Here is a 60,752-nt window from a genome sequence, read left to right on the forward strand (position 1 = left end):
CTCCCCCCCCGCAGGGCCCCCCCCCCCCCCTCCCCCAGAACTGCCATTGCGCCTCATGGTGTAACTCTGCCAGGAGAGAAGAAGCCAGGTGTGTGGCATGTGTGATAGCGGTGAGAGGTAGGTGGCGTATGAATTGAATGAATAAGAATTAACATGTCATGAATGCATGGAGCAAAGGCAAAACAGGGTCCATTTGCAAAGAAGAAAACTGAATGAGGCCACACAGTGACCCAGTAGCTCCGAGACAGCTAATGTACACAGAGCAGAAAAAAAACAAGTCATTTCTCATCATAATAAAGCTCACTAGTGGTCAATTCCCAGAACAAGAATTAAACAGCCAATCAATTAAGCATGCAGAAAAGAAATGGCCAATCTACCAGAGGCAGCTCCTCTACTCAGCAACACCAGCATGGAGACCCCCACCCAGAAGCTGATGCTACTCTCTTGCTCTGATCCCCTCTAGACACTGTTTTTTTTTTATGAGAGTATAAAGAATCATGGGCTCCTGGCTTTCTCCTTTTAGCTGGTTGGGGATGATTAATACATAAGGCCATTTTCAGGAATAGACCAGCAGAGATGAAGCCTGTAATAGAGCTCTGAAAGCACAGCCAGTGTCCATGACTGAAATCCTTCCTGCCCACAGGAGGGTAAATGTTGAAGTTTTTGGTTTGGTATGCCCACTGGGTGAGACTTCAAGTGTGAGTGAAGGGAGTGATGGAAGAAGAGGTACAAAAACTTCCATCAAGGAGCAATGATTGGTGTAGGAGAGGTCAGAAAAATCCTGAAATCCTGCACTGAGTGCATGTTAAAAAAAAGCCATGGGATGGTGTGTCATGTCGGGAACTCTATTTTTGGACCTGGATAAATATGAGCTAATACCCCTCAGTATTCAGCTTTAAAATATGGTTCTTAGAGAATTTGCATCAGGTGCAAATAGCTTTAACCCCCACATCTCCCGACTCTCTCTTAGGTCATTTAAACCTGTCTACTCCTAATTAATGAGACTGCCCTTCCCGCATGATTAAGACCATTATGATCCAGCAGTGCAATGATGTGGTACACGGGGCCAGACAGACAAACGGGACGAGGGATGAAGTATTACTGACTCCTGACCTGTGAACTACCCAGCGATTAGACATAGAGGAGGACTCGGGAAGCCACAGATTAGACTCTTAATGGCCGAGGAAGAAGGAGAGAAGTTGAGTTTTAATGTGAAGAAATAATATGGTAGGATGAGAGAACAAGGAGATGAGAGAAGAGGGAGTGTGAGCTGGAGGTGAGCCTCAAGGTCAAGGATTTGATGGTGGGTATTTAAAAGGCAGCATCAGCTCGGTTGAAGGACAGAGGGAAAGTTCTCTGAAGCTGGTAGGAAGATGTGAGATGAGGGAGAAACCATCAAGGCCAAGGAGAGAGGAAGGGTCAGTTGCAAGAACACACAAACCCAGGACACGACAGATGCGTAATTCAATCACAGCCTCAAAATAGATTTTTTCCCCCCGTTGATTAAACAGCAGCGCCCTCCTTTCGAGCCCCATCACCACTCCACCAATCACATCGACTGAGAGCATGCCACTGTCTCTGGTGGGGAGGCTTTTTTTTTGTTTTGTTTTGCTAAAATCGAAGGGGTGTTTTCTGGGTTACCCTCAATCTAAAAATAGCATCAGCTGTGGATTTATAATGCAGGATTGAGGGGGCCGGGGGGGGGGGGGGGGGGGGGGGGGGGGGGGGGCAGGGAGAGAGCAAATGGATGAAGAGAGTTTCCATTAGGGGAAGAGCATGCTGGAGCCAGTTGGCAGAAAAAGTGAGGCATGCACTGGAAAGTGAAGGAAGAAGAGGCGTTATGAAACTACAGACTTTGTGCGTAATGCAGTGTAATGCAGATGGAGAAAGTTGGCAGAGCATAGGTGATGTGGTAGCGGGGCTTTAGGGGAAGAAGACCATGTCTAGACATTTAGCTGCCCCCACACACTTCGTGGATGAGATCTCAGTGACGTTGTGTCCTTCCTGTGCCCCCCAACCCCTCAATCCCCATGTCCATCTCTTCCTCACACCTTTGTCTGCTCTCCCTCTGTCATCTGTGTGTTTGTGTGTCAGCCCTCTCTCACCCTCCTCCTATGGTTTTTCATCAAACCTCCATTTCAGGCCTTGACACAGTGCTGCCACGCTGCTGCTGCTGCTGCAAGAACACACATACACACACTGAAGGCACATGCAAGTAAAACAAATGCATGCATACAAATGCACAAAAGCAACACACAAATGCAAACTGAGAAACAGACACAAAATGATGCCGAGAGGAATGCACTCACACATTCTCCCTCAGAGGCATAAAACTGCTCTGATCTAGTGGTGTAGATGGGGAAACACCCACCATTTGTGCAATGAGAGGAATGTTAAGATCTATATAATTTATATTTCTAGGCGTTATATCAGTGGTTAAATAGAATATGACTGTGTAAAAGTACAGTCCCTTTGTATTATAGCAGCTAGAAATAATAATAAAAATACAGTGAATAGATTTATGATTCCTATATGAAAAATATTCACACATTCTGATCTCTCAAGATACTGATCAAAACACAAATAGGCTACAGGGGAAATAATCGCAGTTATTGTTGATAAAACGATACTTGTTGAATGTAGGCTAGACGCTGTATTTTTTAAAATATTTTCTGTTTCTTTTATTGCTGGCCAGTAAATGCTCTGTTATTAGACGGATAAACGCAGAAGAAAGCCACCATAATACAGACATATACACAGACACGGTTAATACTCACTTGCTTTTGGGTTCAGGTTCGTTTCGAGTGCGTGCAGAAACACGCACATCAAGCTTAAAAGATCAATCACAATGTAGTTTTCTTTGTTAGATCGCTCTTTCTTATGATTTCAAAGAGTATCCAGTTTCTCGCAGGCATTCAGTTGATCTTTTTTCCCCCCGATTATAATAAATCAGAATAGGATTGCGCGCGTCTGTTGCTGAAAACCTCGTTTTGACACCGTTATTGCCGAATGTTACTTATAGCTTATGGTCATGCTGATGATGGCAAGGGATGAGTCTTTCGGATGAAATGAAGCAGAAGTCCCCCTGAAAACTGGCTCTCTTTTTTGTCTTTTTTTTTTTTTTTTGCTATTTCCCTCGATTTCAGAGCCCCTCTCCCACCTCTTTGTTATTGCCAAAAATAATTGCCAGCCTTTGTTACAGTGTCTCTACGCTTCCAGGCGCAGGGTGTAGCTACCATTCAGCTCTTCCTCTGCCTCCCTCTTCCAAATGTTTCAATGGAGATGCAGCCTGTAGACACCTCTCTCTTATTGCCTTTCCCTCTCTGTGCCTCTCTCTGTTCCTTTGGAGGAGCGTCACCTTCTGCACTATTTTTTTTCCTCAGACGATACATGTGGGCGGATTAGAGAAGAAGACAGAGGGGTGGGAGGACCCCGGTGAATACGGAGGCTAATTTCTCATATGGCTGCTGAACTTCATATATACATATGCTGTAAAAAAAAAAATAAAAAATAAAAAATATATATATATATATATATATATATATATAGAAAATACACACACCAGGGCTATTAGAGGAAACATTATGTTGATTTACTGCCATCTGTTTAATTGGTTCTTTTTCTCTTTCCTTCCCCTTCCACACTTAGCCTTCATTGCCCACACATGCTCACTCTGCTGGACTGGACGCACAAACACCATTTTGTCTACAGGTTCCCAGCCTTGACTCTGGCTTGGCTGACATCAGCGGTCATGTGGTAGCAGAGGAGCAGCTGTGTTATATGACAGTGAGTATGGAGTAATATGTTCAGAACAATAAGAAGAGATACAGACAACCATTTGATGAACTTGCACTTGCATTTATTTCCGTGTCTTTAAGAAACATTAAGTGACTTGTTATTTGGATGCATTTTGCACCTCTCACCAGAAAAACTCTACTGTGAGCACTACAGATACTGTTTTTGCAGAAAGCCTGTTGGTTTGAGACCTATTGGAAGTACAATGATCCGCATTGTTGCTGATGCACTTAGTGGCAGGAAACACAAAATGAGTTTACCTCGTAAAAAATTACAACATTAAAAGGGCAAAAGGCAATTGCTTAGGTGCCTGTAGCATTTTCCTGTGACCATAAATGTTCTTGTAAGATCAGAGTGGGAGTTTTTTAAAAGTGCATTTAGAATCAGTTCAAAGGAGATTATGTTAATGTTAGATTAACAATTTAAAATATGTAAAAGAGCAGTTTCTAAATAGGCTACGTCTACAGAAGACTTTCCTTTGTTACACACATTTCCTTTGTTACTGTAGGAAGGTCAGGTTTCTCAGTGCTAAACACAGAGCCACTTCACCTTCCTTCAAAAGACCATATTACTCAGAAAACACTTTTAGTCAACCATATCAATTGATAGAATAGTGTCAGCTGGGAGACCATGTGTTTTGGTAGACTATTTCAAAATAAAAAGGAGGGAAGCTGTTGAATGCAGAAAAGTGAGAAATTGTAATATGTGCACAAATACAGACGCTTAATTAAGAACACAAAAAAGGTTTAGATGTGCAATCCAGAACAACTGCAGACCCGGACCTTTTTATCATTTTTCTTCATTAAATGTTCTCACTTGTCATTTGATGGCTCCCCTGCTTTTTCATTTGTATTGTCACTTACCTGTTTGGAAAGCCTTTTCCCACTGTTTTCCATGAAGTTTTATTTTGGTAAACAATGCCACAGGTTTACAGGTTTGATACCCACAGAAACTACGTGTCCAGTTAAGTCCATGAGCAAGGCACTTAACTCCTACCTGTTCATAACTCCCTCTGAATATGTGAAAGCATTGTAGGTCTTGCAAAGCAGCCTTTTCTGTGTATGTATTATGTATGACTAATATTAAGGAACCGAGTCACCTTTTGTAGCTCCCAACCAATACCTCTACTAATGTGAGGTATAAAGCTATTTTCTGCCATCAGGAAACAATGCATAACTCCATTCGGAAATATGTCACTACTTGTTTATTTACAACCACCCAAACCCCTGCAGCACCATCCAGAGTTGGTCAAACACAAGATTTACACTCAGGAAGTCATAGATAATTCAAGCTGTTAAAACAGCAGCCAGAACCACTTTCAGCAGTCTGTAAGAGTTTTTATACAGTATCTGTAGCATTTAGCATACGGTTTGTTAAAGGTCATGAAAAAACAAGACTAATAGTCTACAGCCATGCTGGCGGCTCTATAAGGTATCACTTAGGTGCTGTGGCGCTAAGTCCTAAAGGCTTAAATGCTTACATCAGCATACTGACAGTAACAATGCTGTGTTTAGCAGGTAACATTTACCATACCATCTTAGTTAGCATGTTAGCATGCTAATATTTGCAGAAGCTGAGGCTGATGCGTATGTTCAGGTTTCAGGTGTTTGGCCATATACCAAAGTATTGGACAAATTGAAATGTTGACTTAGTATTGACGTTACTGACGAGTTTAGTAAGAACTCCATGTCGTATTCCACTTAAATACCAATAATTTTATGGCAAAGCTAAGTTAGTATCAGCCAAGAACATTAACATACAGCATTTGCATGTTCATTTAAGGCTGTCAATCGCCTCTCATACAGGCAACATTCTCTGCATCAAACTAAAAGTGGACTCATCCTTCGCATCACCAGACCAGAACAGATGAGCAGGAAGTCCTACACAGAAAGTAGCTGACAGTGTTTCTTCATCAACCTGCATAAATACTGAATGTTCAACTTTGTTCGTCCTAAGAGTGCGCATTAGTCAACACAGACACATCCACAGTCAGTCTCTTGGCGGCAGCATAGTGCAGCTCATGCATAAGAAAGTAGTGAGCAGCCGACCTGAGGAGACATTTTGTGGTCACGAGAAGACTCTCGAGCACTAACAGGAGGAAAAATAAAGCGAGTCTTTGATGATGTCCTCAGTCTCATCGGTTCACTGTTTCAGTAAATGTTTTTATCAATATTGGTTGGTTTAGGTATCAAACCTACTATATATTATACAAATGAAAAGGGATTGCCGGAACAACAAACAGCCTACGCTAGATACTGCATTTGCTATATATCTACCATGTTCAGTATATCTGCTCAGATGAGGACTGTACTGTCAGGTAAACAGAAAAGACTGCTGTCCTTGAGGATGCAAAGACTTGTGTCCACTGACTTAGTGCTTCTTGTGTTCAAAAATTAAAAACGTCTGTTCAGAGGTGAAACCCTGAGTGATCTTCAGGTCTGCAACATATTTTATGTTCAGTGGAAGGCGGTTGCACAGGGATATAAAATTGGTTTTGGCACCAGAGCTAAACAAGACACACAAATCAACCTCTGCAGAGCTGCAGCCCATATGCTGCGAATCCTACAGACCACACAAATGTCAATATTGACTCTAATCACTTTTGAGACAGAAACAATGTGCAGTAGTATGGAAGACTGTAAGCTACGTTTTATTGAATTATGTACTAAACCATGTTAGCAACAGCAGTAATGCCTCCAATCCCATCATGAGATTTGTTAAACGAGTGGACGCCGAGCACTGCAGTTATTAGGAGGAAAATTCCAGCAAGCTAGTCTGTAAAGAGACTCTACAGTGCTCTACAGCTGTATGCCTCAGCTTCATTAAGTATCAAACTATTTTCTACAAATCCCTTCTTTTCACTACTGAGAAGCATCTAATTACCTCATTAATTAAAGAATTAAAGACAAAATATTGTATTATAGTAAAAAAGTAACATTTGTCTTTTAAACAAAGCCTTACTGACTAATCATAGTTTTATACATACAAACTGTATGGATAGCCAAAAAACTGGGTTAGGATTTTGGAGGGTGGGCTGCAGTTTTGACATGACGGTATCTGACGTTCTTCCAGACTTATGTCAAATGCAGTCAAAACACAGACCTGAAAATCATTCTGAAGGGCACTAAGGGAAAGGCACTGCCAGATGAGATGGAAAAAAACGTTTTGGGGTCATTTAAGCAAAAATGTAATTTGCCATCAATATCTAATTGAATAGAAGTGTTGTGTTCTGCCCACCTGTGAGGATAAAGTAATGGATGAATGATGACTACAACAATGTGTGGCTTAATGAATTCTATGCAATTTCTCAGAAATCACGTCTTTACAATAAAATTGTGTTTTTGATAAAAGTTCTCTTAAGTGATGACTCGTTTTTCTAAAGGTCATAATCTCTTGTATTTGATTAGTGTGTACTGCATGTTCAGATATCTCTTTTTAAGTAATGCCGTAATTCAGAGTATTCAAAGTTTTACGTATTTTAACCTCTCATACTACACTCTGTTGCCAGTTTATTACGTACTTCCAGTGAAAAGTAATGCAGTTTAATACAAATATCCAGCAATAAATATTTAGTTTTGGTTGAAACTGTTTTAGAAAACTTTTGATTGCACTTTATTGTAATTTGGGGTGCTGTTTAATTGTATTGCATTATATATAGGCTACACTTTATTGCCAAAAGTTTTAGGATACCCATCCAAGTCATTTAATTCAAGTGTTCCAATCACTTCCATGGCCACAGGTGTATAAAATCAAGCACCTAAACATGCAGACCAAAAAAGAAAAGGGTCACTCTCAGGAGCTCAGTAAGTTCAAGCGTGGTACCGTGATAGGTTGCAACCTGTGCAGTAAGTCCATTCGTGAATTTTCTTCACTACTAAATATTCCACGGTTAACTGGTATTATAACAAAGTTGAAGCGATGGGAACAACAGAAACTCAGTTCAAGTTGTAGGCCACATACAATCACAGAGCAGGGTTAGTGCATGCTGAGGCGCACAGAGCGCAGAAGTTGCCAACTTTCTGCAGAGTCAATATCTACAAACCTCTAAACGTCGTGTGGCCTTCGGATTAACTCAAGAACAGTGCATAGAGAGCTTCATGACATGGGTTTCCATGGCCGAGCAGCTGCATCCAAGCCTTACATCACCAAGTGCAATGCAAAGCGTTGTGCAGTGGTATAAAGCACGATGCCACTGGACACTAGAGCAGCGGAGACGTGTTCTCTGGAGTGACGAATCACGCTTTTCTGTCTGGGCTTGGTCCCTTAGTTCCAGTGAAAGGAACTGTTAATGCTTCAGCATACTAAGACATTTTGGACAATTTCATGCCCACAGCTTTGTGGACAGTTTGGGGATGGCCCCTTCCTGTTCCAACATGACTGCGCACATTTGGGATGAATTAGAGCAGAGACTGCGAGTCAGGCATTCTCCAACATCTGTGCCTGACCTCACAAATGTGCTTCTAGAAGAATAATCAAAAATTCCCATGAACACACTCCTAAACCTTGTGGACAGCCTTCCCAGAAGAGTTGAAGCTGTTACAGCTGCAATGGGTGGGCCAACTCCATGGATTAAGATTGGGATGTCATTAATCTTCATGTGCATGTAAGGCAGGTGACTCTAAAATTGTGGTTTAAAGATTCAACAGTATGACCAGGTTTATATTCATATGTATGCAGTTGTGTCTTGATTTGTTAGTATCTAAGCCACTTTGTTCTGTACAAAAAGAAGTTGAAACTTAGATAAGCCACAGTATCCCGTTTTTTTATCAGAGTACTCAAGGTAGCAAAACCAGGTTTCTCAAACCTGGGAAAAACATGTTTACAGGTGGGAGAGTCTGGTGACGTGGTGTGAACAGAAAAACTTGGAGCTAAAGACAGTTAAGACTAAGAATGCACCAATCCGATACTGATACTGGTCCGATACTGACTCAAATAGCTAGATCGGGTATTGGTGACAAGGGGGGCGACGTACGGGGCTGACCTATTCAATATAATTACATGTGTACTACACATTGCGTGAGCAATGCACCGGTAGACCCGAACATTTTGCTAGATGAGCTAACAGCACACCTCCAGGACCCCGAGGTAAGCAGGAAAAACTGTGGCTGACTTTGGGATTATTATCTCTGTACATTGCACATATTCTTTATACTTCATACTGTGAACTTTGCACATACCTACACAAAACTGAAGAGCTCTTTTTATTTTAAAAAACAGATATATAGTACAGCTTTGTCGCTTATTTTTCCATTTCATATTTATGTTTTTTGACAGCACTTGCTTCATACATATAAATGTTTGCAATTTATTTCATGATGAAGACCACAAGTCTAACAAGTTGTTCCATATACTACAAGTGTTGCTGGACCTCATTAGACCGTTTCCCCTTCTCCATGCACCTTGCAAGTAGATGAAGTTGTGCCAAACACCCCTACTCTGCTCCTACTGTAGTTTTGATTTTCTCTTACTATGTTTGTTGTTATGCACGAATATACCAAAGGAAATTCCTTGTAGGTGAAAACCTACTTGAAAACAAAACTGCCAAACATATTAGGCTGTGGCATTGTGACAGTAGATGGGAACTTTGAATGTGAGGTCCTTGTGTATTCATTATACATTTTCACATTCAGCAAAATATTGTTTTGCAATGTTTGTTATTGAGCATAACAATACATACATACACACTATTATACACACTAAGATCTGATAGAAAGTGTATTTCAGTCAACAACAATGAACAGATGTGGGCTCACGACATCCATAGTGCATGCCTCGTCCAAACTGAGATGACTATTATTTTCGGTCAAGTTCACGTAGAAGCAGATTTGTTTGAGAACTGTTACTAATCATACACCAATATATTCAGTAACTATATAAAAGCTAAAGTTTAGATCAAAGTGTTAAGACTTTGTGGCTCTGTCTGTTTCTCTCTGTATCCGACTACCTGGGCTCAGGTGGAGGACCCGTGTATGTAAAAGCAAACGTGTGCTGTCACACAGACGGTGAGGAAGACACATAGCAGAGTGAGGAAGCACAGTAAGGCCGTGCATAGTAAGGATGCCCTGTCTCTAGCACACAGCGCAGAAGTCACCAGCTCACTGGGGCTTTCCACAAAACCAGGTGTGGTTCAGATGACATGATTATCAATAAGCATGCCAAGGCCACAGAGGTGGAGCAGTGTACAGTGAGGCATACATCTTTGCTCTGCTGACCAGGTGAATACACGACAGCGACTTGGCTATCTGGTAATTTCCACAGAACCAGGTGCAGCAGGAAAGAGAGCCAGGAGATCACATCATGCTTAGAAACAGAGCTATAAAGGAGATCCAAAAAAAGTTGGAAATCAGTTGTTACGTGCCGTCATGTCAACTTGGGTCTCTGTTCTGGTAACAGGATGGGACTCTATTTTGCATCAATCTCTGACCCTCTCAGAGGAAACTTTTGTAATCTAATTGGCGTCTATTTTTTCTGAGAATAAAAATGTTGGGGAAAAGTTCAGGCCTTTTCATCTGGCCCAAGTCTTTTTACATGACATTGAGCTGAGCTGTGCCCAATGCAGCATAAAGTTCAGATAACCAATTTAAAGATTTTAATTCCTAAAGTGCTAAACTTTCAACTATCTTCAGCAATAAATTTCCTATACCAAATTTACAACTAGTCTGTATCTTCTTTTCGTAAACCCTGACTTAGCTGTGTGATGTGTAAGTCTCTCTCCTGAATCCTTCAACAGCTGCTATTAGCTTTTATTATTTATCAGTGTTCCAGGCCCCCAGTCTCATTCCTCCAGGTTAAGATCCAGACAAAGTGGTCTCCAGCATTATCATAATCATCCTTGGATTTTTAATAATTCAGATGTTTTTCCGCTAATCTGCTGACTTTTAGTTTGCTAATAACCTTTTCAATTTCAATCAACAGAACTCCATAATATATTTTGAACTATCAGAAGTGAGCAGCTTTTCAATGACAGCTTCTTGTTTTGTGATTTCCTGCATTACACATTGTGCTTCCTATGTTGTATACAACCTATAAACGTTTAACCACTAGGGTTGAGACATTACATAGCTCAACAGTTATTGTATGTACGTATGGGACATCCAATAAGGAATCATCTCTATTGCACTACAAATATAACAGATCTGCACCAAAGGAAGGGGTGTTATCCAGAAATCTAAATCTTAAAAAAAAACAAAAAATAAACATTGCATCCAGTTCCTTCATTCCAGTTTACACTGAGGTTTGCTGTTCAGCTTTTCATCTGGCAGAGGCCTTCGGAGCGACTGACCCAGCTCCATACAGAGCCGGATTTAGAGCCTGCAGGCTCAACTAACCAAGGGCGTCATCTCCATTTCAGCAGTGCGGGGCATATTGTGCATCAGGCCAGCAAATCATACTGACATACTGTTGGCACACAGGGAGCCTAAATGCCTTACTTCATCAGCATGACTGAAACAAAAAACCTAAATAAAAATTCAGAAATGGATGAGATTGCGTAAAATAATTGCCCCATAAGTTAGTTAAACTAAGTTAAACTTAATTTAGTAACTAGACTCTGAACAAGGTTTCATTTCTACTATGAGAAGGGCACATTCTAACATGGACAGCAAATCCCACTGACATACTGTGGGCACACGAGAAGCCTAAATCCCTCGCTCCACCACTGGAAATGAAGCACAAGACACATCTATAGAATACTACGTAGCTATGAGAAACCTGATCTAAATTGGAAAGATCAGTTTCACGGAACTCAAGTCTGAGGTCATCTCAGAACGCCTGGAAGTGATGTGTGAAAACAGGTTATAAAATAATCGACGTTGAAGTAAACCAGCAACAAGCTACTAAACATTACTGTCACTCTGCTTCCAAACATCTTGTGGGTCATTAGGTCATCAGAGAGCATCAAAAAACATAAGAGTAAAACCCTTATTCTGTGAGGAGTTTCACAGACAATAATTACAATGTAGCTTCACAGAATGAATTCCTCTCATGTTTATTCATACTTTTTTTTTTTAAAACGTACATCTTTTAAGGCAACCAGGAATAAAATGATTTCAAACTGAGTCACAAGATACCACAGATCTAAACAAACTACTTATATAACACTGGAACCATAATGCAAAAACAACAAACTGACAACTCCTTAAGTGGACATATTATTTTGAGTTATCGAGAATACTCCGTACAGGAAACTGGAAGCCACCTGCCTCCAACTGCTGGTAACTACATATTGGGAATTGATGTCTGGAAATATTCATGGAGGAAATTGCTGAAAGGATAAGTGGAAATAAAAGGCGCCAAATCTCTCTCAGATGTTTTAATCCCCCAGTGAGTCACAGCCTGAGATGTTATTGTGATAGATTTTACATAAGCTCATGACTGTCCCAGTGTCCAACATCTGTTACTTTCTTAACTCTGCCTGAGTGTTTTTTTTGTCTTTGAAAAACAAATCCAAACCTTTGATCATTTCAGTCCAGTCTGCTCTGATTCAGGGACGACTGGAAGTTTTGAATTCATAATCCCATGAGATTCTTGCCCTTGTTCTTGGGAAACTTGGGCCTTCTCTCCCTCTTCTTGACTGAGTCTTTGTTCTTCTGACTGGCTTTAATCTCTGCTTCCCACTGTTTTTTCACCAGTGTGTAGAGCCTCATGGTGGCCTGCGCGTCTTGGACCTGGTAGAGAGAGAGAGGTGGAGTGTCAGTCCAAGATGCTGGGTATTGCTGCTGGTAGGGCGGAACGGTTAATTGTTTTCAAATCAAAATTGCGATTTGAAAGAACACGATTAGCTAATCGTGAAGAGGGCGATTCAAATGTAGGTTAATTATACAGCGCATCTGCCATTTTAAGCAGTCGTGCAGTTACAGATTCCACTGTCATCCTTGTGTGACAGACTTGCTAACCAATCAGAAGCACCATACAGTCCTACTCGACAATCAGAGCAGGCACAGGGCGTGTACATTTTACAACAAACGAAACTGGAGGAAAACGTAGGATCATGGCATCAGGCGAACCGACACAGGCAGCGGCTGTGCCACGGTTTTGTCAGGCGTAACTCACACTGAAGTGTTTCAGCAGTGTTTAGCCTGCCCTACAATGTTGACGTGCTGTCATTTTGTGTGCTTCAACTATGGATAACAGCTCTCTGTGAGCCCATTCCGTTCTGCTCTGTGCAGGCTACATATCCCACATGGAGCATTTCAGAATAAGAGCGTTCTGCCTTTTTGTGCTTCTGTTGTGATTAAGTAGGCTACGTAGTTTAATTGTTTCTTTTTTGGTCTGTTTTGTTGATATACAATCAGGAGTCTACACTGTGTGTTTGATTTTGAAAAATCGACCGGATTCTCTATGTTCTCTATCTGACTTCATGCTTGGTTCATCTGCTCTGTGCTGCTTGACGTGGCTTCCGTCAAAAATAGACTAGCAGTAAATATTGAACTTTAAAAAAAATAAATAATCCAAATTGAATTGTGACTGCAATATCTGGCAGAAAAATAGCAGATTTTTCCCCCAAATTGTTCAGCCCTACCCGCTGGTCACCTTTTGAAAACAATACGTGAGAGGTGCATTTGATGTGTTGATGACTTACAGATGAATGTTCACCATGTTGGACCTTAACGTTGAGTATTTCTCTACAGAGGAGTTTCAGCGAGGGTCGACCACTCTAAAAAAAATAAAATTAAAATAATATAGATATACATAATATACAGCACTGATTCTGAGAAATGGGTCTGGGGAGGATTGACATGGGAGCATGGTTTGTCAACTTTAAGTACCTTTACAGTCTTCTTAAAAGGTTTGTACTTCTGAGTGTCCCGGATTTTCTTTTTTGGATGGTCCAACAGTAAAATCTGAAACAGGAATTTAAGATTGGTGCTCACATTCAGTATATTTAACAATGATTTTAGTTCCCTCTCAAGATATTACGCCCAGCTTACCTTTAAGTCATTGTGTATGGCATGACCAACCACTATTCTGCCTTGCAGGATCTCAGCAACCTCCCTCTGCACAGTGTGTACATCCTCTCCTGCAGTGGGGAAAACGTGGATGATAAATAACGGTATTTCGGTTCCTCGTGTCAGTTAATTGTTCATTGCAACTACTTTCATGACTCACCGTCTTTGATGTCCTCTGGTCTGATGCCGCTGACGGCTGTCCTATAGTCAGTCACCTTCTCTGTGGGCTTCACATATTTATCATAGATGCATTTCCCAAACTGGTTCACGAGGGACACGCGGGCCAAGATGCTGTCCTCTCCATCAGGACCGACTCCCACCATCTCGCAATCGATGGCCACGGCTCTGGTGAGGCTAACGGTTGGCGGATGGCAAACAGAATGGTAAGAGAGGACAGTTGTCACTACTATGTGAGCCTGCCTGAGGAGCTAAAGCTGGGAGGTTTTGTTTTCTGATTTGAATTCACGAACGACACAACCTATCTATCTATCTATCTATCTATCTTCAAGGCAGCTGTAGGTGCAGGAAAGCCAACACTTAAACACACCTCCAAGAAGGCATTTTTAAAAATAGTCCTTGCTCATAAATGCAAAGTTTTATGTCACTACAAGTTGATTTTCATGCCGTTACAAAATAAATGGAAACGCACACTGATCGGCTTCTCATACAGCTATGAGAGTGGTATTAATCTCCTCATGTAACTCTTTGAAAGAAAGCAAATTAGCCAATGATCCAAAAAGTCAAACTATTCCTTGAAATCTAAAACATGTAAAACAGCAGTACGGTCCTTTAAAAGCTCAAGCAGGGAGCATTCACATCCTCCGCTCACAGTATAATTATAACACCACCACAGCTGCCAATGATGCCTTCAGGTAATATCTGATTTATCAGTTAATGACTGAACTGTTAACATCAGAAAGATGCATGTCCATGGTGGAAATCAATTAAGATAATTTTAGATGATAGCTAGTGAATATTTCAAATTTATTATAGCAACCTGTCATTCCACTTTTACCAGTATGACTTGAACTCATTTGAATCACATCTGTGGGGCTACAAAGTACACAGACTTTGTCGTCACTCACCCCTCAAAGGCTTTCTCCTTGACCAGGGCGCTCTCGGTGTCCTTGCTCTTCTGAATGCCCTGCTTCTTCCTCATGATCTCCGCTGCCTCTGCTCCCATTGTCGCCTCAATGTCGTCAGGGTCTACATCATCAAACCAAAGGTCCTCTCTACAGTAGCACAGGACAAGATGAAGTTAGCAGCCACAGTTCTTCTTGACAAAAATATTGGCAGAAGTTAGTGCTGTATACTTACTCTGTAGGTTTCATCTGTTCAAGCACAGACTTCTTTTTCTTGGCAGTTTGCTCTCTGTTTGGCTTTCCATTGTCCATTTTCCTTTTTGGAGCAGCAGCCGGTCTCGTCTCTGAGAAAGCTGGAACATTTAATTTCACCTTAGAGTCCTTGGTGACAACACTGTCAGGAACGGTTTTGTGCTTCACTTTTTTCTCAGGTGTTGTCCTCCCAGGAGTGACGGTGTTCTTGGAAATATTTGAATTTTCTTTAGCCTCCTTTTTCCGCAGCTCACCATTTTGAGGTTTTGGTATCACAGGATGCTTCTTCTCCGGTTGACTGGCCTTTAACATCTGTGCACAGTTTAGCAAAGTTGTGAACAATCTTCACGAAAGTACTGAATGTTACAAAATCTAAAACACAAGTATGACATGCAAAAGTGTTAACAAGCTCTTGACAAACCTCTTGTAATGTTTTCCAGTTGGCAGAGAACTGTTGGACATCTTTTGGAGGTAATGTTTGCTGAACTTTAGCCTTTCCTTGGTCCTTGGGTGGAGGCTTTTTTCTCTTAAACTTTTCTTTCATCCAGTTTTTCCTTTTCCATTTCGCGGTTTTGTTCTTCTCTGTAGATGTGGGTGTTTTAGCAGAAGAGTCTGTTTTCTTTGCGTTCACTTTAGACATTATGGCCACTTAAGGTGAAATGTTTGGTGTTTTAATAAAGTCTGTGAACCGTCCTCAGCCACGTTGGGCCGTCAGGGCCCCGTCACTTGATTACCAGGTGATGTTAAACTGAAGAGTGGATACCATCTTCCCACTAAACGTTTCTCCAGAGTACGTTTACCGCGTAGCCGCACCTACGCAGAGAAACGGTTCGGATATTCTCCTTAACTGCCGAGAAAATTGCTCAGTGGTAAACTCCAGGTGCTCAAAACCATGCTGAAATGCATCTTTCCGAGATGTGTAGCAGCCAAATGCGTCCGGCAAAGACATGAAACCGTAACATAAGCGCGTCTTGTTTTCTACCGAGCTAAACAACCAAAGACTAAGGTACACAACTCATATCCACTTTAATTTATATAATGTATTAATACTTTAAAAACGATATTCTGCTGTTTATTTTGCTTCTTATTCCAAATGCGGAAATATTTGTCTGGCAAATATTTCACATCGGACTGAATACCATATGGGACGAAATATAGGCAAGGTTGATTGGTCAGCGATGTTTGACAGGAACTAAATAAGCAGCCTGAGTTTTGGTAGAAATTTTGAATATAACGTTGTTGTTTTTTTTATAACTAAGTCGTTATTTACATTGTGATAAATACGTCGCGTCTCATATTTAAAGGATATTTTGGTAAAAAAAAAAAAAAAGCAAAGCTCAGTCTAGGTGACAAGAACATATCTGGTAGCGTTTTGAGAGGCAAAATCTTCTCAGTAGGCTTAGATGAACCAAACGTACTTATTTCTAGGTGTGTAACTCGAGCTAACTCTGCTTTTCTTAAATTGTAACCCTTCCTCATGGTACCTTTCTCTGTTTTTGTTGTGGTTTCAGATCATGGCGGTAAACTCTCCCTCTCCACTGCCTGAGAGGGCCATTTATGGGTTTGTTCTTTTCCTTGGCTCACAGTTCGGCTTCTGTAAGTGTTGTCATGTCTAATATAAATACTTGTGTTACAGCTGCTCACTATGTACATCAAGGCATTAAAGTAATGAATTATGTAAAGTAATGAAGTAAAAGAATTATTGATAGAAAGTTGGTTATACAAAATATAAATGGGAGTGTGGAACAATGAACAGGATTTGACTGTATATTACAGAAGTGTAATGAATAAATAGTTGTAATAATAATGTCTACTGATAGAGTTGAGGTGGAATGGATTAAAAACCTTAAAAAATTGTTGTGTTGGGACAGAGTAAACCAGAGTATTGCAGCAGAGAATATTGCACATTAAGTATTGAAACAGAGGATATTCCACATCATGTCAAGTATTGCCCTTTAATGACCAAGAGACTATGTGTCAGAGGCCTGACCTCCCAGGTCATAACTTAACCCAGGCAAAAGATGTAGTCTTAAATATTAGAAACAATAAAACATGGTAGAAATAGAACCATCCGAGTCAAAGAGGAAAACATCTTGTTTTCATTAAAAATTGATACCCAGCTATCTTAGAAAAACCCAGAACAGTAGTTTAGCAACACTTTACTGTGAATATCCAAACAAAAATATTAACCTGAAAAGACATCTGTACTTACCAAACCCATAATATTTTATCCAACTTAGTAGACACATTGCAGTCAGTATTTATAGTAGTCTTGCAGTTTAATTGTGTAATGAAAAAAATTTTAGGTGTACAATGACACAGATACAAAATGTCAATCAGCCATTGTTGTTTGTGTTTGAAATGTTATTAATTTCTGCATGATTATTTGCTTGTGATCAATTAAAACGGCAATAAATATAAAAACACTTTCTATAAATTTCTGTGACATGCTGTGGGACATCGGCAATCTTCCATTTTTAAAAATAAAATGAGGTGTATATTAATTTAATTTATTCACCACAGATGTACTTTACATTTTCAAAAACTAGTAAGTCAAATGTAGTCATTCAACACACTCACTGTCGACAGTAATTATGGTGATTGACACTGGCTGTGTGCGTGTGAGTGCGTACAGAGGAAGCCCAGTTTCTCCAGTGTCAAACAGTGTGGATAGGTATTCAAACAAAAAACCCTAGCAACTTGTCTACAATACAACTTTCCTTTCTTCTCTCCACAGTTCTGTATTGCATGTGGGCATTTATACCAGAGGAATGGCTTCATTCAATAGGGCTCACTTACTGGCCTCAAAAGTAAGTATAAAGTTATGATTAGATAGTAGTTAGCTAAGGAAGAGCTTCCTCTCTGGACTGTTAAATGAAATTGTGTGCCTCAGGAAGTGCACAAACCTCATTAGCAGTTTTATGACACCTTGTCCTGTGTAGATATTGGGCCCTTGCGATGCCGATCTATCTGCTGGTTGCATTAATGATCTTTGTGGTGTTGCTGTTCGGAGTGAACATGAACAACACGGCTCCCCTCAACTCCGTGGATAACATCACAGGTGAGGACGTTTGCTAGAGGCTACCTGTGACCTGCTGGTTAGGAGACAATGCACCTGTGTGGCAACATTATATTTATATTCTAGTAACGTTTGTTCTACAACGGCTACTGATATTAATACTACAGTCACATCGGCCCTCACAATACAGTAATTAGCTAAAAGTTAGAAGAAGAAATACATACTACTAACTATTACATACATACAACAAAATATACATGATGCAGTTGATCTGACATCATGTCTCCAGACAAATGTTAAGAGGATTTTTTCGTGGCTTTCCAAACTTCCTGACCCTCACCCCCTTGAATGTCTCCTTTTTGTCACAGATGTGTATGCGCAAGGCCAGAGGACAGAGGCTTGCAGCGAAGAGGGAATACCCAGACTGAAAGATGTTTCCATTAGTGAAGTCAACAAAATGTTCTATATGTCGCCCAAGCTATAACAAACAGAAGCAGTTTTTAGCTGGAGGCAGAGTAGAAGTGTAGCTGCTTGGGATTTATTGTGGTGCACTGTTTACCCTTTGTTTATAAAAGAAGGATTGTGCTTTATTTATTTATCCAGGAACTATGCAACATGGGGCAAAGATGTACTGAATGATTTGACTTTTTCTGACGCTTTACTTATTTACTGTATATATGACGTGCTGTGTGTGTGGTAATATCAGTAATATGCTGAATGTGATGTAACATAATATCACAATACAAACAAATAAACCTATTGTTGCAAATGGTACTGTGGAGAATAACCTATGTTACATGTATGTCTGAAAAAAATAACGTTAAACAATAACACCAGTTAAGATTAATAATTAAATGATGAGGAACCATTTAACATCTGAAATAAAGTACAGTGGGAATACTGTTTTCCTTAGCTTCCCAGAAGTGAATTTCAGTTAATCTGCAACTTTACTGCCAGCAAGTAGGCTAATTGTTGAGAGACTGAAGAGAGAGAGAGTTAGGCAGAGTACAGCAGTTTGGCAAAAAGAAAAGGCTGTATAAATCACAAATCTAGGAAACACTAGGACTTGTGTGCACTAGCTTGACCAGTTGTCTGAACAACACAATTCCAGTTTCTGGCCAACCTTCAAATCATGGGAGAAGTCTGATGTCTGAGTTCTCAGACAGGGAGCCAACTGTTATGAGCTTGAACTATTTAGTAAAATCATGTAACTTTTAAAGAGAAGATAAGATGTTTAACATAACCTAAATGAATGTAGTAGACCTGAGGAGGCATGGGGAACGACATGCCCAGATGATGAGGCCTCACCAAGCCTCACTTGAGTAGTGAGGAGATCTGTTTTTGAATTGAAGGTTTAAGGTTGTTCAATGTATTTTCATTTATCGTAAATGTATATTTTATCTTTTAATGTATGTATTTGTATTCAATGCAATTATCTTTACTTTGTCTTGATATTCTTATGTGGAGTTATCAGAATCAGAATCAGTTTTATTGCCAGGTATGTGTACACATACGAGGATTTTGACTGAGGATTGTACATTGCTCACGATGTGCTTACTCATACAATAATAAAATAATATAATAATAATAAAATAAAATCAGACACAAACTACAGAGTAGACAACACTAATATACATACTATGAACAAAACAATATAGACATATTGATCAAGCCAGCAGGAAAACCTTAGGAAAATATTTGGCCACTCAAAATGATCAATTCCACAATGAGAAATTGTGTGATACTTGTTTTTGTGAACTCAAATGGATGTAGGATAAAAAAGTACCTACAACTCCAACAGTGTGACGCAGTTTAGTAGTTGGCCACGTTGCCTATGTTGTTGTAGGTTTGAGTGTTTTTTATTGCTGAAGGGATCAGGGAGTACCCATCATTCTCCACAATTCAATCATTAGCTCATTTTACAGAAGCAACAAGCACCAAAGTATTCATTCAGATTTACCAGTATGGTCTGTCTCTGTCTCTCTTTCCCTGCTTGAGGTTGGCCTAGATTTGCTCATTTGTAATCAATTTGTTTTTGTTTATACATGTAATATTCATACAAGTTGAAATAAACAATTAGATAGTAGCCTATTTCACCTGGAAAGGATTTGGAGGTTCTGGAGCAGAAAATCCTGACTCAGATTTACCATGTTAAGGCAGCACTAGACAAGATTTATTGTATAAAAATAAAAAAAATCTATCTGATGTCCTCCTCTTTTTTAAACCTCCTCTGAAGTCCAATGTTCCCTCTTCATTATTTCGACAACATCATGCATACGGGAAATATACACTTTTTCCAAGCCTGTCTATTCGAAAGCTAATGAAGGGTAAAGGCCTGGAAAGTTGTCACAATATCTAAGAGAAAGAAGACAGAGACAAAATTCTGGTGTACTGCTTTGAAGATGTGGCAGAGTTGGACGTTATGATGACATAGCTGCATTCGTTTGTAGTTTTTATTCCTGTCCACTAGGTGGCGATAACGAACAGCTTTGCGGATTGTCTAAACCTCAGCGAAGAAGACTGTGCCTCCATGATACTTGCTGCTGTTTATCATTTGTAATTCATCCAGTAGTATTCGTCGGGCATGTTCAGTTAAACGCACTGCGGCAGTAAACAAATGGCCTTCGCTCTGCCGGTGTGGCTCGCGGTCCAGGAAGAGCTCCTCGGGCATGGCGAAGTGGACTGCGGGCCTCCGAGCTGCTTCGACGAGTTCGAGGACGAAGCTTTGTTCCAGATGTTCCACCTCACCAGACCCTGCATCTCGTTCATCACAGACGCCGCCCGCATCCGCATGAAGAACGTCGCTTTGAAGAAACCCGGGCTGTCCGTGGACTCGATGCTCATGGTGGCGCTGAACTATTACGCGCACGGAGTCTCCTCCGCTCCCGTCCTGCAGAAAGTTGGACTCAGCCAGACGGAGTGCTACTCGGTCATCGGCACAGTCTCTGGGGTCATCGCGGGGATGTCCGATCAGTTCATCTCATTCCCGCTGATCCAGCAAGCCAGAGCCAACGTCGCCTTCAAGATAGAGAAATTATGTGGGATCCCCAATGTCCTGGGCGTCCTGGCTCCAGCTCACTTCAAGATCAGAGCCTCTCCCTACGAGAAGGACACGTTCAGGTCTTTTGTAAACACCTTGGGTTACACGTCGGTCGTGAGCCAGATCATCTCAGACTCTGACGGCAACATACTGAGCGTTGAAAAATGCTGTGTGGGCAGCACGTTTGAGCAAGAAATGTGGGACTCGTCGTTCAAAGGAAGAGAAATGGAGGAGGACTTGCACGGACCATTTTGGGTTATTGGTAAGATATTTTTAAAATAAGAAACAGAAGTCAAAGAATGGGAAAAGCCCATGTAGTCAGACGCATAGATAAGAATGGTTAGGCTACCTAGTCTTCACTCTGTGCAAAGTGATGCCTAACCCTTGACAATGTATGTTTTTATTTAAAATGTTTGCTACACATTAAACACCCAGATAGTGTGCTTTGTATCTTAACGGATTTGTGTATTTGTTTAAAATAATAATAATATGACAAAAAAAACTTAACTCAAAGGACCACTTACTAGCATTTTCCAAGGCTTCCTCAGCAGATAGGGTTTGCTGGGATGCCATGACAACTCCATTTGCTAGTAAGTGGACCTTAAGTTGAACTATGTTTGTCAAACTACTTTCTAAGGTCAAGAGTGAACATTACTACTCAGTCATTCTGAAGATTGTTATATTACATCATACAGCACTGGTACTTTGTCACTATTTCATAGTAGTACCCATGCAATGCAATCTTATTTTACCATCATTCCTTTGTGTGTTTTTGTTGGTGCTAGCATGGTCCACACTCAATGTGTAAATTATGTTCCTCTTTTAGCTTCTATTTAGCTCTGAAAATTGTTGCTTCATTATCTTCTAAATAAAACACTTGTGGTGTAATCATACTGCCTTCCTTGGAGTAGGTGTACAGATCAGTTTCTCAACTTTGTGTAATAAATTCCTGGCAGACTGCAAGGCCGGTTTGTACCCTCCACAATCCACATTACCTGTTTCATCTGCATTATTAAAAGTCATTTTATTACATTACTTTAGGATTATCATTTTAATGCTCCTGTTTCTCTGCTGCTTTATTAATTGTATGATTTTGTGTCCTTCTTAAAGGTGGGAAAGGCTACCACTTAAGCAAACATGTCTTGACTCCTGTGTCAGAGCCTACAAATGACAGTGAGGTCCGCTTCAATGAGGCCCACGCAAAGATCCACAACGTCATGCGGACGACGCTCGGCTCCATGAAGAGGCGTTTCAGGTGCCTGATGCAACTGGGTTTTGCACAAGAAGGCTCTTTGGACAAAAAGTCCAACATTATCAAGGCGTGCTGTGTCCTGCACAACATCGCTAAGAAGTTCTCTGACCCTCCTCCTCCTGTAGCCGGTAAAATTGAGCCCCTGCTTCCAGGCAAGCAGCATTCAGTGGCAGTAGAGATCAACACTGAGGCTCTAAAAGCCAGACAGGAACTCATCTTCAAAAACTTCTCCGCTGTCTCCAGTAGTCAGGACCCACCGAGTACAGGCATAACAGAGGAGGACATGTGAGCAGAGCAGGTGTGTTGCCAGCTCTGGAGGATCATCGACATACTGTTAAAGACAAACACTGGAACCAAATCCCAGCTTTTAATGCAAGACTTATACACAGTTTGAGGCAAGTTGCTGTTATCATGTCACTTTGGCAGCATTTTCATCTCGTTTGCAGATTTTTAAAACCACATTATGGTGATTTTGTTACTAAAAATACTTTATTTCTTGTACAAATAAAAAAACATACTTATCTACCTACATTTCTTATAAATAAATTCAATTTGAAAACATTCTTTGGTCAGCAGGAGTATTGTTCCCTCGCATGATGATGATGATGATGATGATAATAATACCCACTTTGCATATAAAAGGGAAACTATGCATATACACTAAATATATAAGGCTCAAATGTTTTTCATATTTACACTTTATAACAATATACAAAGTATGTAGACTTAAGAATTAGTTTGTCATGAAGTGCACAATCTTGTTTAGTTTAGGTATTTGAGTGAAACTCTCGGAGTGCAGTGGCATTAGCATAAATCATGTCTGAGTTCTCATATATGTTCTCTTCAAGCTTGTCGTGTGCCTGCAGACTGTCCATGATGCATTGGTGCAGGAAAACATACTGGGACTGAAAAGAAACCAAAGATGCTGGTCATTTCAAAAGCTGAACTTTGTACACATTGTATTCTGGCTAGTACTTCCTTGTATGCAGTATTGCCACAGAAAAGATTAAACACATTAAACTGTAGATGTTTAAAAGCCTCAAAGTTTCCTAATAATGTAGGTCAAGCTTTTTTGTTTGGATTTATTATAATTTGGCGTCACAAAGAATGTGAATTTGACTGAAAGATTTCCATTCATAGACAAAAAAAGTATGACGTATTAGAAAGGTGTGACACTTGCATAGAAACTGCACAAAAAATGGCCCTAATTCCACACATATGTTAATATTTAGTATGATTGAATAATTCTTTCCTTTCCGATCAGTTACGATCAGTTTTACCTCTGTCTGCACCATGTATGGTCGACACAGTCTCATCTTGTGCACAAAACCGTTGATGTCCACTGCTCTTTCTTTCCCTAGCTGCTGGAGCAGCACATCTAGGGCGATGATAGTGCCTGTCCTCCCCACTCCAGCACTAAGAGAGAGACACGCAGCAAAAGGTGAGCAGTTAGTGTCAAGGTATAAAGGTCATCATCAGTAGTGACCAAGAAAAAAATATAAAAACTAAGACAGTGAAAGTTATTTTTTGTTTCAAAGCACCCAACAAATGGCTTAGTACTCTCCACACAAGAACTCATTCTGTACCTGCAGTGCACTACAGTCGGTGCTCCAGTCCCTTCTTTCTCTATATGTTGCCTCACCAGTCCCCTGAACTGGATCAGGACTTCTGTGCCCTGTGGGACGCCATGGTCAGGCCAGGCAGTGAAGTGAAAATGTTTCACCGTGCGCTCCTCTGAGGTGTTCCTCTGTGAAGAAGATTCACATACGAGGAATTCAAATAACTTGGATCTATGGCTTGAACTAGTCAAGTGGTTGGTAAATGATACCTATAAGCATTACCCTCTTTAAAAGCAAATGTGTACAAATTCAGACAAACTTCTTTGATGACATTTACGGCGAAAGATGTAATGTTTTTCAATAAATTGCTATTTGTGCTTTGACACAGTTTGAGTTAGGCACAGTCAAAACAGAAATGTAGAGATATATTAATACCAAACCTATTTAGTCACACTATAAACATTTTAGAGATGTTTCATACATGTTTCATCCTAAATTCCCTCAATGTCCAGTTGGGCTCCTGCTGCACAGACGTGATGGTGACCAACAGCTCTCCGTGAAGGCAAGGCCTGCTATCAGCAGGCCAGTATTGTTCACACTTAGTCTAAAAAGGGAAAGCACAAAAGCTGTTTTAATGTAGCTGTAGCAGTAGATCAAAAAGTGTCACTAAACTTTGACACTTAATTATTGGTGTGCACTGTAGGACATGTAAACTGTCACCATTTGACAACCCATTAGCTATAAAAGCAAATGATTCACAACAAAGCAATAAATTGCTCAAAAAAGTTTGCACTTCCTGTCAAATATGGCAATCAAGGACTCTCAAATCTTCCTGAAAACTCACCCTTCCTCCCTCAGTGCAGTTGGTAACCATGACGATGCGTTTCACTCTTTGTTCCCAGATCATCCTCCAGAAATCATTGACTGTGGAGGGCAGAGGACCCTGAGTGGCAATGTACTCTCTGTTGCTGTTGTAGCCCTGAGAAGCAATTGCCAACATTAATGTGTACACTTCTCTAGCTTTTCTATGTCCTACATTGCTCAGTATGATATTAGACACCATGTTGTGCAGGAAGTCAGCATAAATAGCTAGATTTGAAATTAATGTACATGTGCATGTGTTTCAGCAGCCATTTACTTCATTTAATGAATGGTTCAAGCTTATAAAATCTGCCCTTTCTTACTAAAGGATTTTTTTGACAGTTTGAGTCAAGGTTTTTACAAGCTCACTATATGGTGGTGCACAATAATTACAGAAAGAGTTTTCTTAAATGATTGTTAGTTATCAAGGAATACCTACTGGCATGTAATTGGCATTAATGTAGTCGGAGGTCCCGTTGGAATTTGATGTAGTTAGCTTCACCCGACACCAGTCATCTAGGAAGATAAAACAGAAGATGTTTAACTGCAATGCACCACAACAGCCGCAACTAGGATGAGTGAGTGGATCTGGACCATTTCATCAGCCTTTATTACTCGTGATAGCATGGTCAGAGGGAAGGCTTACATGGCAGGACATTGTTGAAACGATTCCTCGCTTTGTTCTCAGGTAGAACAGCTTCCTTGCGTGTCTGCTCAGTGCCAACAGGAATGAGATTCTGCATGGAAGTTGGCAGATGAAGCCGTGTGATTGAGACAAAGGTCAACGGAAAACAATTTCAACAGTATCACAACTATGCACATAGAGTTTAACAGTCCTATACAAAAATAGGAAGACAAGGAAGAGGGGGAACAAAATACAATTTTCTTTTTTAAGCACCTCATATTCCTCACTGAAACCTCTGTTCTCATCTGCACTTAATTGGTAGAAGTGGTCTGGAAACTTCGTCACCGGAATAGCTCTGAAAAAACAACAACTTGTCATGTCATTTTGTAAGAAAGTTGACATACATAAATATTACAGAATAAAGATTGACATTAATATTAGATCCAGTTTATTTTTGTGGTTAACCAGCAAATTCTATCCCAAGTGAACCTCATTACACAGAGACTTAATTTTCTCTTTTTTTTTCACCACATTTTCAGGGACTGACAGTGGTGTTAACAATATGAAGAGATGATGAAAAGTATACTTACATGCACTTTTTATTAGATAGTATGGAACCACCGATGAACAACTTTCTTCTGCTGTGGAAAATAAGCAAATGTGTTCACTGCTGGAGTCTAATTGAGTACATTTCAGGGTGACAATCAGATAATGAATAGTCACCGAGGCAGTACAAACCTGATGATATCTGGTCTTTTAAGCATAATCAAGACAATCAGACCAACCAGGAGACAAAAAAGAAGCACAGCAAAAACTGACCCTGCAATGACTCCTACAAGGAAGAAAATTTGCATTAAATGTTTGTAACATAACGGAGAAACTCAACACAGCAGAGCAGTCTCTATTGGCATCACAGTCACACTATCTTTATTTTCCCAGAAGGGTAAATTTTGCAATGTAAGAAAAAAAGTGAAATTTAAAGTCCCAAAACCAAACAACAAGAAAGTCATATAACTGATGCCAGCACAGCACAAAAATGGGTGAGAATATATTGTTTTACATCACGGAACAAACTGAAATGGTAGTTTTGTAGAGTAATTTAGTCCCTTTGACTCACCTCTTGGATCGGTAGGACATGAAAAAACAATTGGTTTATAACTCCTGACGGTCCCAGACAGTGAAGCTAAAGACACCTCATATGTTCTGGCAGGTAGGAATCCAGATATTTTGATATGCTGTTCCCCATTTTCCACTTTATGAGTTTTCCCAGTCACATTAACCTCGACTGAAGTCCACACTCCAGCCGGCTTATTCCAGACAATAAAGACAGAGTAGCCAGCTGCCCAGTACTCACAGTGAGCACTTAAATCTGGAGGAACTGAAAAAATCAAGTGAAAAGATGCCTTTACAATCACAAACATCAACATACCAACACAGTGTAACTATATAATTTGTCTAAATACACAACACAAATTCATGCATTTCTATATACTAAAGACAAATATTTGATGACCTATCTTTTTAAAATCTGCACTCCACTGCAAAAAAGGAGTGCACTTACTTTTTCCCATCAAAAATATGTAGTCCAACATAACACAATAATGCCACAATGTATTTTGTTTAAAAAATCTTTCATTCATATGATTAGTTAATCCACAGAAAATTATTAAAAACTGTAACAATAATCGATTAAGACACAAAAATGCCACTAAAACAATCAATAACACTTTAACTGATTTTAAAAAGTAGCATTAGCTACAGCCCATATAACCATATCATTTCAATTAGCACTAATAACTGTACACAGTGTATAATTACATTTATTACATGGTTTCAAGAACTCAAAACTAAAAGTAAATTACATTACATTATGTAATGTTAAAGTACTTGGAAATCTTTCTTAAAATACAGATTAAGCAGATCATGTTTGTACTTAATGTTATTTGTGTTGGAAATACAGAAAAATATTAATATTAATGTTAATGTAGTAAGACAGATCTGTACTTACTGATTGTCAGATTGTGGCTACACTGTTGAAAGCGTGTGGAATTTCTTTCATACACAAGAGACACTGTATAGGTTGCACCGGGGTAAAGACCAGAAAATGACACATTGCGACCTCCAGGACTAACATGAGTTTCCGATTTATTAGTGGCTGTTGCATTCGAGAACAAGCCTTCAATCACTCCTTGGATCGATGAGTTAGTAACATGCCAGGACACATTGGTACAGTCTATGGCTGAAATGAAAGAGAAAATAAATGCAGACAAAAGCCTATAAAGCACATGATTCGATCAAAAAAAATACTAACTTAAGTTTACCAGAAACAGGACTTGTAGGCTCTTTGTTAATTTACACATAAAACAATACTGTGTTATTCATATCACAACAGATTTTGAGTTTGTCAGAGAGAAGGCATGTATATTTACCTGTCACTATGAAGCCTTTATAAGGAGTGCTGTTGAGTCCAGAGAATACCGTGGTCACGCTGAATGCATACTCTGTTCCAGGCTGGAGAGATTGCGATGACTGTGACACAACATTCAAGGATCCATCTTGGTGAACTTGAAAGGTTTCCCCATTAATTTGAAGAATGTAGTTCCAGTTTTTCCCCACATCCACATTCCACTGCAGGGTTATGCTGGTAACAGAGCGTTCAGTCACATTGACCAAAGCCACCATTGTGGGAACTGATGAAAAGGGGGGGAAAAGCCATCACTCACCATAAAATTAATTCAATTAAATTTTATTTATGTACGGCCAATTCATAACAGATATTATCTCATTGCACTTTGCATATAGAGCAGGTCTAGACCGTACTCTTTTTAATAGTATTTGCAGTGACCAACAGGCTAGTGACAGCCTAGTTAATCCTTTAGAAGTTAGACCCCTGTGTAGATTTATCTCAAATATCTAGGCAGTAACAAGAACAAGTCCAGGTCACTATCTACTGGCTGTTGTGTGTTCAATTCAACTCCAGTTATAAGCATCTAAATTTGACTTTGCTGTGCAGTAATTACTATTCATCTGTTAATTCATGTAATGTAAAGAAACATTAGTCCCTCAAAATCCTATGTTTGTTGAAAGTTTCATTTTACATTCATTTTACTAGAGATTGGTGGGACTATTTGTTAACGTGTAGTTGTAGGTAAAGTTAAATATAACAATTTGTGTATGATGATTTGTGTTGCATATCGCAAGCAAAATACTTGGCTCTAAGTGTATACAGGTCACCTCCATCAAACGCCACATGACTCCCTCAAACACAGTGATGGGAGTGAAATTACATTTTGTCTCAGCAGTAAGCAAATGGATGACACATAACTGGTGCCTCTAATAAAATTAACTTGACCTTAACAAGACTGGCATTGTTATCACATTCTAGGATGTAAGTTGAGATGCTGTTAACCTTGCCCCATATCAGAATTATACTACTCTCATTTTGTGTCAACGCGGTCACATTCTTAACATTTTCAGAAGCTGAAAGTCACTGATTTATTTTTAAATGAAAGCATATAACTATCATGATTTGATGTTATTTCTTTTAAATTTATTTTCATTCTTATATTTTTTCATGAACATATTAGGTGAGCAACAACCATTTGCAAATAAAATGTAAGCTGTTGTATCAACGTTAAATAAACTAGAAAGAGACAGGTTTTGAAAGTATCTAATTAAAAAAATCCCACCCCCTCCCTTGAGCCCTTCCTCCAAAGACATTCCTCCAAAACACATTTTCATGTGCAGTGAGTGCACGGGCAGAGTGCATGCAGGTAGACAAGCAGACAAGCCAGCCAATCATATTATTCGGATAAGGAAAGACATCTTACCAGTGACTGCAGTGATGTTTACTCCACTACTTCTGACATTTTCAAACACAGTGAAGAGACTGAAATTGTATTTATTCCCACTTGTGAGTTCTATGATTGTATGTGTCACGTGTTCTTGTCCATCTGATGCAGTGACGTTTATTTCGCTTCCATTGAACAAAATGATATAGCTGAGGGTGCCATTCACTTTCTTCCATTGCAGATTTATACTGGTCTCATTTTGTCCAACTGATTTGAACTCCTCTGAGTTACGAGGAGCTGGAATGTAAAGAAACACAATGAAGGAATTGTCAGAGAATTGTATTTAAAAAGTTATGTTTTGTGCAGTTTATTTTCAAACAATTAATACGTTGCATTCAATTCCATTATTTTATCTGCAACAGTCCAAAATATTAAGTGAGCAACACCCCTCTGGTACTGAGACACTTTAAATTAGATAATATTACAGAGCTTTATCCTGGCTCTTGTTGGAGCCTTTGTCCGAGGAAAAACATCTTACCAGTGACTGCAGTGATGTTTACTCCACTACTTCTTACATTTTCAAACACAGTGAAGAGAATGAAATCGTATTTAGTCCCACTTGTGAGTTCTATGATTGTATGTGTCACGTGTTCTTGTCTCTCTGATGCAATGACGTTTATTTCGCTTCCATTGAACAAAATGATATAGCTGAGGGTGCCATTCACTTTCTTCCATTGCAGATTTATACTGGTCTCATTTTGTCCAACTGATTTGAACTCTTCTGAGTTACGAGGAGCTGGAATGTAAAGAAACACAATGAAGGAATTGTCAGAGAATTGTATTTAAAAAGTTATGTTTTGTGCAGTTTATTTTTAAACTATAAGTTTAATTATATTTGATTATTTTATCTGCAACAGTCCAAAATATTAAGTGAGCAACACCCCTCTGGTACTGAGACACTTTAAATTAGATAATATTACAGAGCTTTATCCTGGCTCTTGTTGGAGCCTTTGTCCGAGGAAAAACATCTTACCAGTGACTGCAGTGATGTTTACTCCACTACTTCTTACATTTTCAAACACAGTGAAGAGACTGAAATCGTATTTAGTCCCACTTGTGAGTTCTACGATTGTATGTGTCACGTGTTCTTGTCCATCTGATGCAGTGACGTTTATCTTGCTTCCATTGAAAAAAATTATATAGCTGAGGATGCCATTCACTTTCTTCCATTGCAGAGTTATACTGGTCTCATTTTGTCCAACTGATTTGAACTCTTCTGAGTTACGAGGAGCTGGAATGTAAAGAAACAAAATGAAGGAATTGTCAGAGAATTGTAAAAAGTTATGTTTTGTGCAGTTTATTTTCAAACGAATAGCAAAGTTGCATTCAATTCCATTATTTTAACTGCAACAGTCAAAAATATTAAGTGAGCAACACCCCTCTGGTACTGAGACACTTTAAATTAGATAATGTTACAGAGCTTTATCCTGGCTCTTGTTGGAGCCTTTGTCCGAGGAAAAACATCTTACCAGTGACTGCAGTGATGTTTACTCCACTACTTCTTACATTTTCAAACACAGTGAAGAGACTGAAATCGTATTTAGTCCCACTTGTGAGTTCTACGATTGTATGTGTCACGTGTTCTTGTCCATCTGATGCAGTGACGTTTATCTTGCTTCCATTGAAAAAAATTATATAGCTGAGGATGCCATTCACTTTCTTCCATTGCAGAGTTATACTGGTCTCATTTTGTCCAACTGATTTGAACTCTTCTGAGTTATGAGGAGCTGGAATGCAAAGAAACACAATGAAGGAATTGTCAGAGAATTGTATTTAAAAAGTTATGTTTTGTGCAGTTTATTTTCAAACAATTAATACGTTGCATTAAATTCCATTATTTTATCTGCAACAGTCCAAAATATTAAGTGAGCAACACCCCTCTGGTACTGAGACACTTTAAATTAGATAATGTTACAGAGCTTTATCCTGGCTCTTGTTGGAGCCTTTGTCCGAGGAAAAACATCTTACCAGTGCCTGCAGTGATGTTTACTCCACTACTTCTTACATTTTCAAACACAGTGAAGAGAATGAAATCGTATTTAGTCCCACTTGTGAGTTCCATGATTGTATGTGTCACATGTTCTTGTCCCTCTGATGCAGTGACGTTTATCTCGTTTCCATTGAACAAAATGATATAACTGAGGGCTTCTTTCACTTTCTTCCACTGCAGAGTTATACTGGTCTCATTTTGTCCAACTGATTTGAACTCCTCTGAGTTACGAGGAGCTGGAATGCAAAGAAACACAATGAAGGAATTGTCAGAGAATTGTATTTAAAAAGTTATGTTTTGTGCAGTTTATTTTCAAACAATTAATACGTTGCATTAAATTCCATTATTTTATCTGCAACAGTCCAAAATATTAAGTGAGCAACACCCCTCTGGTACTGAGACACTTTAAATTAGATAATATTACAGAGCTTTATCCTGGCTCTTGTTGGAGCCTTTGTCCGAGGAAAAACATCTTACCAGTGACTGCAGTGATGTTTACTCCACCACTTGTTACATTTTCAAACACAGTGAAGAGACTGAAATCGTATTTAGTCCCACTTGTGAGTTCTACGATTGTATGTGTCACGTGTTCTTGTCTCTCCGATGCAGTGACGTTTATCACCTTTCCATTGAACTCAAGTACATAGTTGAGGATGCCATTCACTTTCTTCCACTGCAGAGTTATACTGGTCTCATTTTGTCCAACTGATTTGAACTCCTCTGAGTTATGAGGAGCTGGAATGCAAAGAAACACAATGAAGGAATTATCAGAGAATTGTATTTAAAATCGTATTTAGTCTCAATGGTAAGTTTCGAGATTGTGTGTGTCACTAATTGTCCCCCTGATGCAGCGACGTTTATCACCTTTCCAAAAAACTCAAGTACATAGTTGAAGTTTTCTTTCACTTCATTTTCATTTACTTTATTCCACTCCAGAGTTATGCTGGTCTCAGTTTGGTTAACTGATTTGAACTCTTTTGCGTTAGGAAGAGCTGGAACATGAACGATATGATGAAGAAACTGGAGTTTTTAAAATGACAAGATATTCCTAATAAAATGTTTTGTTTTGTGTAGTTTTCCAAACAAACAACAATATGTTGCATTAAATTAGATATTAAATTATAATACTGAAATCGTATTTAGTCCCATTGGTAAGTTCAGTGATTGTGTGTGTCACTAGTTTTCCCTCTGATGCAGTGACGTTTATCTCCTTTCCATTGAACTCAAATGTATAGTTCAAACTGACATTTACTTTGTTCCACTGCAGAGTTATACTGGTCTCAGTTTGGTTAGCTGATTTGAACTCTTTTGGGTTAGGAGGAGCCAGGATGTAAAAGACATGAAGAAGGAACAATAACAAAATTTGATTTAAAAAAATTATAGGATGTCCCTGATGAAATTCTTCACGTGTTTAACATTTTCAGGAGATTAAAGTTTCATTAGAGAGTGTTGAGTGTGACACGTTCACCACATTAAACATTATTCATGACTGCCGTAATATAACACAAGGAAATACAGACTTGTCACCAACCAAAAATAAGGGACAGCAGCTCACACTTACTGGTTTTCATTGCTTCTGTGGCTTTTGTCACTGTTGTTTTCTGTGTTTCGTCCGTTGATGAGTTTGTGCTGGAGTCAGTGACACCCTAAACAGATGACGAATCATTGGGGCCCAGAGAGAATCAAAAATATTATTTAAATCTAATTTCATACATTACAAAATTGCCAGAAGTGCTCAGAAGTGCTGACTATGTAATCTACACAGTTGACACTATAATGCAATCTCTGTGTATCACAAAGCAATGCCATTTCTGTTGTTAATTTATATCTATATTATATTGTATCTATCTGTCAGCGGCAGTAGGAGGTAAAAAAAAAACAACACTCCCTATATAGAGGTGTTCCATTCTACTTTTAGTCAACAATTTTTCTTACAGGTACAAAATCTTTCATTACAAACAGGCTGACAAAACAGTTTGAGATAAATATATGATCTTGTTGTGCAGGAACCTTAAGGAAACATCAGAGATCTTCAAATGCAAATTATGGCCTGGAAACTGTTCTAGCATTTTGCACTTCTACCTCTAAAGCTTCAAGTGCAACTCTTAAAATATGCTACTAAAAGAGCTGACAAAAAGACTAATTCAGACACAATCGTCAAACCATTATTCGTTTGTTTTTAAATAAAAGCAAATCACTTTAATTAAAAACAGATATTTATATGTACAGATATCTTCCGAGGTTTAATTTTTTTACCACATCATAACATTCAAAATTCTATATCTTCTAATAAACAAACTATAAGACAAAACACTATCCAACTACAGCACCTTGTCTAAAACATACAATAAACAAGATAGGAAATGTTAAAGGTATATATCCCCTTCTGTTTTACAGTAAGTTATTTCCTCATCTGTGCTTTTTTTCTCTGAGGAAGTGAGAATAGACTACTGATGCAGAGAAAGAATTAAATCATATTTCACCATCTGAAAAAGTCCATCATTCTTATATCATGCAGATCTTTTTGTGTTCTTTACATACTGATATTTCAGGCCATGCTTTGAACATTCACTGCGGTTTCGGCTCTATAGTTTTCTTTTGTTGAGGGTAACTATCTGATCAAAACGGAAGGTTAAAAAAAACTTACCAAAAGTAGGCTGAGGAAGACACACAGCAGCAAGTGGACTGAGGTGATTTTACAAGATAAAAGCTTCATCATTGTTCATTGAGCTACACCCACACAATGAGCTTGTTGAACTCCTTTGTTGTCTGAAGCTCCCCTTCAAGTTTCTATTTTCAGTACTGCCACTGGTGTGTTGGCAGTGAATGTCCTCGTGCCACGGCTGACGTAGTCCAGTATTAACTTTATTCCTGTGGTGTTGACTTTTAATTCTTAACCATGTCCTCCTTCTGTAATCGCTGGAGCCCTTTCATATTGGCAAGTGACTAAGTAAATAGCTGCTTCTCCTTTTGGCCTTGTACAACCACAGAGACCTTTGCCCCGCCTGTTACTTCCTTATTAACGGCCAAAGTGTGCCTGTTTTACATAATTATATGTGGTAATTGCTTTATGTATGCCATATGATTATTCTTACCAGTTTAATGTGTATGACTGTGTGTGTACCTTTAAGGTGTGTGTGTGTTTTAAGTATTTTAAAATGTTAATGTCTTAGTTAAAATCACTGTCTACTGTCTTCAGATCGGCTGGTTTCACAGAGCAGTAGACTTGCTTTTAGTTTCTTTGTGCGGTCTCGGTAGTCAGTAATATTTATAGCTTTGCTTGTGGTTAACAGCTATAAGGAACTGCAGCCAGAAAAAAATCACCAACACACTTTGAACAGAACATGAAGTTACGATAGTGTTTATAGGGTCATATTATGGCACAGCAGGCAATACAGCTACTGGTTAATCAAAGAAAATGTTGTCCATTGGGGAAACATGAGGAAGTTCTCTTCATAAATGATCATAGTTTTCCTCTTATGCTTATTTTTCAAGATTTCATTCTTAAACAGAACAACTACTGTATAGTGAGCTAAGATATTGAGCATAACCAGTGTTTCTTTTAAAAAGCATATTCATTCAACATTCATGCAAAATTACTTTATTTTATATGTGGCCCCTGTCTGCATGATCATTTCAAGACTCTACAATATTTATAAGTGAAAATCACTTTTTTTTTGTTTGTTTTAATCTATACAAACCTTAAAATTCATAATTTTTTGTGGAATTCATCATTTCAGAGGAAACCTCTTATAGTGATCACATCTGTTCGGGTCAAATTGATCACTATGAGTGGACAACTTGATTACAATAAGTGACTTATTTAAACAGCATTTTTATAAGAATTATTATGTCCCAAACTTTTTTGATCATTATAGGTTTCCACTGTACCAAAAAATAAGCCTTATAAAATCTACTTTACAAAATAGATTTCACTAATTACTTTGGTGAAGGAAGTCTTTGTATACAGAAAAAAAGTCTTATCACTATAAATTTTGTGGCTCTGGCCATTCTAACAGAGAACGACCTCAAACCTTAATGCAACACAAAAATCATACAATTCAGTGATTATTTTAAGTACTAGGTCATATCTTTATACATCTAGATAAATGCCTGTATTTATTCTGCTTGGCATTTCTATGAGTGCAAAACTAAATCTTTTGTCCCTTAATTAGTCCTTTTCTCCTGGACTGATGCTAAAAAGCTCATCCATGCCTTCTGTCACAACTGTTTCAATTCCCTCCTGTTTGGTCCACCCTTCAAGATTCTCAACATATAGCAGCATGTGCACTGCAATTGTGCCACCAGTCCACCCACTCCTGCCACCACACCACCCCCCACTCCAGGCATCCACTGGCTTCCCATCCACTGCAGGACTTAGTTTAACCCTGCCTGCTGCTCACATACATATACAGGCTTTTGAAATAAAGACGTCCCCATGTATGAAGATCTGCTTGCCAAACAGTGTCTGCTTACCATCATCACGCTTCATTTCTGTTTTGATGACTAAGCAGCCTATTATAAGAAATGTGTTAGTTACAGTATTATGGCTCATGGCTGTTATGGCTGTTTAGGTTGGGTTGAACATACAATCTAGGTCAGGGGTTTTCAAAGTGAGAGGCGGTTCTCCCCAGGGAGGCTCAGTGAGAAGAAGTGAAACAATATTCATTAGTAATCAAAAGGAGATCACATATAATATCCTACATGTGTGATGTTGAGAGTTCAGAGATAGAGTAGTTGTGGGGAACTGTTTTGCCCACTTTATCAGAGACTTTTTTAATGTGTTTGGTGTAGTCTTAAGTTATGTCAAACATCAATATTAGGCAATCTTGGCTCAATTGTTGAGTGTCTATAGGATCAAATAACATAATCCTGATCCCACAGGCATCCAGGAAGTGGAGTGAAACTAAGCAGTTCAACTAAGGGGGCACCAAGCTTTGTTTGTAGTGAGGCTCACCACAGTCTCACACTTTGAAAACCTCTTATCTAGGTTGAACACCCACATTGTCTGATGTATGTCATGCGTCTCCAACACATGAGGGGGCAGTAGAGATGCATAGAGAATAAAACACAAAGCGAGCTAACGCTAGCAGGTGTGTGCAAACAACAAGATAAAGCCAGCTAACTTACAATACTGGCAGCGTGGAGTAGATTTACCCTCACAGAGCAAGTGAGTAACGAAAAACAAAGGTGCCATTAACCTGTAGTATAGTAATTCAACTTTATCCACAGTCAGGCCTGGCTAACTAACATGGCATACATGTCTGTTAACTAATGTTTAGTTAATGCCAACTTATCCAAACATTCCGCATTGCAACGTAGGCTAGAGGGCTACTTCTTGTGCTTTCAACAAACGAGCTAACGTCGGAGCTTCTGACGTTAACGTCAGCGTTTGTTGTCTGCTTTTGAACTAACGTTAAGGTTATCAAGCTAACAACCTATGCTAACGATAGCGTAAGGGTCTAAACACCTGGCTAGAAACGTTAACGTACATCCTACTTGAACTCCGTTTACATATTTACAGATGACGACAGTGTGACTGGTGTTTTGCTGAAGCCCTTAAATATTGGTTGCAACAAAGAAGTGCAGAACTCTTGGTAAGGGACTTCGGAGGGCGAGTAGACAAAGCCAAGTTAGCTGGCTGAGAAAGGAAAGGTGTGTATTTTTCATCCGGGATGTTTTCTGTTACAAAACGGGATATCTATCTCTCTGAAGTTAAGTAATCGCTTTATTTAAACTGCTGTTGGTTCGCTCTAATATTATTTTTCTTTCTTTTTAGAAATGCAGTCTGTAATAAAACAAAACTTCCATTCGGAGACCGAGGGAGACATCAACAAACTCGTCAACCTCAAGCTCAATACATCCTACACCTACCTTGCTCTGGTATGACTTCTGTTACGGTAACATTAACCCACAGCTGTATATTTTTTATATTTTTATTTTTTTTGCATTCATATAAAACAATAGATAGCGGTCTGTTTTCTAAGAATCTTCTTTCTTATCCCCTAAATTACTGGGTTTCTCTCGTCTCTATAGGGGATGTATTTTGACAGGGATGATGTTGCCTTGCCGAAGTTCTCCAGCTTTTTCCTGGAGCTCTCGGTGAAAGAGAGGGAACAGGCTGAGAAGCTGCTGGAATATCAGAACATGAGAGGAGGGCGAATTCTGCTTCAGACCATTGCCGTAAGTCCAGTTCTTTTGGTTGGGGGCATTATTAAGATTGGTATATTTCTTGGTGCATATGTTTATCCAAGTATCAACTTTCTGTTGTAGAAACCAAGCAGAGAAGATTGGAGAGGTGGTCTGGATGCAATGTCATTTTCCCTGGACTGCCAGAAGTCCGTAAACACATGTATCCTTGATGTGCACCGCAGAGCTGGCACCCACAACGACCCTCACGTAAGTCTGGCATTGTTGGATAGATTTATCTGCCACTTGTTCTAAGGCTGTTGTTTAGCTGTGAGATGTGAACATGAAAAAAATCCCAGATCCTACAGCCATGTGTTTAGTCTATTAAATATTAACTTTGTCTTAATATGTTACTTATTCAACTACATTTGAAATCAGTGTCTTACATCTTAATGTTACTTCTTTTGCAGCTGTGTGACTTCCTCGAGCAGCATTTCCTTACCGACAGCCACGACACCATCAAGAAGCTGGGCGATTACATTGGCAGTCTGACCCGCATCACCGCGTCTGAGACACACGGTGCTATGGGAGAATACCTCTTTGATAAACACACTCTGTAAAGGTCACAGCAGTACAGACACAAGCTCCACATTTCAAAAGACAAATGTTCCCTCAGAATACGTTCATCTTCTCCGTTAAGAAAATTATTCAATGCCTTCACAGTTTACAAGAAACTTCACTCTTGTAAGTTTAAAGCAAAATAACAGAAAATACCTCTATTTTACTTGAAAGCCACAGTGGGGGGAAAAAAATGTTCTCACTAATATGGTGCTAAAAACAAACATTTTCTAAGCTATTAAAATGGTCACTTGTTCAAACCGACTCCTTTGTATCATGTTATGCATTCCAGCATGTCAGAGGTTTTAACCTTCATAAATATTGTTTAATGCATACCATTGAGTCAAACTACTTTATTTGAAGAGTTTAGAATATCACTGAAACATTGAATAAAGGCAGATTAAGACAAAATTGGTTTTGTCTTTTATTTTTATTTTTCTCCAACCAGTTTCAACAGTTAAACTCTATGTCCAGTTGTCCAGACAGATCAGTCATTTCATGTGTCATGAAGTCTAAACATACTGTCTGTACTTTCCCTAATGTCATGTCTGCACCTAGAGAACACTGTAAAAGATATCAGTGGGACTTTGCTTACTCACTGTTGGGTGGGAGCTTAATGTTAAACGTTAAAGACAGCTTGTGGTTAAAAATGCCCATGCTGCTGCTTAGTAAATGGCATGTTTCAGCAAAGATCAGATTCGCTTGCACTAGTTTGTCAAGGAGCGCACCACAACCAGGTGTATGTCTTAATTTACTGTTAGTGTGTCAGCTGGAGTGTACAGCGGCAACACACCCAAAATACATGAAACAAATATTGTATTGTGAGAAAACATTGGATAAATTCTTGATTTTTTTAACAGTGTTTACTAAACATAAGGGTATAATTTAAATGGTCTCTAGTAATATTGTGTATACTTAAAATCTGGAGGAGTGCCGGTATAGGGGAGAAAGGCCCTGTTAATTAGCTGAAAAGCCATTTTGTTTCCCTCTGCAGTTTAGTAGGTTTACTATTAGAGGAGGCTGTTGCATGTTGGCTTGGAGCCACTGTGATTTCCAGATGTAGCCGTGCAAACACGTGGCACCGTGCCTGGGGATTACTGTTCACAGCGCTCTAAATACGGATCTGTGTTTTCTACAGTAAAATGGTAAGCCAAGGGATGGTGTGGATAGAATATCCACACTCAGTGAAAGTTGTTGGTAGTTTGACGAATGACTGCGAGGGCAGCTATGCTGAGGGGATTAGTGAACCACTACAATCTCTTCAGTCTAATGGATCAACACAAACACCACTGCCATTTCTCATCGGTCTAATGAACGGTCAGTTTTCCTACTCAAAAATAGAATCCTTAAATTGTTGAACATGTGTGAATGCTGTAACAATGGAGTAGATATATAATAAAAGGTAACCGTTGCTCTTCAGGCAGAGACATAAAGCAACAGATGTGTTGTCAGCATTCTAATATCGGGAGGAGGGGTAAAGGGGGATTAAATCACAACACTGCTCCAGAGATTTGCCAGCGCTTTAGCTTTGATGGAAAGGGTTGCAGGGAGCCTGCTAGACAGAGTCTGCAGCATACAGAAGAAATGATGGGCATGTGAGGGCTGCAACAGGCCAAAGGGGAAGCAGCAACAAATACACTTTGAACCAGAAGTTGCTCCAAAGCTCATTCGGTATAGAGGGAATTAAAGGAGCTTATCACAAGGTAAGGTAAATATGCATAAGATTTCAAACATTTCTGTTATGATTAAGTGCAACAGCACAACACTGCAAGAGATACAAAACCAGTGGGAAAAAGCTAGACTATTTGAATTGAGTTTTTTTAATGATGATATAACATTTGGTTTTTGACATATCCACCTTAAAGGACTGGTTAATCTATTGGCTGGTTATTTTGATTTGAATGATTTGCCTATGCTTACCTATGAATCTGAACAGAATCACCAACCTCTACTAAATGGCTGAGAGTTTCCTATAAATGTCAATAGACACAGATAATGTTTTAATGTCATTCATCTTTCTCTAGCAGCTGCAATTAGACAAATGTGACAATTGCTTCTGAGAAAGTTCTGTGATTCCAACAAAAAAATATTTTTAATAGTCCAGAATAAATGTTTTATGAAATACAAATAAAAGATCTGTGTTTTCCTTCAATCTTGGCCATAGTCCAGCATGTAACCTTCGAAATACCTTAATAAATTATTCTAGAAAACTCGCCATTGGAGGAAAACATGACGGAGACCAACCCCTTTTTATTTAGGCTTTGAAGATCTGGGATTTTGGATTAATATTGTAGCGCCACAGTTTAATCTAGTTACATGCAGAGTCAGTGACGAGAGAAAAATGGGGATGGGAAAAACGGGGGAGTGAAAGCGGAGGGTTGTGGGGTGGGGGAGAAGACAGAGAAAATGAGAGTAACAGAGGGATTAGGGTCAGCCATGTTAAGCATCTGGCTTAGAGATGTCCCATGCTCTTGCAACGCATGAACACAGGGATTACACAGCGTACATACGAAGTTGTGTCATCTCTCACTGTAGGGGCCAGCATGACAGAGAACATAACAAACCAACACCACATGAATAACTTCACTGATGTCTGCTGTTTTGACAGCTGACATGAGGTTGGCCAGTGTCCGGGTCCGGGCCCAGAGGGCTGCAGAGCCGTCTGAACCAGAGCCAGAGGAAGCAACAGAGCCCGTTCACCATGAGCACTCCCATACGGAACATCATGAGCACTCGCATACAGAACACCATGAGCACTCCCACACAGAACATCACCCTGGCCATGACTACAACCACATGAAGGAGAAGTTCATGAATGAACTTGGTCATCTGCCAAGTAAGCCACCTTTAGAATCTGCGTGAACATGGTCAACAGAAATTAATAACTTAATTTATGAAATAACCTGTGTATATTTGGTTATTATTTGAAAGACGTGTTCCACACCTGTCCAGAATTGACATTATGATACATACGTATTACATATTTATATTTCCCAGTTTAGTCCAGCTTTTTAATGAATATAGTCTTTCTTAAAGATTCTAGATATTCGAGATTATGAGGTGGAAAAGAGTGTGTTTGACATATTTGTATGATGTATATGATGTATAAGAATGATTTTATAGGAATATAAGCTTGTTTTCTGGGTCATCACACCAAGTATTTTTGATGTTCATACCCATGAAAATATAAGTGCATGAGAATTGTTTTCTCTTCAGTTAACAACTACTCTTGAGGTGGAGGTGCTTTGAGTAAGGCACTTAATGATAAACTGCAATGCTGGGGACTGTGTTTGTGCAGGGGCCCTCCCAGCTGGGAGTGTGTTATGATCAGATTGTAATGAAGGGTGTTGCTGATGACACACATGCCTGCCTCAGATAAACAAGTGCTTAAAACTTTTTTAAAGAGAACACAGAAATGCTCAAAAGAACACTTCAATCCACTGTCGTAAGAAGCACCGTATTTTATTTCCATATTATACTGTTTTATTTCAAAGATGTTAAGCATTACGCCCTTGGTTCTGTTTCCAACCTTTGGATAAGAAGTTTATGTTCAATATTGTTGGAACTGATTTCCATTATAAGAGTAAACTGATTTATGAAGGTTGATTTCTTTTTTGGGATGTAATCTCAAGATGTGACCAATTGAAGGCCTTTTGAAAATCCTGAGATCAACAAGTTTTTACAAAGCTTTCAAAAGAGAGGGTAGTGTTCAAAAGTTAAGATGTCTACTTCATCGTTTGTTTGTTTTGTTGGGGGTTTTGTTACTTTTGTGAATGTTAAGGACACCAGGGAATCAGACACCCACTTCTTTCTGGCATAACATTCTGCATACAATGAATACTGATGAGTAAATTCACCTATTTTTATTTTGCAGTTCCCATGTGGGCAGTTGGAGCCATTGTCGTGGTGGTCCTGGTTTTGGTGGCGTGTTGCATCTTCTGTCTTTTCAAAAAATGCTTTGGGAAAAAGAAAAAGCCAAAGAAAGTGAGGGAGAGGAAGACAGGTCGCCGCCGAAAGGAAAAGGAAGGTGAAGGAGATGCTGGAGAGAAGGTATGTGATTTCCAGTAACCCATTATTGTGCAGTCTTACCTGATTTAGATCTTCATGATGAATATCTAGTGCACTGATGTTTTTTTGATCTTGTAGGAGGGTGAGGTGAAGAAGGAAGGGGAGCAACAGGAGAAAGAACAGGAAAATGTGGGTAAGCTGGAGTTCTCGTTGGACTACAACTTCACAGATACCCAGGTAGGTGCTGTGTGGAAACAAAACTATTATCAGGTTCATCAAAGGCATTCATATTAATGATAAGAATATAGGGACTCGACAAATATCACAAAGAGATGTATTTTCTTGTCATGACAGCTTAAACCTTTTGCATTCAATGGTCATTCTGACACCTGTTCTCTTCCCTCTGAAGCTTATAGTGGGTATCATTCAGGCTCAGGACCTTGCTGCTATGGACATGGGGGGAACCTCAGACCCCTATGTCAAAGTCTTTTTGTTGCCAGACAAAAAGAAGAAGTACGAGACCAAAGTTCAGCGCAAGAATTTATGCCCTGTTTTCAACGAGACTTTCATCTTCAAGGTACCCCGCGTCTGACATTGAGTCTTTGTCGACTTGTCTGTGTTTTGTTTGTTCTTTCTCTTGTCTTTATGTCTCTGTCGCAGCTTGTGTTGGTGTTCCAGGTTGTTGATGGCATATCACTTTTTCCCTCTCATGAGGCAGAAGTTTGGCCTATGTCTCTGCTTCCCCTCGTCTTTAGTCTTTCATTCCCTGAATGCCGTCTGTCAAGGTATCCCTCCCCAAAAAATAACAACGCAGTTTGCTTTTAATTGTCTCCTGTCGCTATATGTTCTTTGTTATTGCCTGGATTTGTACATTTGTAAATGTAAATATAAATACAATTGTCTACCATCTACCTTCACCTATTCTACATCCCAATGCTGTAATACCTTCTTTTTCTAGATCCCATACGCAGAGTTGGGAGGAAAGACTTTGGTGCTGCAAGTTTATGACTTTGATCGTTTCTCCAAGCATGATATGATTGGTGAGATAAAGATTCCTATGAACAGTGTTGACTTGGGCCAGCCACTGCAACAATGGAAAGACTTGGAGAGTGGTGAGAAGGAAGAGGTATATTGTGTTTTCATTAAACCATGTGTCTATTCTTCATTTTAAATTAATTGATGGCATGATGGTAATCCACAATATTTTTCTTTCAGCAAGAAAAACTGGGCGATATTTGCATTTCTTTACGGTATGTACCCACTGCTGGAAAACTGACAGTGAACATCATGGAAGCAAATAATCTAAAGAAAATGGATGTTGGTGGCTTATCAGGTAATTAGGCCTCCTGCAACTTATTATCATTCTGTCAGATATTTGCTTAATGCATTGTAAAAATTGGCTACTTCAAAAAATTTTAGTCTGATGAGGAAGTAAAATAAAGCCACAAAACACAACTATATCCCCCTCTTTTGCTCTTCCATTAGATCCGTATGTGAAGATCGTTTTGCAGCAAAATGGGAAACGGATTAAGAAGAAAAAGACGACAGTCAAAAAAAACACGCTCAATCCTTACTTTAATGAGAGTTTCAGCTTCGAAGTCCCGTTTGAACAGATACAGGTAGGCTGTGTCTTCATATCAATTATCAATTTGAAATGCTACTGACACTAAAAGTTGATGTGGAAAATTCTTATTTTTTTCTTTCAGAAAGTGCAGGTCGTCATCACAGTGTTTGACTACGATAAACTTGGGAGCAATGACCCCATTGGAAAGACCTTCATGGGTTATGGAGCTACAGGAGTTGGCCTGCGCCACTGGTCAGATATGCTTGCCAATCCCAGGCGTCCAGTAGCCCAGTGGCACACTCTGCTGCCAGAAGAAGAAGTCGACGCGGCACTCAAAGCTAAACCTCGTTAGTGTCACACCTGGATTAAGTTTAAAATCACTGCTGATAAGTTATTTCACCTTTTGCTAATCCTGATGTTTTCTCAATTTGTTTTCCTTTTATTTTATTTTAAGAAATTGTATGTGTACTTGTGTGTGTTTGAGAGAGATGTACAGACAATTTTTGAAATTTGGTTTTCATGAAAACGTCAGCTTCCCCTATTATTTACTTTGTGCTGTAAATCAATGACTGTATTTGTATACTTGGAAAACACGTATCTGTAAATGTTCATCTTTTGTGTGTGCTTACGCATGGGCCAAGTAAAATGTGGCTGCGTAAAGGAAGATTTACTCTGGGCTTTTCTGCTCATTTTGAAGTGCTGTGGTGTCCTGAAACATGCTTGTTGTAACGCTCTGGATCTTTTTAAATGAAAATAAACCTACACAGTGGACAGTTTCACATCAATGCTTGGCTTACTCTCTCACCTTTAAGTTGATTTAATTCAATGGGTTATTATTAGTTGATGTTCTTACTGTTTAATTGTGAGAAGCAATTAAATAAAAGCTGTAGGAGTTGTAGATGATCCTAGAATGTAAAATTGGTAACTATAGCTATATAGCTATATATATCTATAGTATAGTAGCTATATATTTTCATGCTTTCTGGAAATGCCCAAAGATTGTGGAATTTTGGAAGAATGTTAAAAGAAAAATTGATGGTATTCTCTCTTGAAAGTCAACATTAAGCCGAGGCATTTGTATTTTAGGATTAGATGACACAACAAAGCAGGCTGCCAGGTATAAGGATATATTGAGAATTTGCTGGTACGTAATCGGTTTTAATGTCTGTTGGTGACTAAATATAACATAGCCTATTGTATGTGTACTAAGCTGCTTCACTTGAGTGAGTGTTTTTGTTGTGGTCTGTTTAGGCTGAATTTTTGTTGTTGTTGTTGTTGTTGTTGTTGTTATGCTTTGTTTGTTTCTGATGTTTGGGTGTATTATGATCATAATCAAATTGGAATAAGAATGGTATATAGGAGCACTTTGAGTTGTAAAACTGTACACTTAATTATGCAATATAAATGAATAAAAATATTGAAATGGAGAAATGATCCTAGAATGTTATGAGAGATAGATGAACGGATATCCAACAATGTTTCTCTATAATAATCGATTGTTTTAATTTACGGTCACCGGTAGTTGGCGCCTGTGCTCCCCATTTAGAAACCGTTTCCTAGTAACAGAACCCAAACTTTCTGTTCAGACGGTTAACTTAGCTGTGAATTTTCCTCAGTCATAATTCAGCCTGTGAGGTGAGTTTTCCCATGACTTTTGTTTCATTTGAGGGTATCTGGTATCGTACGACAGGTTTTATCACCACATTCAAGTTATATACGGGGCTTGTGCCTCTGGATAACAGATTCATTGATAAGCTAACTTTTGATGTTCTGTCGACCAAATACCCTTTCGCTAGTTAACGTTCGTGCTAAGCTGAACCATAGACTGTGCCAACAGACACTCTGGCACATACTGGTTGAGTCTCGTTAACGCTGTTTTAAGAAATTTTATGTATAGATTCGTGTGCAGACTGACAGGGTCTAAGAATATGATCATTGTGTCCATAGTTGATGTTTCCAAGATTGACACAAGGTATACATCTTGCTTTTGGAAACACTGGACCCGAAGCCTGTATATGTTCTATAAATGGTGCTTCATCCGCATCATTCTTAATTGTTTTGTATTGTTTTTACATATGTAGTGTGCTGTCTCTATGGACCTTTGTGTCTTGAATAGAATCATATCTAGGCCTATATCTTAGTGTGAACCATTACAGTCAGGTGTGTGCACAGCTTCGTTTGTCTTTCTTTAGGCCACAGTACAGGATGAGTGCTGGACGAGCATCTGAGGGCGCGGGCTGCATCACTTGGTGGGGCTTCAGTCCTGCGCGCGACCTGCTGAGAACTGGTGAGAGGGGCACGAGGATGCGTGGTCCTCCTACACACGCGCATCACAGAGCAGTCATGGTTTGATGGAAAGTAACCGAGTACATTTTGTTTAGGGATGTACTTCACTAGAGTATTTCCATTTAATTAGTCTACTTCACTAGAGAATTAACGTTACTGTGCTTTTTATTCCACTTTATTCATCTGACAGCAAGTTTCTTCAGATTATGTTTTAAAACTTAAATTAAATTGCCCATTAGTAGGAGCTGTACATGAAATGTATACAAATATACAATATAATAAAATAGCTTCATCTCAACTAACAACAACATTAAGTTCCACTTACATGATAAATGAAAATGAATGAAAAATGATAATTAAACACTAACAGGGGCTATTTTTCATAATGGGTACTTTCACTTTTGACACCTAAAGTACATTTTAATTTTGTAGTGTATTTTACATTTTGAATGCAGGACTTTTACCTGTAATTGAGTATTTTATAAGGTATTGGTACTGTTTTTTTGTTATACTGGTAGATGATGCATTACAATAACAGAAGCGGAAAAACAGCATGAGTTTTAAAGAATTTAGCTATGCACACAAAACCAGTCAAATCACTTGTGAACACTTAAACACACTGCAGACAGTATGATAGATAAACAACTGCAGTAACTGGTAATACATTACTTAAGTGTTGTGTATGTTGGACAGAGAGGACCCAAAAGCAACGCTCAGGTGAAGTTGGTTTTATTGAGGGAAAAAGGGGTTGAGGAAGTGGAGGCGAGGGAGAGGTGGATGCCGGGGGAAAACGGGCACATGGGACCGAGGAGCAAGTAGGGCAGAGGAGGCTGAGGCAAGGGAGCCGAGAAGCAGGTGGGTCCCAGGAGAATGGGACGAGGGAACTGGGAGGCACCGGGGGCCGAGAGAGAGAGGGGGCAGGGGGTTGGTGGAGGAGTGTGGTGACAGGCTGACTGAGAGGCACGAGGGGGAGCTGAGAGGGTGCTGTGGAAGACGCCCAAGAGGAGAGGGGAGGTAGGCAAGCCCAGCTGACTTGACAGAGGTGAGTGGACCTGGGGAAAGGCAGACAGACAAACAGGGTTAATAGCAGGGAAAACAGAAAACCAGATCAGGAACAACGACGATCAAGCACCAATTGTGTGGAGAACCGGGGTTGAAATAGAGGAGCAGAGGAGACACAGACAGGCAGGCCAAAACACAAGGGAAAAACAGAATCACAAGAAAAAAGGAGAAATAAACAGGACACTCACCGTCAGCTGGGCTGCCACCACAACACTTAAGCATAGTTTTTGATACTTAATATACCTTACTTATTTCAGTGCTTTTCTTTTAATGCTCCACATTATATCCAAAAAAAAGGAGCTTATTTTTCATTTCATAAAGCCAAACCCTTGCAAAGATAAATTAGCAAAATCATGATTTAAATATAATTAAAATATCTGACTAAAGGATAAGTAAACAAGACAGATTTCACCACACTTTCAATGCCAACTTTTAAAACCCGGTGCAACAGAAACATTTCTGTTGGTGCTAAACAGTACTGAGGTTTGGTACCAAGCCCTGGAAGTATGGTGTGTTGGAACTACTATATGCTTTCTCTTTCCTCCCCCAGGCCCTGTGAGACTTGAAGGGGAAGTAAATGTTTTACTGGTTGGCAGTGGAGATCCACGACATATTTTGAAGACCATTGCTGGTGTGCAGAATGAAGAAAGCCTTCACGTGAGCTCCAGTGTCTTAATCTGTCATGTGACGCCTGAGAACAAAATTAGTTTGCTCTACTGTGAGCTGCAAATGTTTCTCTCTGCTCTACTGCAGGTGTGGGTGATAGAAAACAGCATGGAGGAGGTAGCCAGACAGCTGCTGCTCCTCTACCTGGCACTGATGCCCCAGGAAAGCATGGGAAATAATGGTGGGTGGGAGTTTGTGAAATGATTCACTTCATAATTGTTTGGTAAAAATGTTAATGAAGTCCTTTAACATTTTCAGAGAAGACAGAAGTTTTCCTGGAGGTATTTGGGAACAGTGAGATCCGCAGTCAGACTGAAGAGACACTGAGACATGCAGCATCACAGCTCTCTGTGTCTGTTACTGAAACACTGGAGACGCCCACACACTCCTGTCTGAACACAACTTTTCTCAAGGTGCAGTGTTTGGCAAACAAGCGTGTCCTATGTGTTTCTTCAAGACATTAAGATTGATCTTTTTCTGAAATCAGACACTGACACCTGCTCAGTCAAACCCATGTAAAACAAGACTACATAATGGGCAAAATGTGGCTATGTAAGTGCTCCATGAATTAGTCCACTAATTTCACACTGAATATTTCTACAGTTCAAGGAGCGAGATGAACTGGCCAGGATATTCAAATTGTGGATCCAGCCTCAGTCTTCAGCATCTTCATCTGAATGTCCTGCTCCTATCATAATGTCCAAAGCCTGGGATTATCGGGTCAGGCAGCACCTTGGGACACGTTACAACGCCAAGAGGGGCTGCTTTGACTGGGACCTTTCAATGAAACTGCATGAGAAAGGGGTATTTGCATATAATTCCTTTATTTGTCGAAATATGCCCATATTTAGAAGGATGTAAATTTGGAGGCTCACATGTTGCACTGAAGGACTGAGACTGACTCTGCTGTGTCTGCAGTGTGGCGTCATCAACAAACAACAATATGTGCGATGGAGGGAACGGGGTTTGGCTTTCGAAATGAGGGAGGGCGTCTACCAAATAACAAATCCAAGTTTGCTCTCTTCAAGAGTGTTCAGTCAGGTAAGCGTTTGTCTATTTTTCTACACAACGTTTCTACACAATGCAGCAAGTAAGATGGTGTGAAGGAGCTTAAGTTTGTGTGTGTCCATACAGAAAGGGGACAAAGTAGCTGTCAGGGGCTACTGGGGAGACATTGTTTCCAGTCCCTACCTCTCCTTTGGCATTGAAACTGATGACAAGAGCCTGCTGAAGACACAGAATGGGCAGCACGTCAAGGTCAAACATACAGTAGTAATGGCACGGATGTTAGATTATAGATAGATATGATATGTCTTCCTTTTTATCCTACAGCTGAGGTACATATAACATATTAATGTCTGCTTTTTGTCCTGTCATCCTTTACTCACACCCACAGACAGCCCAGGATGTCTCCTTTGCAAATGTACAGGCATTGTTCTGGTCCCTGTCCAGTAGACGGGGCTGCACCACTACTTCTCAGTCAGACACAGAGGCAGAGAAGCCATCCCCACAGACAGACCGGAAATCTGTCACCATTAATGGTAAGTGGCTATTACCACTGTGAAGGAATTTAGGGGTTCTATGACGCAGGTTTCCCCAGGTCATGATAGGGTCAATTACTGAGCTAAAGTAAGCCAAAGGTGACAGCCAGGGACTCTCCAAAACGGTAGGTCAGACACTCCCCTCCGCCTGCTTGGTCGCATGACTGACGCAGCTGCCTTGATAATGATGCATTGTTATCCATTTGTTAGGTAACCCAAGGTCGAGATTATCTTTATTTTGTTTCATTACATACAGACTGACTGTCTAGAAAGTGTTGCACGTGGTTTAAATGGCACACAATGTGTCTTGATTTGGACCAATATCCAACAGACTCTTCACGCATGTATAGATAGGTGAACGATAACCTTATCTGGACACTTAGGGAATCTCTGTGGGTGGAGGGAGGATAAATATTCCCAGACAGGAAGTATCCTTCAGATTTGGTGTTGACATTCTCTGTGTTCACACGTTGTATGCTGGCACTGTATCTCCTTAGCTGCTTAACTCGCAGTGGAAAAGTGAAATACTGAATTTGATTTTGTGGATTTGTTGTTTCAGTGTGTTTTAATGTACATGTTTAAATACATTAAATAAGTGTACATGGAAAGCGGGTCTTTAAGCTTTTCAGGGTATGGTATCACTTCGCATCCTTTTGAAACCTGTTTTGATGCTTGGCACACAGAAAACAGCAACTGTGTGTGAAACCTGATGGTTTTATCACTGACCTTTTTCAAATCTTCTTCAGACTTGATGCATCTGAACGGGATCTCTGTGACCTTCCTGCCTATGGGCTCACTTCACAAACTGCCAGAAAAACAGAAATACTCCCACTTCTTTAACACCATCTATTTCTCTGCCAGGTGAGAGGTTTTTTTTTCTCTAATTACAATTCATATTTTCATAAATATAAATATAGTAACTTAATCTACAATAGGATCTTTTCACCATCCTGTCTCCTCAACTGCACACTACTGACATGAGTGCTGACCAGATTTCACTTCTCTGTTTTTGTTTCCGTCTTTGTCAATGCTACAAAGCTGCGTACACCAGTTGGGCCCGACGATAAGACAGATTGCAGCACCAGACGCTGTGCTCGTCGTGGAATTGGCCAAGTGAGGGTTTTTATAGTAACAGCGCTTGTTACCATGGCGACAGTACAGTCACCAGGAGTACAGTGACTATGTTATGTAACTCGCGAGTGCAGAGTATTTTCTTTTGTACATTTGACGTTTGCTACATATTTAAGTTAATTGATAAACACTTAATACTGTCACAGCGGTCTTTGCATTTAAGTTGTATTTGTGTGTCATTGTATACATCAGGTACATTTTGGATCTGAGCAAAGAGCAAGAAGCTGGCTTTGCAAAGAAAGTGGTGAGCATCGCTCTCCAGGCTGAATTTGAGCCGTGGCAGGATGGGAAGCGTGATGACGTCCATGCTGTGTTCATACCACAGAAGAAGTGAACGTGGTTAATTTAAGCAGAGCTGTTTACTCTGCTCCGACTGTCAGCAGCTGTACCTTCAAAATATGCGACAGATTGATAGTCAAGGTGGTGTTGCTTCACAGCAAAGACATTTTACAAGATCTTATGCAGTCAGAATTTTACCAGTCAGCGAGTAGCAACTGTAAGTGTTTTGTTTGTATTGGCTGGGATTTATTTCATGTTTCAAATTTAATTTCCAATTTGAATGACAATGAATGATAGAAAATGTTCAGTTTATGTACACATGCATTTTAATAATTACAGATGCAATTGCAAGTAAATTTATTTCATTCATTTCACACATAAATATTTAAATCCCAATTAGATAAAGTGATAAACACTGCAACAATCTTGTCCTGAAACTAGTGAACTGTCTTCTGGTCTGTCTGTCTTCTCTGTGCCTCCTATGTCAGTTCACTTCCAGCGTCCTCCAACCTTCCCCTTACCATGGACCTTTTTGCTGCATTGAGACAAGAAAACGTAAAGTAGATTATGGACAGTCGTACTCCGCACCGAAATTAACAGCAAGTATGACTGAGTGGCAATTCAATGTTTGCGTAGTCATGGTTGTGTCATCATGGTAGATCGAGACGAGCAGACTCACAATTTCTGAGCATGTTGGATTCTGTTCAGGAGGACATTGATCTGAAGAAAAAATAAATAAGCGTCACGAATGAGCCATTTTTAAAATATCGGTTTTGTATATTCCCAGCTAAATGGCTCACCTCATACTTCTGCCTCCTCATCTTTTCAGTCAGGTCAAATTTCTCTGACTCCAGTTGGTATATGCATTCCCACATCTCCTTGGCTTTCTCTCTAAAACACAACAGCATTAACAACTTGAGATGAAGTAAAAAAAGGTCACCAGCTACTTTTTCTGCAGCTGCTTCAAATACTATGTGTCAGACATACCCAGCTGGTTTAAAATGTAATGACCTTTACTTAGAATGAACCTAAATCTACTGGCAACAAAACTCAAAATGCATGTCTTTAATGGACCTGACCTCAGGGTTTCCTCTCTCAGGTTCTCAACAGCCAGTGGCTTGCGTCTCTCCGCCAGAGTCTTCTTCTTTATTTCCCTGGCTGTTTGCCTTTTGCCTCGCCTCTGCTCTACCTGCAGGAAACAAACACACTCATTTGACACACATGAAATCTGATTGTCATGCAGAGCCGTTCTTTCAGTGGGCACTACAAATTATATGCCCTGCACATACTCGCAGTACACAGTGACACACCTGCCTACAAATACATTATTCTGACCTTGGCCAGGAACCCTCCAAAGTGAGCACCCATGTTAGAGAGCACTTTCTTCTTCTTTGCCTCATCCTCTGCCCTCTTCTTGGCCTCTTCATCCTCTTTCCTCTGTCTCTCCTCCTGAGGAAGTCTTCAGTTGATTACTGCAGTTTCCGTTACTTATATTTACATAGTATCATATGCAGTAAGTATAATGTTAAAACCTAATTACCGCAATCCGTGTCTGTCTGTCCCGCTCTTTTTCAGCCCTCACACGCTGCTGCTCAGCTCTTTCTGCCCGGCGGCTTTCCTGTAACACAATAACCATGTCAACTTGAATTTCACACATGCCCCTTTAATCTTTATTATCATAAATATCCTGACAAATCTCGCTTTTAGACAAACAGAAAAACAACACGGGAAAGGCATTACAATCCTGTCTTTGAGTCCAATCAGCTCCTCTTCCTCTTTCTTCCTCTGCTCAAAATGGACATCAATCAGAGTCTGCAGCTCCAAAAGATCTTTCTCCATCCTTTTCCTATGGATATCCTAACAGGGACCAGCGGACACACTGATCAAGATTATTTAATGCTGTTTTGGGGGCTTGTAATTGTGTAATTGTTCAATTAATAACAATCTTGGAGGAGCATACATCAAAGTCAACCCTCTCCCCCTCAGGGATTTTAGGGGCAGCGAGCTGTGTGACCAGTGGCCTGTAAAATAATATGAAGGCATATTAACATATATGCTTTTTTGACTGCTCACATTATTTTTATTTACTACTTTTAGTAGTAAAATCAGTAAATAGTTTTTTATGTTAAGTATTCCCATGTAGCCTTACTTGTATTTGGGACGTTCTTCTTCAACATCACAGCCAGAGCAGAAATGAAAAAGCAAATCAGCATACACATATTTGAAAACACAACAAATCAAATTAATTCTGGTTTAACTTTAATAGGCAAAGACTGATGTTTTAATAAATCAGAAAACCCACAGTTCATGGCACCTGTTCATAATCCTAGAAAGATGAACAGAGTTTTTTATTGCCCTGGGGCAATTTAAGATTTTAAGTTCCCGGTTCATTTTGAATTTAAAGTCCCCGGCATAATCACGCAACTGAACATGGATTTGGATTCTGGAAAAACACAGCTGCAAAGCAAACAAAGTTCAGCATCGCAGTCTCACCTCCCTCTCCCTGCTCCTCATCTTCTTCTGCAGAAAGAAAGAGTAACAGAGCGATTGAGTTGAGAGAAAATATGAAACTGCAGCTTTATTAAATGAATGAATGCCCTTACCTTCGTGATGGCCTCTAAATAAAAAAATAATAAAGATCACATCAGACATGCTATAAAACAGAAGCTTATGTATTATAAATGATAATAAATAATAATAATATAAAAGTTAACAGGTAGGACTGGACTGACTCACCCATGACCTTCTAAATCACACATAGTGACACTGGAGAGGAAATATAAAAATCAGAACTGTTATGAATGTGCAACAGCATTAGTGTGACATATGAAAGGTCTCATTATTTTTTAAATGTAGTTCAGCTAGAAATGGTAACAGCTGCATTGAATTTGTAGAATACACCTTAAATTGTCACAATTTGCCAATAACATGGGTTTGTCCAAAATTACATTATGCAAACTTACTTAATTATGGGGATTTTAGCAGCAAAAGCAGACCAAGTCTCAACACTGTATTAAAGCTGTAACGTTTGAAAGACACAATCTTCCACCTAGAAATGAAAAGCTTAATTCATGAGAAATAAAACCATTCAATACACTTTTGTTGCTACAGACACATTCGGTCTGGTATGACCAGTAGCTTGTGCTGGCTAAAATAAGCCAGATGCTGAAGATATTGATGTGTAACAGTTTTTTCTGGATCAGTTGATGGACAGCTGGCACAGTTCTGGTGTGTTGGGTGTGTGTTTTTAATGTTTCCCTGTTTTAGTTTGTAGTTGCCTGCCTCCAGTATCGTCTTGTTTTACTTTCTTACTTCCTGTATACCTGTCTCATTCCCCTGATTGTCTTTACTTGTGCCTTGTTATCCTCACCTATCCTGTGCATATATAGTGGTTGTCTTTCTGTTGTCAGTTACTGGTTCATTGTTTTCATTTCTGTTGTTTGTCTCTGGATTATGCTTAGATCTTTGCTATTTGGACTTTTTTTTTGTGCTCACACCACATCACCTGTAAGTTTTTCATCCATTCAGGATTAAACCTCACTCACAGTACCTGTTTAGCTCAGTCTGAATAAAATAATGACGCCTTCAGAGCAACTGATGGGAAAATGTTGAACTTTCTCTATGGACACAAAAGGCCTATTTCTCTCAAACATTGTTCACCAAATCTGTCAAAATCTGTGTTAGTGATTGTTATCTCCTTTGCCGAGATAATCCAGCCACCTCACAAGTGTGGTATATCAAGATGCTGATCAGACAGCATGGGTATTCCACAGGTGTGCCATAGGCTGGCCACAATAAAAGGCCACTCAAAAATGTGCAGTTCAATCACACAGCACAATGCCACAGATGTCGCAAGTTTTGAGGTACCGTGCAATTGGCATGCTGACTGCATGTCCACCAGAGCTGTTGCCCGTGAATTGAATGTTCATTTCTCTACCATAAGCTGTCTCCAAAGGCGTTTCAGAGAATTTGGCAGTACATTTAACCGGCCTCACAACCGCAGTAACCACACCAGCCCAGGATCTCCAAATCCAGCATCTTCACCTCCAAGATCGTCTGAGACCAGCCACCCGGACAGCTGCTGCAACAATCGGTTTGCATAACTAAAAAATTTCTGCACAAACTGTCAGGAATCATCTCAGGGAAACTCATCTGCATGCTCGTCGTCTTTCTCGGGGTCTCGACCTGACTACAACTCCATACAGCCATTGAAGAGGAGTTGACTAACATTCCACAGGCCACAATCAAGAACCTGAATCAACTCTGTGGAGATGTGTTGCACTGCGTGAGACAAATGGTGGTCACACCAGATACTGACTGGTTTCCGGACCTCCCCAATACAGTGAAACTGCACATTTTCGAGTGGCCTTTTATTGTGGCCAGCCTAAGGCACACCTGTGCTGTCTGATCAGTATCTTGATATGCCATACCTGTGAGGTCGATGGATTATCTTGGCAAATGAGAAGTGCTCACTAACACAGATTTTGACAGATTTTCGAACAATATTTGAGAGAAACAGGCCTTTTGTGTACATAGAGAAAGTCTTAGAACTTTGAGTTCTGCTCATGATGAATGGGGGCAAAAACAAAAGTGTTGTGTTTATAATTTTGTTCAGTATATAAATAGATGAGAATTTTAATTCCAGGAGTGGAGATCCTTTCATTTTAATAGTCCTGTCCCCTGTCCTGATGTATTTCACGACTTATGAGTCAGCCACTGGAGATACATTACACGTTCAATGCAGGTCAGTTCTTTTGTTCAAAGAATAAGCGTAAAGGGAAGGCCATTTGTAGCTAATGATCTAGGAATAGAAGAGGCCAGAGGGACTATAGACCAGAGCAGTGTCCTGTTACCCAGGATAAGACTGAGGTATCAGCTGGCCAATCCTTCTTGTTTAATTTGATTTACAAGAGAGAATGTGGGATGGAGCGATTAAGCTGGTCGGCTGGCCGCTATTAACACCAGCCAAGTCCTCTAGTATCATTTGATCTACTCGCAGTCTCACTGAGCTGAAGGGATATTTAAATGTCTGTAGAGCCCCATAAATATTTTAGCATTCCTAACCATTGCTTCAGCAATTTATATACATATTTCAGTGTGGCTTGTTACAGGAGATATAGTATTATAATTTTACAGAGCGCAATGTCAAGAACATCTGAAGAGCTACAGTAACTGAACGGAAACATTTGGATTCTGGAGAGACACACCAGCAATAGACCGATTTTCAAAATACAATTTTCACTGCAGACATTGTAAACAACTGGAAGCGCTCCCAGACTGCCTGTCTTTGAGTGTAAAACATGGCAGATCAAGTAATGAGGCCACCCCGAGTCTCTCAGATCCCTTCGTAGTTAGTTTTTAGCCAACATCTCAGAGCATGAGCATGTAAATCTGAATAAACACGGGCACAAGGACAAAAGGCAGATGAGGGATTGGGAGAGGAATTCATCACTTCACTGTTGAATGTTTCTAGCCAAACTGACCGACACAGTCCCAGGCGGACAGAGAGGCCAAGGGTACCAAGAATAACCTGTCATGAGGGAGCATTCAATTCCAGAGATATTATACACCTTTATCAACACCCACTGACCCACTGGCATCCTATGTTCAAACATATATTATGTTGTTATGTGCTCTTAAAAGCCCACTGACTTTTAAGATCCTACTTTTGCTATAATTGAGTGAAAAATCCCAGAGTTTGAAAATGTACCTCATTCTTTCAGGTCTAAAATGTCTTTTAATTGATTTTTCTGTTGGGGGCAGACATGAAAACATGGCATCTTGGATTTATATATTTCACTCAATATTAAGATGTTATAGCTTCACAGAGTTACTGGAACAAGTAGACTATGAATATACTGAATCAGTGACATTGTATAATGAAAAAATAATCTGCCTTTTAAACTTATTGAGGATGACAGTGTCAATTTTGAATGCCATGTACCCGTCTAGCAGACATGGAGCAACATTACCACTTATTTGGAGTTGTGTTTTTGGCCACCTGATAAATGTAAATGTAAACTTCAATACCCTTTTAGCTCTGTTTTTGGTCTCCACCAAATCCTGCTGGAAATATCTGGCTCTTTAGCTGCCAAATGCTCTACTATGTTCTCCAGCTAACATCTGTTGACAACTCTGTGTCTGTCAGTCGATTAATGCTGGGCAGGTAGCATACAGTGGGGTTCTAGAGAATAGCTGTCTGCTGTACGACCGGTGAGAGTGAATCCAAACATTAAAGTTCAGTTAATCAAAACAATGAGCTGAAAAACGCTGAAAAGCTTTGTAGTGCTGAGGGGATGTGTAGATTTGATGATAATTCTCTGTGGGTATCATCACTATGAGCAACCCTGTTCACATTACAAATAGTCATTTGATCCATTGTTATCATAAAAATATTGATTATAGCTGCTATTAACATGATTTGCTAAATGTCCCTCACAGCCTTGAAATAAATCTAACAATAATGTCATATAAATTGTCCACAGTCTATAAACAACACTATGTAATCAAGCCCAGCGATTCACTTGGGCTTGCAAATTCTATAACTACGTATCAAGTACAGTACTACATAATGATTGTGCCATTTAAAAATGATGGAAGACTTTGCCTAAAAAAGTCTACTACTACTGCTTCTAGATGGTCACATATTTCAGTTTAGAGGAAAAGTCAAAGCACATACCTGAACAGCAAAAGAGAAGGTTGTCTACTGATGATGAAAACAAGAGAAGTAACAACTAAAGGGGAGACAGAGTTTTATATAAGGGTCCTCTGGGGTGACAGAGAGGTGAAATGGACTAAAGTGTGTGTGTGTGTGTGTGTGTGTGTGTGTGTGTGTGTGTGAGGTGGGGCATGATTTAGAAAAGGACAGGGACTATATGTGGATTATTAGCGGCTTTTGGGAGCATAAGTCTGACAGGCAGGATAATGAGCAAAGGGTTTGTTGCTGACTTCATTGCTGAAACAAGAGACAAAAAGACAGGTGGCAGAAAATAAACAGAGACAGAAGAGAGAGAATAACGAGAAGAACAATAAACTTTCAGGCAGGACTCAAAGGTGACGCAAAAAGATCCTGTGTAAGAAAGGCTCTGAGCATGATGGTACCCCTGGTCTGAACCTTGAGAGGCGATTCAAAGAAGGAAATTAACTTTAGTGCTCTGGAGGTAGTTCCTCTTTTTTTCCACTGACTAGTAAATTATGGCTTACTGTGTGGGATTTCTCAGGGAAACTATTCCCAATCTTTATCTTTGAATGAACCGCAATATCATTTAAACATCAATAAATATATCAAATAACTAAATTAGAAACCTTGCACTGAAATGTGACACCTGTTTTGACAGAGCTCCTGCAAGATGCAAATAAATCCTTGTGATAGTCCCATGTACAGCATTTCCATAAAGACTCTTTGGGAATGACTGAAACACAACATGTGAAGAGTGAGAGAAAGAAGGAGTAACAACTTGCAGAAGTGCGCTTTAACAACTGTGTATATGGTAAGAAGAACTTAGATATTAATATAGACTATAATTAATTATTATAATTAATGTAGAATTATTTACAAAATAGAGCAGGGAGAAGATGATAAGAAATAGAATATTGTTTTAGATAAAATATCTCAAGATTTAGATTTTTTTTAGGGCATTCAAAAGAACAGATATCTGGCAGTGTAGAGAAGACGATGATGTCAATATTTTTTAAATACTGCCTGAAACTGAGTTGTATACTGGTGTCATTTTTATTGAAACACTTACTAAAAGTAGACAGCGTTATTATTTGTTTTTTTTTAATATTATGGATGGCACGAGTAGATATCACAAAAGATACAAAACATTAGGGCTGCAACCAACAATTCTTTTCATTATCAATTCATCTGCAGACCATTTTCTCGATTAATCGTTCATCCAATCTATAAAATGTAAGGAAACAGTGAAAGATGTTTATCACATTTTCCCAGAGTCCCTGTTAACGCCATCAAATGTCTTGTTTTGTCCCAAAACCCAAAGATATTCAGTTTCAAATGACATGAACCAGAGAAAAGCAGCAAATATTCAAATTGGAGAAGCTGTAACCAACAAAATATTATTTAACAAGAGACTTAAAGCAATTAATTGATTGATTTTCTGACAAAATAATCTATTCATTAGAAAATGGCAGTTTTCTTTCATTTCTTCAAATAACATGATCCAGTTGTGGCCTAGTTAGCAGAAAAAGCAATATACATCAAAAATAAAGAGCGACTTGCAGAACCAAGGTCACTTGAGAACCTGTTAAAAAGCAAAGCAGATTTGGTGTTCAACTGAATAAGAGGGACCTCATTTCAATCGGCTAACTATTAGAGACATACAGGTGGGAGGAAAGTGTTTTGTTTGATTTGTATAACAACTTGTATAACATTTATCCTTTCATGTTTCACGTTTCTAGAAAACAACATGCTCCATTTGGTGACTTTGCTGCTGGCATCAGGTAAGTGAACATAAGAAACACTGTTATAATAACTGTTATAAACACTGTAATAACTTTATTGACGCTCCCCCCCACCCAGGTTATGTCACTTTATGTTCACACATTCAAGAGTATCACTTTATAAAGGAGGCTAAGACATGGGAGGAGGCCCAGATATCCTGCAGAAACAACTACACTGACCTCGCTACTATTGGCAGCCATGATGACATGAAGAGGCTGGTGAACGTGACAGCAGCCAGTGGCATGACGGAAGAAATCTGGATTGGTCTCACAGAGACCAGGGTGGCATCCTGGCTGTGGTCTGTGGGAGAAACTCAGAGCAGTCACGGAGTGGCTGAATACACTAACTGGTCCATTGGTCCCAATTCCTCTCACCACTGTGGAGGCATGAGGGCTGATGGGAAATGGCGCAGTGCACTCTGTGAAACACCACTTCCTTTTGTCTGCCAGGAAGGTGAGTAAGATTACATCCATTTGACATTTACACTGCCTTATCTTATTCCCTTTTCGCGACAAGAGTTAGATGACCAACTTAGTGTAAAGATTTGGAATGGGTAAACTGAAAGGCCTGACTCTATCCAAAGGTACCAGAATCTACCCATCAGCACCTCTAAAGCTCACTAATTATATATCATAAGTGTAAAAAGTACAGAGTTTGGTTTAGAAATGCAACTGTAAGTGCGTGCAGCAGATTGAAAACTAGTAGTGTCTTTTTCTTTCTTTTTCTCCAAACACTTTAATCTCTTACAGAACATTTTGCAATATTCACAGAGGGGTCCAGTAGGGTGTATATTGTTCTTCAAGAGAAGTCCTGGAGGGAAGCCCAAGAGTACTGTCGACTGAATAACACAGACTTGGCCAGTGTGAGGAACCAGACTGAAAATCAGGCATTACAGCAAACAGTTTTTGAAAAGGGGTCATCGCTGTTCCTGATCTGGATCGGTTTGTTCAGAGATGAGTGGAAATGGTCGGACGAGAGTGACAGCTCCTTCAGATACTGGGAGAGAAGTCAGCCAAATGATGATGGAGTGTGCGCATTGTACAGACCCTCCGACAACAAGTGGTATGACAGAGATTGTACCTCCTCAAAATACTTCTTCTGCTATAGTGGTGAGTATATAATATCTGTAACAGTGTCTGTTTTGTTTTGTTTTGTTTGTTATGAAGGGAATTAATTACCTGCTTGCAAAGATGGATGTGAAATCCAGATATTGGTTCTCAATTGTCCTTGTTAGTTACCACATCATTTAAAAGCCATCCTTAACATGATTGGTTTAACAAAACAAACTAAGTGTATACTTGATGTAATGGATTATTTGTTTGTTTAACCAAAGAAAAGAAAGTCATGAGGCAGATCGTGAGGGTAGAAATGAAGTCAAATTCGTCCTTTGACTTCAGTGATTCTGCTGTGAGCAAAGCCATTTTGAACCAAGTAAGTTTTACATTTCCTCAAATGTAGGTGCTGTTACGTTAATGTTGCTTTTTTTTTTTAAGCAACATTAATGATATTTGCCAGTGTACACTATACTATATACTACACTACTAATACACTACACTATACTATTTTACTATATTTGCCAGTGTACACTGGCAAATATAGTAAAATATTAACTTGCTCATTTGAATGTAGGTGTGTTTTTTTTCTTGCTTCCATAGATCCAAAAAAGGTATGACGGGGTCAAACTTCAGTGGAGTGTCCAGCCAGATGGGAAGATTTTCCATAAAAAATAAAAGA

The 60,752-nt window shown here is 39.5% G+C and overlaps 9 protein-coding genes across 21 annotated transcripts; 6 read left to right on the plus strand and 3 right to left on the minus strand.

The window, feature by feature from the left end:
- Nucleotides 1-11,766: 11,766 nt before the first annotated feature.
- On the minus strand, nucleotides 11,767-16,024 carry rexo4 (REX4 homolog, 3'-5' exonuclease). Its single transcript, XM_046069566.1, has 8 exons — nucleotides 15,498-16,024; nucleotides 15,060-15,388; nucleotides 14,828-14,974; nucleotides 13,903-14,096; nucleotides 13,725-13,813; nucleotides 13,563-13,637; nucleotides 13,376-13,450; nucleotides 11,767-12,461 (listed from the first exon to the last, which is right to left on the minus strand). Exons 1-8 carry the CDS (start codon nucleotides 15,714-15,716, stop codon nucleotides 12,303-12,305), a joined length of 1,287 nt encoding a protein of 428 aa, XP_045925522.1. The 5' UTR covers nucleotides 15,717-16,024; the 3' UTR covers nucleotides 11,767-12,302.
- Nucleotides 15,860-18,869, plus strand: LOC123983342 (phosphatidylinositol glycan anchor biosynthesis, class P). 7 transcript variants are annotated; one of them, XM_046069568.1, is made up of 5 exons: nucleotides 15,860-16,082; nucleotides 16,588-16,672; nucleotides 17,814-17,886; nucleotides 18,019-18,137; nucleotides 18,464-18,869. In XM_046069568.1, the coding sequence occupies exons 2-5, from the start codon at nucleotides 16,591-16,593 to the stop codon at nucleotides 18,577-18,579; spliced, it is 390 nt and encodes a 129-aa protein (XP_045925524.1). In that variant the 5' UTR covers nucleotides 15,860-16,082; nucleotides 16,588-16,590; the 3' UTR covers nucleotides 18,580-18,869. The 7 variants fall into 7 exon arrangements, with proteins under 7 accessions (XP_045925524.1, XP_045925528.1, XP_045925525.1 ...); XM_046069572.1 differs by having other exon boundaries at nucleotides 15,863-16,082; nucleotides 16,588-16,637; XM_046069569.1 differs by lacking the exon at nucleotides 15,860-16,082 and adding an exon at nucleotides 16,239-16,291.
- A 1,717-nt stretch (nucleotides 18,870-20,586) lies between these two features.
- Nucleotides 20,587-23,426, plus strand: si:dkey-197c15.6 (putative nuclease HARBI1). Its single transcript, XM_046068356.1, has 2 exons — nucleotides 20,587-21,397; nucleotides 22,246-23,426. Exons 1-2 carry the CDS (start codon nucleotides 20,713-20,715, stop codon nucleotides 22,674-22,676), a joined length of 1,116 nt encoding a protein of 371 aa, XP_045924312.1. The 5' UTR covers nucleotides 20,587-20,712; the 3' UTR covers nucleotides 22,677-23,426.
- Nucleotides 22,741-37,863, minus strand: LOC123982661 (receptor-type tyrosine-protein phosphatase H-like). 5 transcript variants are annotated; one of them, XM_046068352.1, is made up of 21 exons: nucleotides 37,849-37,863; nucleotides 32,835-32,919; nucleotides 31,751-32,008; nucleotides 31,252-31,509; nucleotides 30,753-31,010; nucleotides 30,257-30,514; nucleotides 29,762-30,019; nucleotides 29,263-29,520; nucleotides 27,862-28,122; nucleotides 27,441-27,671; nucleotides 26,550-26,810; nucleotides 26,171-26,264; nucleotides 26,023-26,073; nucleotides 25,706-25,787; nucleotides 25,454-25,544; nucleotides 25,247-25,323; nucleotides 24,791-24,925; nucleotides 24,428-24,550; nucleotides 23,974-24,134; nucleotides 23,668-23,803; nucleotides 22,741-23,292 (listed from the first exon to the last, which is right to left on the minus strand). In XM_046068352.1, the coding sequence occupies exons 2-21, from the start codon at nucleotides 32,842-32,844 to the stop codon at nucleotides 23,155-23,157; spliced, it is 3,399 nt and encodes a 1,132-aa protein (XP_045924308.1). In that variant the 5' UTR covers nucleotides 32,845-32,919; nucleotides 37,849-37,863; the 3' UTR covers nucleotides 22,741-23,154. The 5 variants fall into 5 exon arrangements, with proteins under 5 accessions (XP_045924308.1, XP_045924309.1, XP_045924307.1 ...); XM_046068353.1 differs by lacking the exon at nucleotides 37,849-37,863 and adding an exon at nucleotides 33,921-34,292 and having other exon boundaries at nucleotides 31,252-31,393; nucleotides 31,893-32,008; XM_046068351.1 differs by lacking the exon at nucleotides 37,849-37,863 and adding an exon at nucleotides 33,921-34,292 and having other exon boundaries at nucleotides 26,023-26,070.
- zgc:56095 (Ferritin, lower subunit-like) lies at nucleotides 36,307-38,431 on the plus strand. 3 transcript variants are annotated; one of them, XM_046068358.1, is made up of 6 exons: nucleotides 36,307-36,443; nucleotides 36,798-36,870; nucleotides 37,053-37,156; nucleotides 37,310-37,456; nucleotides 37,547-37,672; nucleotides 37,873-38,431. In XM_046068358.1, exons 3-6 carry the CDS (start codon nucleotides 37,055-37,057, stop codon nucleotides 38,020-38,022), a joined length of 525 nt encoding a protein of 174 aa, XP_045924314.1. In that variant the 5' UTR covers nucleotides 36,307-36,443; nucleotides 36,798-36,870; nucleotides 37,053-37,054; the 3' UTR covers nucleotides 38,023-38,431. The 3 variants fall into 3 exon arrangements, with proteins under 3 accessions (XP_045924314.1, XP_045924313.1, XP_045924315.1); XM_046068357.1 differs by having other exon boundaries at nucleotides 36,308-36,443; nucleotides 36,798-36,928; XM_046068359.1 differs by lacking the exon at nucleotides 36,798-36,870 and having other exon boundaries at nucleotides 36,326-36,443.
- A 724-nt stretch (nucleotides 38,432-39,155) lies between these two features.
- LOC123983018 (synaptotagmin-1-like) lies at nucleotides 39,156-44,371 on the plus strand. Its single transcript, XM_046069091.1, has 10 exons — nucleotides 39,156-39,337; nucleotides 40,629-40,856; nucleotides 41,895-42,070; nucleotides 42,167-42,265; nucleotides 42,438-42,605; nucleotides 42,987-43,154; nucleotides 43,244-43,361; nucleotides 43,514-43,647; nucleotides 43,735-43,939; nucleotides 44,047-44,371. Exons 1-10 carry the CDS (start codon nucleotides 39,163-39,165, stop codon nucleotides 44,073-44,075), a joined length of 1,500 nt encoding a protein of 499 aa, XP_045925047.1. The 5' UTR covers nucleotides 39,156-39,162; the 3' UTR covers nucleotides 44,076-44,371.
- Nucleotides 44,372-45,108: 737 nt separating this feature from the next.
- LOC123982798 (dynein axonemal assembly factor 3-like) lies at nucleotides 45,109-54,151 on the plus strand. The gene is made up of 12 exons (XM_046068643.1): nucleotides 45,109-45,227; nucleotides 45,785-45,879; nucleotides 47,491-47,597; nucleotides 47,694-47,787; nucleotides 47,865-48,019; nucleotides 48,210-48,410; nucleotides 48,525-48,647; nucleotides 48,741-48,863; nucleotides 49,003-49,147; nucleotides 49,894-50,008; nucleotides 50,186-50,260; nucleotides 50,471-54,151. The coding sequence occupies exons 2-12, from the start codon at nucleotides 45,798-45,800 to the stop codon at nucleotides 50,610-50,612; spliced, it is 1,362 nt and encodes a 453-aa protein (XP_045924599.1). The 5' UTR covers nucleotides 45,109-45,227; nucleotides 45,785-45,797; the 3' UTR covers nucleotides 50,613-54,151.
- LOC123983479 (troponin T, slow skeletal muscle-like) lies at nucleotides 51,262-53,316 on the minus strand. The gene is made up of 9 exons (XM_046069734.1): nucleotides 53,294-53,316; nucleotides 53,051-53,133; nucleotides 52,707-52,722; nucleotides 52,518-52,578; nucleotides 52,298-52,414; nucleotides 52,098-52,175; nucleotides 51,893-52,006; nucleotides 51,637-51,746; nucleotides 51,262-51,448 (listed from the first exon to the last, which is right to left on the minus strand). The coding sequence occupies exons 1-9, from the start codon at nucleotides 53,314-53,316 to the stop codon at nucleotides 51,262-51,264; spliced, it is 789 nt and encodes a 262-aa protein (XP_045925690.1).
- A 3,559-nt stretch (nucleotides 54,152-57,710) lies between the features above and the next one.
- LOC123983083 (secretory phospholipase A2 receptor-like) lies at nucleotides 57,711-60,748 on the plus strand. The gene is made up of 6 exons (XM_046069213.1): nucleotides 57,711-58,047; nucleotides 58,976-59,017; nucleotides 59,097-59,471; nucleotides 59,768-60,127; nucleotides 60,352-60,449; nucleotides 60,674-60,748. The coding sequence occupies exons 2-6, from the start codon at nucleotides 58,984-58,986 to the stop codon at nucleotides 60,746-60,748; spliced, it is 942 nt and encodes a 313-aa protein (XP_045925169.1). The 5' UTR covers nucleotides 57,711-58,047; nucleotides 58,976-58,983.
- The last annotated feature ends 4 nt before the right edge of the window (nucleotides 60,749-60,752 follow it).

The sequence above is a fragment of the Micropterus dolomieu genome, linkage group LG14 (genome assembly GCF_021292245.1).
Source record: "Micropterus dolomieu isolate WLL.071019.BEF.003 ecotype Adirondacks linkage group LG14, ASM2129224v1, whole genome shotgun sequence".
In the NCBI taxonomy this organism is placed as follows: domain Eukaryota; kingdom Metazoa; phylum Chordata; class Actinopteri; order Centrarchiformes; family Centrarchidae; genus Micropterus; species Micropterus dolomieu.

What these genes read in the sequence shown, in the direction of transcription:
- rexo4 (XM_046069566.1), bottom strand. Translation starts at nt 15,716, where the DNA reads ATGTCTAAAGTGAACGCAAAGAAAACAGACTCTTCTGCTAAAACACCC. An exon ending in ACTGGAAAACATTACAAGAG is followed by an intron (nt 15,389 to 15,497) that starts GTTTGTCAAGAG and finishes AACTGTGCACAG; the next exon opens with ATGTTAAAGGCCAGTCAACC. An exon ending in ACCAGAGGACATCAAAGACG is followed by an intron (nt 13,814 to 13,902) that starts GTGAGTCATGAA and finishes TCCCCACTGCAG; the next exon opens with GAGAGGATGTACACACTGTG.
- LOC123983342 (XM_046069568.1), top strand. Translation starts at nt 16,591, where the DNA reads ATGGCGGTAAACTCTCCCTCTCCACTGCCTGAGAGGGCCATTTATGGG. An exon ending in TGGCTCACAGTTCGGCTTCT is followed by an intron (nt 16,673 to 17,813) that starts GTAAGTGTTGTC and finishes TTCTCTCCACAG; the next exon opens with TTCTGTATTGCATGTGGGCA. An exon ending in CTCCGTGGATAACATCACAG is followed by an intron (nt 18,138 to 18,463) that starts GTGAGGACGTTT and finishes TTTTTGTCACAG; the next exon opens with ATGTGTATGCGCAAGGCCAG.
- si:dkey-197c15.6 (XM_046068356.1), top strand. Translation starts at nt 20,713, where the DNA reads ATGGCCTTCGCTCTGCCGGTGTGGCTCGCGGTCCAGGAAGAGCTCCTC. An exon ending in CGGACCATTTTGGGTTATTG is followed by an intron (nt 21,398 to 22,245) that starts GTAAGATATTTT and finishes TCCTTCTTAAAG; the next exon opens with GTGGGAAAGGCTACCACTTA.
- LOC123982661 (XM_046068350.1), bottom strand. Translation starts at nt 33,992, where the DNA reads ATGATGAAGCTTTTATCTTGTAAAATCACCTCAGTCCACTTGCTGCTG. An exon ending in AAACATCACTGCAGGCACTG is followed by an intron (nt 31,011 to 31,251) that starts GTAAGATGTTTT and finishes TTTGCATTCCAG; the next exon opens with CTCCTCATAACTCAGAAGAG. An exon ending in CCGACTGTAGTGCACTGCAG is followed by an intron (nt 23,804 to 23,973) that starts GTACAGAATGAG and finishes TCTCTCTCTTAG; the next exon opens with TGCTGGAGTGGGGAGGACAG.
- zgc:56095 (XM_046068358.1), top strand. Translation starts at nt 37,055, where the DNA reads ATGCAGTCTGTAATAAAACAAAACTTCCATTCGGAGACCGAGGGAGAC. An exon ending in TTCTGCTTCAGACCATTGCC is followed by an intron (nt 37,457 to 37,546) that starts GTAAGTCCAGTT and finishes TTTCTGTTGTAG; the next exon opens with AAACCAAGCAGAGAAGATTG. An exon ending in GCACCCACAACGACCCTCAC is followed by an intron (nt 37,673 to 37,872) that starts GTAAGTCTGGCA and finishes CTTCTTTTGCAG; the next exon opens with CTGTGTGACTTCCTCGAGCA.
- LOC123983018 (XM_046069091.1), top strand. Translation starts at nt 39,163, where the DNA reads ATGGTAAGCCAAGGGATGGTGTGGATAGAATATCCACACTCAGTGAAA. An exon ending in TGAACTTGGTCATCTGCCAA is followed by an intron (nt 40,857 to 41,894) that starts GTAAGCCACCTT and finishes TTTATTTTGCAG; the next exon opens with TTCCCATGTGGGCAGTTGGA. An exon ending in TCCCGTTTGAACAGATACAG is followed by an intron (nt 43,648 to 43,734) that starts GTAGGCTGTGTC and finishes TTTTTCTTTCAG; the next exon opens with AAAGTGCAGGTCGTCATCAC.
- LOC123982798 (XM_046068643.1), top strand. Translation starts at nt 45,798, where the DNA reads ATGAGTGCTGGACGAGCATCTGAGGGCGCGGGCTGCATCACTTGGTGG. An exon ending in AGAATGAAGAAAGCCTTCAC is followed by an intron (nt 47,598 to 47,693) that starts GTGAGCTCCAGT and finishes GCTCTACTGCAG; the next exon opens with GTGTGGGTGATAGAAAACAG. An exon ending in TGAAACTGCATGAGAAAGGG is followed by an intron (nt 48,411 to 48,524) that starts GTATTTGCATAT and finishes CTGTGTCTGCAG; the next exon opens with TGTGGCGTCATCAACAAACA.
- LOC123983479 (XM_046069734.1), bottom strand. Translation starts at nt 53,316, where the DNA reads ATGTGTGATTTAGAAGGTCATGG. An exon ending in GGGAGAGGGTTGACTTTGAT is followed by an intron (nt 52,415 to 52,517) that starts GTATGCTCCTCC and finishes GGTCCCTGTTAG; the next exon opens with GATATCCATAGGAAAAGGAT. An exon ending in CTGAGAGAGGAAACCCTGAG is followed by an intron (nt 51,449 to 51,636) that starts GTCAGGTCCATT and finishes GTTGTGTTTTAG; the next exon opens with AGAGAAAGCCAAGGAGATGT.
- LOC123983083 (XM_046069213.1), top strand. Translation starts at nt 58,984, where the DNA reads ATGCTCCATTTGGTGACTTTGCTGCTGGCATCAG. An exon ending in GACTTTGCTGCTGGCATCAG is followed by an intron (nt 59,018 to 59,096) that starts GTAAGTGAACAT and finishes CCCCCCACCCAG; the next exon opens with GTTATGTCACTTTATGTTCA. An exon ending in TCCTTTTGTCTGCCAGGAAG is followed by an intron (nt 59,472 to 59,767) that starts GTGAGTAAGATT and finishes AATCTCTTACAG; the next exon opens with AACATTTTGCAATATTCACA.